Source organism: Macaca nemestrina, chromosome X, assembly GCF_043159975.1.
Source record: "Macaca nemestrina isolate mMacNem1 chromosome X, mMacNem.hap1, whole genome shotgun sequence".
Classification (NCBI taxonomy): domain Eukaryota; kingdom Metazoa; phylum Chordata; class Mammalia; order Primates; family Cercopithecidae; genus Macaca; species Macaca nemestrina.
The window spans coordinates 54,168,096-54,239,301 of NC_092145.1; the positions used below are offsets into that span (position 1 = coordinate 54,168,096).

General features: G+C 43.8%; 2 protein-coding genes across 12 annotated transcripts in view; one reads left to right on the top strand and one right to left on the bottom strand.

Annotated features, from left to right (window-relative positions):
• Window positions 1-563: 563 nt before the first annotated feature.
• On the top strand, window positions 564-41,284 carry LOC105499305 (tRNA methyltransferase 2 homolog B). Of its 11 annotated transcripts, none has more exons than XM_071088908.1 (14): window positions 567-891; window positions 3,781-3,893; window positions 11,206-11,285; window positions 12,147-12,201; window positions 15,812-15,946; window positions 16,774-16,873; window positions 18,185-18,255; window positions 32,594-32,740; window positions 34,133-34,227; window positions 34,880-35,094; window positions 35,596-35,697; window positions 36,776-36,895; window positions 37,109-37,208; window positions 39,928-41,284. In XM_071088908.1, exons 2-14 carry the CDS (start codon window positions 3,792-3,794, stop codon window positions 40,052-40,054), a joined length of 1,449 nt encoding a protein of 482 aa, XP_070945009.1. In that variant the 5' UTR covers window positions 567-891; window positions 3,781-3,791; the 3' UTR covers window positions 40,055-41,284. The 11 variants fall into 11 exon arrangements, with proteins under 11 accessions (XP_011770130.1, XP_070945009.1, XP_070945014.1 ...); XM_071088909.1 differs by lacking the exon at window positions 567-891 and adding an exon at window positions 1,126-1,466; XM_011771828.3 differs by lacking the exon at window positions 3,781-3,893 and having other exon boundaries at window positions 564-891; window positions 11,206-11,476.
• A 23,017-nt stretch (window positions 41,285-64,301) lies between these two features.
• Window positions 64,302-71,206, bottom strand: part of LOC105499304 (ARF like GTPase 13A) — a 17,115-nt gene continuing 10,210 nt past the window's right edge. Inside the window, exons 4-8 of the mRNA XM_011771827.3 lie at window positions 66,898-67,147; window positions 65,908-66,013; window positions 65,267-65,433; window positions 64,544-64,634; window positions 64,302-64,444 (exon numbers count right to left, since the gene is read on the bottom strand). Coding sequence (XP_011770129.1) covers window positions 64,316-64,444; window positions 64,544-64,634; window positions 65,267-65,433; window positions 65,908-66,013; window positions 66,898-67,147 — 743 coding nt within the window. The 3' untranslated portion in view covers window positions 64,302-64,315. The remainder of the gene's footprint in view (window positions 64,445-64,543; window positions 64,635-65,266; window positions 65,434-65,907; window positions 66,014-66,897; window positions 67,148-71,206) is intronic.

The window sequence follows — 71,206 nt, forward strand, 5'->3', positions numbered from 1 at the left end:
GTCCACTTTGCTGTAAATTTTACTCTGTTAAAGCAACAATATTTTACAGCACACAGATGTGTGTATACCTCAAGTTTTCTTACTTATGTGGCTGGGCTACTGAATGTAGTCCAGGAGGTAGTGAATCAACCAAAAAGAGACATCTGTCTTCTTTTTGAGTTCTGTAGTTGAAGAAAAAAATTATTTCTGAGGGCTTAGGATTTAATAGTCTTGAGTGGGATCCAGTGAAAAAACTATAAAGTATTTTTCTGATGCAGTGTAAAATAGAGAATGAATGCCTGAAAAACCCCACAGCTCAGAATAGGTCTGACTTTTACCAAAGGATGCCATTTCAGGAAACCACCCTGCTCCTCATTTCCCAATCTTCCAACCTATTATGGATCTGATGTCTGCAAGTCTACCAGAAAACTATTCCTTGAGTTGGCAGACTTAAACTGCAAGCACCCCTGGGATGGGTAACGCAGTTAACACTGTAGTCTGAGTTTCTTCGTGAGTCTCTTATGTAGATCCACCAATGGGACGGTGAGAAAAGAGCAGGTGGTGGGCGGGGCCGCGGGGTGGGGAGGAGAGGAGAACTTAGAGAAGGAAGGCGGCGGGTATCAGGGCTATGAGTGCTTTTAAGGAAGGTCTCCATAGAAGGTTCCCCCAGCAAAGTAGGGAGGGGCACTCCCCGAGAGGAGTCGAGGTGCCGGGGCCTGCTGCCTCGCCGACGCTGGGAGGAGCCCCGCGTCCCGCCGCGCTTGCCAAGGGTTGGCTGCGCTTGCGGCGGGAGTAGAGGCGCCTTGCGCACCAGGAAGTGACTGTTTCCCCGCCGCAGCAAACCAGGCCATCCGCTGGCCTTTTAGTTTGCCGCCTCGGGTTTGTAAGAGGATTTATTGGTTACGAAGGAAGGTAAGGTGGATAAATAGCCCGGAAAATCTGATTTAACCCTTGCGTTACAGAAAACTCCCTACTATGCCAAACTGTCCGCGGGGCGGGGAATGGAGGCGGCAGGCGGGGCTGGGGACGGGACCCGACGGTGACTGCGCAAGGTCGTGTACAGCCTAGCGTGGGCCTGTGCCCTAACTCCTCCCACTCCCTTACTTTCCGTCCTTCCGGGGCCCTGCAGTCCGGCCAAATTTAGTGGTATCCTTTCCTAGCGTCTCCTCTTTGTTAACCCTTCCTACAGACACAGTGGGCAGAACTTGCCTAAAGAAGAAAGGAATGGAAGGGCTAGTGGAGTCTTGTTGGGGACACAAGGACCTAACTGCCTGTGGACTGCAGTTGGGATACAGCAGAGAACCCATTTGCTCGTTTGGTTTAGCAAGGAATAGTGTTTGGGGCCGGTCCAACTGAAGGAAGGGTGAGCAGAGAGTGCAAGCAGGACCCTTGTCGGTGGGTGAACATTTTGCTCCAAAAGGGATCCTTGGCCCTGCGCGGTCAGACCTACCACATAGTCTCTCTGATTTGAACCTCTCTGAGCACAGGTGAGTTAGCCTGCCTTCCTATCTGGGCTACTCTGGACTCCATGGCTCTTCCTGATCAATTCCTGAGGCAGGTAAAAAACAGTCGAGCACAACCGCTCACACACTTTTTTTTTTTTTCTTTTGCTAAGGAACAAAACGCCCAAGCATTTATTGTTTTTATTTTTTATTTTTTTTGAGACGGAGTCTAGCTCTGTCACCCAGGCTGGAGTGCAGTGGCGCGATCTCAGCTCACTGCAACCTCCGCCTCCCAGGTTCAAGTGATTCTCCTGCCTCAGCCTCCAGAGTTGCTGGGATTACGGCGCCCGCCACCACGCCCAGCTAATTTTTGTATTTTTAGTGGAGACTGGGTTTCACTGTGTTGGTCAGGCTGGTCTCGAACTCCTGACCTCGTGATCCACCGCCTCGGCCTCCCAAAGTGCTGGGATTACAAGCCTGAGCCACTGCACCTGGCCCCCAAGCGTTTATTTATTGTATTTTTTATTTTTTTGAGATGGAGTTTCACTCTTGTTGCCCAGGCTGGAGTGCAATGGTGGGATCTCGCCTCACTGCAACCTCTGCCTCCCAGGTTCAAGCAATTCTCCTGCCTCAGCCTCCCTAGTAGCTGGGATTACAGGCGTGCGCCACCACACCTGGCTAATTTTGTATTTTTAGTAGAGACAGGGTTTCTCCATGTTGGTCGGTCTGGTCTCGAACTCCTGAGCTCAGGTGATCCATCCTCCTCGGCCTCCCAAAGTGCTGGGACTACAGGCGTGAGCCACCGCACCCGGCCCCAAGCATTTATTTAAAACAGGACAAGATATAAAAAGGAAATAGTATCTTCTGTGAACAAATGCCTCGCCTGACATTAAGAAACAAAGAAACAGAACTCACCTTGACTGGTATGAGTGTGCTGCCTTGAAAAAGAAATTTCACCACAGAAGTTACTAAATATGACAGGCTTTTACCTAGAATGATGGCTAGTTGGCACCTTGAAATAATAAGGTCCTGTTTTAGACCATACTTGATAATTTGGAAGAGACCTAGATGGACAAGGACCCTCCTGCTGGGGTATAGAGCAAATGAACTACAGTCATGGCGGAGTCACCAGTCAGAGGACCCACACATTCACAAAAAAGTCTAAATGTCGTTGGGGTGGGAATAACTGTCTTCAAATTCCTCAGCTCCCTTGTCCCTCCTCTGCAAATCCTCAAATGGGCCTGCAGTTTCCTTCCTCCTGACTTTCCTGCTGACTGGAGGGACAGGACCCCTCTCCTGGATCAGCTCTACTCCCTTCCCCTGTAGTCTGGGCTTCAAGGACCCTGGCCTCCTCAGACCCACCAAGTCATTCCTTATATCTCTTGCCTCTTCATTCATTTCCTTTGTCTGGCTTTTGCCATTCTCCATATCAAACACATACATTCTCTCATAGGCCACACACTTTTTTTTTTTGAGAAGGAGTCTCTGTTGCTCAGGCTGGAGTGCAGTGGCATGATCTTGGTTCACTTGAACCTCTGCCTCCCGGGTTCAAGCAATTCTCCTGCCTCAGCCATCTGAGTAGCTCGGATTACAGGCATGTGCCACCACACTCGGCTAATTTTGTATATTTTTGGTGGAGACGAGGTTTCACCATGTTGGCCAGGCTGGTCTCAAACTCTTAATCTCAAGTGATCTGCCCATCTCGGCCTCCCAAAGTGCTGGGATTACAGGCGTGAGCCACCCTGGCTTTTTTTTTTTAGACAAGGTCTCCCTCCCAGGCTGGAATGCAGTGGCACAGTCATAGCTTACTGCAGCCTTAAACTGCTGGACTTAAGTGATCCTTCTGCCTCAGCCTCCTAAGTAGCTAGGACCACAGGTGTGTGCCACCACACCTGGCTAATTTTTAAATTTTTTTGTAGAGACCGGATCTCGCTGTGTTGCCCAGACTGATCTCAAACTCCTGGCCTTAAGCAATCCTCCTGCCTTGGTCTCCCAAAGTACTGGGAGTTATGGTTGTAAGCCACTGCGCCCGGCTGCCACACACTTTTGATTGTATTAACAGGTAGTCCAGCATAGGCCATAACCTCACTACACTCCAGCAGGCACTCATGTAGAGGGTCAGAAAACTTATGTGTGTATGTGTGTGTGGTGTTTTTAAAATTTCCCACATAACTGTACTCATCCTCACAGCACTTGCATGCATTATTACATCTTGTCAGTTTTGCAGGTTGGAGATGTTGAAGCATGAAGAAACCAAGTAATATGCTTTGAATCAGAGCCTAAGGAAGGGCAGTGACACATGTTGAGCACTGGCTGTCTTTTTTTTTTTTTAATTTATTTTTTATTATTATACTTTAAGTTCTAGGGTACATGTGCATAACGTGCAGGTTTGTTACATATGTATACTTGTGCCATGTTGCTGTGCTGCACCCATCAACTCGTCAGCACCCATCAACTCGTCATTTACATCAGGTATAACTCCCAATGCAATCCCTCCCCCCTCCCTCCTCCCCATGATAGGCCCTGGTGTGTGATGTTCCCCTTCCCGAGACCAAGTGATCTCATTGTTCAGTTCCCACCTATGAGTGAGAACATGCGGTGTTTGGTTTTCTGTTCTTGTGATAGTTTGCTAAGAATGATGGTTTCCAGCTGCATCCATGTCCCTAAAAGGACACAAACTCATCCTTTTTGATGGCTGCATAGTATTCCATGGTGTATATGTGCCACATTTTCTTGATCCAGTCTGTCACTGATGGACATTTGGGTTGATTCCAAGTCTTTGCTATTGTGAATAGTGCTGCAATCAACATACGTGTGCATGTGTCTTTATAGCAGCATGATTTATAATCCTTTGGGTATATACCCAGTAATGGGATGGCTGGGTCATATGGTACATCTAGTTCTAGATCCTTGAGGAATCGCCATACTGTTTTCCATAATGGTTGAACTAGGTTACAATCCCACCAACAGTGTAAAAGTGTACCTATTTCTCCCCATCCTCTCCAGCACCTGTTGTTTCCTGACTTTTTAATGATCGCCATTCTAACTGGTGTGAGATGGTATCTCATTGTGGTTTTGATTTGCATTTCTCTGATGGCCAGTGATGATGAGCATTTTTTCATGTGTCTGTTGGCTGTATGAATGTCTTCTTTTGAGAAATGTCTGTTCATATCCTTTGCCCACTTTTTGATGGGGTTGTTTGTTCTTTTCTTGTAAATTTGTTTGAGTTCTTTGTAGGTTCTGGATATTAGCCCTTTGTCAGATGAGTAGACTGCAAAAATTTTCTCCCATTCTGTAGGTTGCCTGTTCACTCTGATGGTAGTTTCTTTTGCTGTGCAGAAGCTCTTTAGTTTAATGAGATCCCATTTGTCAATTTTGGCTTTTGCTGCCGTTGCTTTTGGTGTTTTAGACATGAAGTCTTTGCCCATGCCTATGTCCTGAACGGTACTACCTAGGTTTTCCTCTAGCGTTTTTATGGTATTAGGTCTAACATTTAAGTCTCTAATCCATCTTGAATTAATTTTCGTATAAGGAGTAAGGAAAGGATCCAGTTTCAGCTTTCTACTTATGGCTAGCCAATTTTCCCAGCACCATTTATTAAATAGGGAATCCTTTCCCCATTTCTTGTTTCTCTCAGGTTTGTCAAAGATCAGATGGCTATAGATGTGTGGTATTATTTCTGAGGACTCTGTTCTGTTCCATTGGTCTATATCTCTGTTTTGGTACCAGTACCATGCTGTTTTGGTTACTGTAGCCTTGTAGTATAGTTTGAAGTCAGGTAGCGTGATGCCTCCAGCTTTGTTCTTTTGACTTAGGATTGTGTTGGAGATGCGGGCTCTTTTTTGGTTCCATAGGAACTTTAAAGCAGTTTTTTCCAATTCTGTGAAGAAACTCATTGGTAGCTTGATGGGGATGGCATTGAATCTATAAATAACCTTGGGCAGTATGGCCATTTTCACGATATTGATTCTTCCTATCCCTGAGCATGGTATGTTCTTCCATTTGTTTGTGTCCTCTTTTATTTCACTGAGCAGTGGTTTGTAGTTCTCCTTGAAGAGGTCCTTTACATCCCTTGTAAGTTGGATTCCTAGGTATTTTATTCTCTTTGAAGCAATTGTGAATGGAAGTTCTTTCATGATTTGGCTCTCTGTTTGTCTGTTACTGGTGTATAAGAATGCTTGTGATTTTTGCACGTTAATTTTGTATCCTGAGACTTTGCTGAAGTTGCTTATCAGCTTAAGGAGATTTTGGGCTGAGACAATGGGGTTTTCTAAATATACAATCATGTCATCTGCAAAGAGGGACAATTTGACTTCTTCTTTTCCTAACTGAATACCCTTGATTTCTTTCTCTTGCCTGATTGCCCTAGCCAGAACTTCCAACACTATGTTGAATAGGAGCGGTGAGAGAGGGCATCCCTGTCTTGGAGCACTGGCTGTCTTAAGCACAGTCCTGAACATGTCATATATATGAACGCTTTTAATTCTCACCAAAACCGTAAAGATAGGTGTTCTTAGTCCTATTTGTATAGACAGTGACACTGAGATTCATAGTGCTTAAGTAGTAATATCTTGCGTAAAACCGCATAGCCAGTGAGAAGTAGAGCTGGGATTGGAACGTGGCTTCAGCTGAATGCGGTGGCTCATGCCTGTAATGCCAGCCGAGGCAGATGGATCACTTGAGGTCAGGAGTTTGAGACCAGGGTGGCCAACATGATGAAACCCCGTCTCTACTAAAAATACAAAAATTAGCTGGGTGCAGTGGGGGGTGCCTATAATCCCAGCTGCTTGGGAGGCTGAGGCAGGAGAATGGCTTGACACAGGAAGTGGAGGTTGCAGTGAGCCAAGAATGTGCCACTGCACTCCAGCCTGGGCGACAAAGTAAGACTCTTCCTTTTTTTTTTTTTTTTTTTTTTTGAAAGAAAGAACATGGCTCCAAAGCCCGTGTTCTTAACTGTACTGTCTTGTTGCCTCTTGATGGGGGGGTGTTGAGTGGAGGGTGCTATCATTAACACCTGAACTCTGGGCCAGCTTAAATATATTCTGTAAAAAGTTTGAAATCCCCCCAAATGTCACATGCTATGACAGTCACTTTCTTTAGTACTTTGTAATCATACAAAATGGTGTATGGGCTAAATATTGCAGCACCTATGTCATCATCCTCTAGGTTACTTACTGATCATGGAATGTTAATTTAGCAATAATTTGTGTGTGTGTGTGTGTGTATGCATGTATGTATAAATATAAAATTCTGAATTAGGCTATGACTTAACATTGGGATGAAATCCAAGGTAGAGCTTAAGGGCAAAATACAAATTTCACAGCAGGTTAATAGGATGTCAGGCTAAGTCCATTCAAGTGTCCTAAGTACTTAAAATAGGTGTTTATGGCTGGGCATGGTGGCTCACGCCTATAATTCCAGCACTTTGGGAGGCCGAGACAGGAGGATTGGTTGAGTCCAGGAGTTTGAGACCAGCCTGGAAAACATAACGAGACCCCATCTCGTTTTTTTTTAAAGATGGAGTCTCGCTCTGTCGCCTAGTTTTGCTCTGTTGCAGTCTTGGCCCGTTGCAATCTCTGCCTCCCAGGTTCAAGCAATTCTCTTGCCTCAGCCTCCTGAGTAGCTGGGATTACAGGTGCCTGCTACCATGCCTGGCTAGTTTTAGTATTTTTAGTAGAGATGGGGTTTCGCCATGTTGGCTAGTCTGGTCTTGAACTCCTGACCTCAGGTGATCCGCCTACCTTGGCCTCCCAAAGTGCTGGGATTACAGGTGTGAGCCACCATGCCCGGCCAACCCCATCTCATTTTTAAAACAAACAAAAACCAGGTGCTTTCACAGCAATGCAGATATACCGTAGAGTCCTGTGTTGCAAAGGGAAGCCCCCTACTTGTGTTCTCAGTGTCACCCATGTTAACTCTTCCAGCTTTTGTCTCATAGTTACTCCCATTGTTCCTTCTCCCACTCCCCTCTTTCAGTGTTGCCACCTCTACTCAGTTAAATACTGTCTTTAAACACATCATGACAGTTACTATTAATGCTTACTGAAGAGATTTTGCCAGGTGTTGGACTCTGCTCAGAGTTTCACAAACATACCTATCTGATCTTCTGCTAAGTACTTTTTTTTTTTCGCGAGACAGGGTCTTGCTTTGTCGCCCAGGCTGGAGCATGCATGATCATGGCTGCCTGGGCACAAGTGGTCCTACCACCTCAGCCTCCCGAGTAGCTGGGACTACAGGCGCATGCCACCATGCCTGGCTAATATTTTAATTTTTGTAGAGATGGGGTCTCCCTGTGTTGTCCAGGCTGGTCTCAAACTTCTGGGCTCAAGTAGTCCTTTTGTCTTGGCCTCCCAAAGTGCTGGGATTATAGGTGTGAGCAATACTGTACCTGGCCTAAGTACTTTTTTTTTTTTTTTTTTGAGATGGAGTTTCACTCTTGTTGCCCAGGCTGGAGTGCAGTGGCTTGATCTCGGCTCACTGCAACCTCTGCCTCCCGGGTTCAAGCGATTCTCCTGCCTCAGCCTCCTGAGTAGCTGGGATTACAGGCAGGCGCCACCACATCTGGCTAATTTTGAATTTTTAGTAGAGACAGGGTTTCTCCATGTTGGTCAGGCTGGTCTCGAACTCCTGACCTCAGGTGATCCACTTGCCTTGGCCTCCCAAAGTGCTGGGATTATAGGTGTGAGCCACTGTGCCCAGCAGCCTAGGTACTTTTTATTAATTATCTTCTTGTAACTCCTACAACCACTATATAAGGTAGATACCATTGTCTCCATTTTACAAGTGAAAAAAAGGAATGTCAGAGAGAATGATTAACTTGGCAACCGCCACCTAGGTAGTGAGTGGTGGGGCCGGTGGACCACCCAGGACAGGTCTGGCTGTCTGACTCTAGGATCTGCACTCCTAAAATGTCAAAGCCTTCATTTGTGCGCACTGCCTGCCACTTCCCATTGCCTTCTTTCCCTTCTTTCTTTTGTCCCAGACATAATGGATGTGATACTGCCTTCCTCAGAGGTATCTGCCTTGGCCTCCAGGCCTCCAGGCTCTCTTGACTCTCATTCTGACACCAGCATCTCTTCTTGCTCTCCAAATATTACCTTTCTCCCAGATATAGTCATTGGCCTTTTGCTCTTGCCTTTACACAAAGCACTTTTAAAAAAAATTTTATTTTGGTTTATTTATTTATTTATTTATTTATTTTTTTGAGACTGAGTCTCTCTATATTGCCTAGGCTGGACTGCAGTGGTATGATCGCAGCTCACTGCAACCTCCGCCTCCCGGGTTGAAGCGATTCTTGTGCCTCAGCCTCCCGAGTAGCTGGGACTACAGGTACACGCCACCATGCCCAGCTAAGTTTTGTATTTTTGGTGGAGACGGGGTTTCACCATATTGGCCAGGCTGGCCTCGAACTCCTGACCTCGTGATCCACCTGCCTTGGCCTCCCAAAGTGTTGGGATTACAGGCATGAGCCACTGCACTCAGTCCTAATTTTTGTATTTTTAGTGGAGACGGAGTTTCACCATGTTGGCTAGGCTGGTCTGGAACTCCTGACCTTGTGATCTGCCCGTCCTGGCCTCCCAAAGTGTTGGGATTATAGGCATGAGCCACTGTGTTTGGCCTCAAAGCCCTTTTTCATCTTACAGCTTGTATTATAGGCACTCAATGAAATCTGTAGCCTTGCCATCTCTCTCGATCTCTCTACTTGTCCTACTGCTTCTCTACTTACTTGTTAGACATTTCCATTTGGATATTTCCCTACCATTCTAAACACAATATGTCTCAAACGTGAATTTCCTTTTTTTTTTTTGTTTTTGTTTTTGTTTTTGAGATGGAGTCTCGCTCTGTCACCCAGGCTGGAGTGCAGTGGCACGATCTTGGCTCACTGGAACCTCCGCCTCCTAGGTTCAAGCGACTCTCCAGCCTCAGCCTCCTGAGTAGCTGGGACAATAGGTGCCTGCTTCCATGCCCGGCTAATTATTGTATTTTTAGTAGAGACAGGGTTTCACCATATTGGCCAGGCTGGTCTCGAACTCCTGACTTTGTGATCTGCCCGTCTCGGCCTCCCAAAGTGTTGGGATTACAGGCGTGAGCTACTGCACCCGGCCGAACTTGCTTTTTATTAGCCTCCTTATTTCATCTTTAATTCTCTACACAAGGCCTCCATCATCTCACTATTACCTTCACAATAAAGTCGATGTTTTATTCAGGCATGAACATTCTTTCAAATCTCACTTTGACTTAACTTTTCAGCCTGTTGCCTCTATTCCTTAAAATGAACTACTGTTTTAGTCAGACTGGTCTCCCTGCTGTCCTTCAAACATGTAATTCATCTCTCTGCCATCCTTTAAGACTCAGTTTCTGGCTGGACGTGGCATCTCACACCTGCAATCCCAGCACTTTAGGAGGCCTAGGTGGGAGGATCACTTAAGCCCAGGAGTTTGAGGCCAGTCTGGGCAACATAGCAAGACCTTGTCTCTACTATGTTTGTTTGTTTGTTGTTTGTTTGTTATTTATTTGAGGCGGAGTTTCACTCTGACGCCCAGGCTGGAGTGCAGTGGCATGATTTTGGCTCACTGCAACCTCTGCCTCCTGGGTTCAAGTGATTCTCCTGCCTCAGCCTCCTGAGTACCTGGGACTACAGGCGTGCGCCACCATTCCCGGCTAATTTTTGTATTTTTTAGTAGAGGCGGGGTTTTACCATGTTGGCCAGGCTGGTCTCGAACTCCTGAACTAGTGATCTGCCCGCCCTGGCCTCCCAAAGTGTTGGGATTACAGGAGTGAGCCACTGTGCCCGGCCTTATTTATTTATTTTTTTGAGACAGAGTTTCTGCTTTTGTTGCCCAGGCTGGAGTGCAATGGTGCAATCTTGGGTCACTGTATCCTCTGCCTCCCAGGTTCAGGCAGTTCTCCTGCCTCAGCCTCCTGAGTACCTGGGACTACAGGCATGCACCACCACACCCAGCTAATTTTGTATTTTTAGTGGAGACAGGGTTTTGCCATGTTAGCCAGGCTCGTCTTGAACTTCTGACCTCAGGTGATCCACCTGCCTCGGCCGCCCTAACTGCTGGGATTACAGGCATGAGCCACTGCTCCTGGCTGTCTCTACTATAAATTAAAAGAATGGTGTGGTAGTGCACACCTGTAGTCTCAGCTACTTGCGTGGCTCAGGTGGAAGGATTGCTTGGGCCTAGAAAGTCAAGGCTGCAGCAAGCCATGATCATGCCACTGCACCCCAGCCTGGGCGACAGAATGAGACTGTCTTAACAAAAAAAAAAAAAAAAAAAGACTCAGCACCATGCCTCCCTGCTCTGGGAAGCCTTTTCTGAGCACTCATCAGGAACCAAGCATACTGTGTTATTTCCTAATGTCTTTTCCTGTGTCAGCATTTAATCTCCTTAATTAGATTGTAACCTTTGTAACCCCTCTGGTGTCTAGTGTGGCATGATGTCTTGCACATAGTAAGCACTTACTAAATATTAGCTGCTTCATTGGCTGTTGGTTAGGAAGTTGGAATAGGGAAAGAGATTTGTCATAGAAATATATCCAGAGATTTGAACTCTTTCCTGGAGGACAGAGACTATATTTTCCCCATCTCTTTATTTTGGGAACCAAAACATACCTTGCATGCAGTAATTCAGTTCTGCTCAACAGGCTTGCTTTTACTGTCTGCTGTGTGCCAGCATTCTGCTAGGCGCTTGAGATCCATAAGGGTTTATAAATGGATGAATGGGTTTGGTAGTTGTGCTTCCATTTCCCAACCTCTGTATGTGTACCTTTCATGCAGGTGGATTTCAGTGTGTTCTTTGGATGGCAGGCCTTAAGAGAAGAGTCCCAATGCACAGCCTCAGATACTTCATCTCCATGGTGGGTCTCTTCTCCAAATCAGGACTGCTTCCCTGGTATGCCAGAAATCCACCAGGATGGTCACAGCTCTTTCTGGGCACAGTATGTAAGGGAGATTTCACCCATGTGGTAGCCACGAAGTGTCAGAAAGGACAAAAAAGTCAGAAGAAACCAAGTCATCTTGGACCACTAGATGGTTCCTGGCAGGAAAGGTAAAGGCCAGGCTGATGTCCTCTTTCCTTAGCAAGTCTCAATCTGTGCATCTACTGAAGTTCTGTATTCCTAATGTAACTAATGTAGCATTACAAGGATTTGTGGGGCCACCTGAGGTAGGATACCCAGGGCAAATTTGAGGACGTCTGAAGAATATTGGTGGAAATGCTTTGGGGTTGCAGAAACCATTCTCTTTGTCTTTGAGTGTGTTTTTATCAGAAAGAAGATACTAATCTGGGACCTTGTCTTTAATAAGTCCAGGACAGGTTTGCTGAAAACCAGGAACCCAGAATGATATTAGATGGATTAGAGATGAGTAGTCCCATTGCAGCCATATAAGCACAAATATACCTCATTTATACAACAAATGTATTTTCTAAATCAAATTATATTTTAAAAGCATTAGGAAGATAAGCTATTTAAAGAAACCCAACAGAGAAGCCTTTTGTAATATGATTAATTACCTCCTGAAAAATCTGGATTTTTCTTATATTAGGTTTGCTCCATCTGTTCTGCTTTGTTAAGTAGACAACATCAAAATGGGCTGTTCTCCCAGACTCCATCTCCCTAGAGGGCATGAGAGTTAGGTCTTCTGAAAGTACTTATGAATAGTAGGTGCTCAGTACATATTTATATAATTAAAGAATTGCCTGAATTATTTTATTCCAGGCTGGCTGATGTTGTTACACCACTCTGGAGGTTGAGCTATGAAGAACAGCTCAAGGTAGGTGACCAGCCTAAGTCTTTACCCCTCCTTTCCAGGAGAATGGTGCCAGACTCGTAGGAGGCTTGACTGGGCAGTTATTTATTTATTTATTTTTAATTTTAAGTTTTTTTGAGATGGAGCCTTGCGCTGTCACCCAGGCTGGAGTTCAGTGGTGCAATCTCGGCTCACTACAACCTCCACCCCCCCGGGTTCAAGCAATTTCCTGCCTCGGCCTTCTGAGTAGCTGAGATTACAAGCATGCGCCACCATGCCCAGCTAATTTCTGTATTTTTAGTAGAGATGGAGTTTCACCATGTTGGCCAGGCTGGTCTTGAATTCCTGACCTCAGGTGATCTTCCTGCCTCAGCGTCCCAAAGTGCTGGGATTACAGGCGTGAGCCACCGCGCCGGGCCTTGACTGGGCAGTTCTATGCAGAAGCCCAAGCAGCTCCTTAAACTCATTATGCTATTGACTCCAAAATTGGAACTTTAGGCCAATTATATCTTCCTCACTCTAGACCCATAGATCCAAATGTGTGTTTCCTCTCTTTCTTGCATTTTTGTTATACTTACAGCTCTGTGTATGTGAGTAGTAGTGCTCTTGCTGTTTCACATGTAGCTGTGCTTTCCAACATGGTAGCCAGTAGCCATATGTGGCAATTTAAATTTGAATACAGTCAGTTCTACTGCTTAATTCTAAATAAGCTCTACTGCTTATTTAGAAAAGAGAAATTTATTCTAACTAATTGACATATTAGGGAAAATTTGAGAATAATGCAAATTTCGTGTTTACTTAGAAGTAATTTTGTCCATAAGAAACGCTAGATGAAAGGAGACCATACTCAGCTGAACCGAGCTATTTAAGAACATATAAAATGAATGCATGCACATACCTCAAACATCTACTGGCTCCCTCAGTTCCCCCAGTGTGTTTGTTATAAGCCATACCCATCCACATCCGGTGTTAGAACTTTCCATCTGACTCACATAGCCCTCTTTTTATGACTTCGTGATAACTCCAAGTTGCAATTCTTTTTTTTTTTTTTTTGAGGTAGAGTCTGGCTCTGTTGCCCAGGCTGGAGTACAGTGGCGTGATCTCAGCTCACTGCAACCTCTGCCTCCTGGGTTCAAGTGATTCTCCTGCCTCAGCCTCCCTAGTAGCTGGGACTACAGGCACATGCCACCATGCCAGGCTAATTTTTATATTTTTAGTAGAGACAAGGTTTCACCATGTTGGTCAGGATGGTCTTGAACTCCCGACCTCAGGTGATCTGTCTGCCTCGGCCTCCCCAAGTGCTGGGATTACAGTCGTAAGTCACTGCGCCTGGCCCAAGCTGCAGTTCTTCTGATACCCACTTCCATAAGCAAACTTGGTCATTGTCAGGATAATAAGGTCGTTATCCTTATTGTAGTATTCATGTTTCTTTCTTTTCTTTCTTTCTTTCTTTTTTTTTTTTTTGAGATAGTGTCTCACTCCGTTGCCTGGCTGGAATGCAGAGGTGTGATTACAGCTCACTGCAACCTCTGCCTCCAGGGCTCAAGGGATCCTCTCACCTCAGCCTCCCTAGTAGCTGGGACTATAGGCGTGTACCACCATACCTGGTTAATTTTTTGTATTTTTTGTAGAGACAGGGTTTTGCCATGTTGCACAGGCTGGTCTCGAACTCCCGGATGCAAGCGATCCACCTGCTTCAGACTCCCAACATGTTGGGATTATAGGCATGAGCCACGGTGCCTAGGTCACTATTCATATTTCTTTTTTTTTGAGATGGAGTCTCGCTCTGTCGCCCAGGCTGGAGTGCAGTGGCCAGATCTCAGCTCATTGCAAGCTCCGCCTCCCGGGTTTACGCCATTCTCCTGCCTCAGCCTCCCGAGTAGCCGGGACTACAGGCGCCCGCCACCGCGCCTGGCTAGTTTTTTGTATTTTTTAGTAGAGACGGGGTTTCACCATGTTAGCCAGGATGGTCTCGATCTCCTGACCTCGTGATCCGCCCGTCTCGGCCTCCCAAAGTGCAGGGATTACAGGCTTGAGCCACCGCGCCCGGCCGACTATTCATATTTCTTAACCACTTGCCATGTACAAAACAGTGTTGCTGTTTTTATTAGATTCTTAATCTTTTCTGTGGGTGTTACTGATAAAGTTTTGGAATGTTGTATGCCTAATCCTGTTTTTCCCATGAGCCTTGAGATCTTTTTGTGCGTGATTTTGCATAGTGTGGTATAGGAACACTTATGTCATATTATAGCAGGGCTGACTCTTAAGTTAATTAAAATTAAGATTAAAAATTTAGGTCCAGGTACAGTGGCTCGCGCCTGTAATCCCAGCACTTTGGAAGGCTGAGGCGGACAGATCACCAGGTCAGGAGATCTGAGACCATCCTGGTTAACACGGTGAAACCTGTCTCTACTAAAAATACAAGAAAAATTAGCCAGGCATGGTGGCACACTCCTGTAATCCCAGCTACTCAGGGGGCTGAGGCAGGAGAATCACTTGAACCCAGGAGGCAGAGGTTGCAGGTGAGCGGAGATCACACCACTGCACTCCAGCCTGGGCGACAGAGTGAGACTCCATCTCACAGTAAAAAAAAAAAAAAAAAGAAAAAAAAAGAAAAAAAAATTTAGGCTGGGCATGGTGGCTCACCCCTGTTATCCTAGCACTTTGGGGGGCTGAGGCAGGCAGATCACTTAAGCCCAGGAGTTTGAGACCAGCCTGGGCAACATAATGAAACCCCATCTCTACTAAAAATACAAAAAATTAGTCAGGTATGGTGGCGTGTGCCTGTAGTCTCAGCTACTTGGGAGGCTGAAGTGGGAGGATCACCTGAGCTTGGGAAATCAAGGCTGCAGTGAGCCAAGATCTCATTACTGCACTCCAGATTGGGTGATGGGAGTGAGACCCTCTCTCTAAAAAAAAAATTTAAAAAAAATTTAGTTCTTCATTGCTACTGACCACATTTCAAGTGTTCAATAACCACATATGGCTAGTGGCTACTGTATATGTAGAACACAGTGCAAACAGAACATTTCCACTGTGGAAAGCTCTACTGGACAGAACTGACATATACCTTGAGTGTTCAGTCTGAAAGGGCAGATAAATTGATGAGCTTACACAAGAGCTCATTCTTGACCTTTCCTCATTATCTTTTTAGGTCTGTTTTTGTTCCTTCATTCTGGATTCCTCATCTGTTGAGACCATGAGTTAAGAATCTGTGGAACACTCTTCTTTTGTACTGTTTGTTTTCCATTCTTTGTGGTGAAGCCACAAAAGTATTTCATTTCTTTCTTTCTTTCTTTTTTTTTTTTTTTTTTGAGACGGAGTTTCGCTCTTGTTGGCCAGGCTGGAGCAGTGCAATGATGCGATCTCGGCTCACCACAACCTCCGCCTCCTGGGTTCAAGCGAATCTCCTGCCTCAGCCTCCCAAGTAGCTGGGATTACAGGCATGTGCCACCATGCCCCTCTAATTTTTGTATTTTTAGTAGAGACGGAGTTTCTCTATGTTGGTCAGGCTGGTCTCGAACTCCTAACCTCAGGTGATCCGCCCGCCTCAGCCATCCAAAGTGCTGGGATTACAGGCGTGAGCCACCATGCCCAGCCAGTATTTTGTTTCATTGCTTATATTCTTTTGCAGGTGAAATTTGAAGCTCAGAAGAAAATTTTACAAAGACTAGAGTCTTACATCCAAATGCTCAATGGAGTCAATGTGACAACGGCTGTACCCAAATCTGAGAGCCTCCCTTGTCTTCTCCATCCTATTATACCCTCTGTAAGCCCCCACCTCCCTATTCCTTATCTGTTAAATCCCCTTAATGCTAATAACATCAGCTAATATTTACTGGGTACTTGCTGGGGACTAGGCCCTATGCTAAATGATTATTATGTATCACTGTCACATTTTACTGTTTATAATAACCTGGAGGAATAGATACTACCATTTTATAGATGAAGACCTTGAGGCCCAGAGAGATTGAGTAATTTGCCCAGGACACACATCTAGAAAGGGCCAGAGCTGAGATTCACACTCAGGTCTATCTGATAGAGAGCCCGTTGTATCAACCACTCCACTATTACCTCCCTAGAAAGGTTCCAAACTTTGGAAACCTTTCTCCCTGCCACCCCCACGCAATTTGCCCATGTAACATTGGAAACCTTTCTAATGTGGCCTCAGAGGAGTGGAATTTCATTTATGGCAGGGGTTAGCAGACTACAGCTCTTAGGCCAATTTTGTCTTGCTGCCTGATTTTGTAAATAAAGTTTTATTGGAACACAGCCAAGCTCACTTGTTTATGTATTGTCTATGGCTGTTTTTGCACTGTGATGGCAGAGTTGAGTAGTTGCAACAGGGACCATATGGCCTGCAAAGCCTAGATTATTTACTCTTTGGCTCTTGACATAAGTAGTTTGTTGACTCCTGCTTTTTGGCAAGATTGAAACTCCCCTTCTTGACTGTCTTGATCTTCTTAGCCACAGACTTTCACATATGCCATACCTTCCAAGCAAACTTTATTTGTCCTCATCCAGAGAACATTCCTGCTTTCCCTTTATTGTTATCCTCCTTAGTTTCATTTGACCTCTTGTCACCCTCCTCTCCAGCCTGTCATCAATGGTTACCGAAATAAGTCCACCTTCTCTGTGAACCGAGGTCCAGATGGCAATCCAAAGACTGTGGGGTACTACCTGGGAACTTGGAGAGGTCAGTTGAAGGTTGTACAAACCAAAGACTGAAGAGGAATGAAAGGGCGCAGAGAAGTGTCAGTAGAAGTGGAAAATACGGTGGCCTTAAAGAAGAAGATTAAATTGGAAGTCTTTGATGCAGAACGTGATCATGAGGTTGATTGTGGGTACTTCTGATGGGTAGTCATCATAACACAGTGATAGAAAACGCAACCCTCGCCCTTTCTTCCTCTAAAAGCCATATGCCTGATACCTAGTAAACACTTAGTAAATGCTGGCATTGTTGCTGCTGCTGTCTCATCATCATTGTTGTCATCATCATTTTATGCTGCTTTCTGCAGTGGGAGCAATCTCTTTGTTAGAGTTGTCTTCCTATTTCACGTCCCCATATCTCTGAAAATTATTTCTGTGGTAAATCTACCTTAAAAGAATTGGTAGGGGAGCTGTGTGTCAGTGAGGGGAATCACAGTGGCATAGTTCCAGTACTTAATTTCAGTTATCCATTCCCAGATTCCATTCCTGAGCTTTCTTTTCTTTTCTTTCTTTCTTTTTTTTTTTTGAGATGGAGTCTTGCACTGTCACCCAGGCTGGAGTGCAGTGGCGTGATCTCGGCTCACTGCAACCTCCACCTCCCAGGTTCAAGTGATTCTCCTGTCTCAGCCTCCAAGTAGCTGGGATTACAGGCATGCACCACCACACCCAGCTAATTTTTATATTTTTAGTAGAGACGGTTTAGTTTTGCTATGTTGGCCAGGCTGGTCTCGAACTCCTGACCTCAGGTGATCCACCTGCCTCAACCTCCCCAAGTGCTAGGATTACAGGCATGAGCCACTATGCTTGGCCCATTCCTGAGCTTTCTGTTTGCCCATTTTCAATAAATCCATTTGAAATACCATCATTTGATGTTAGTCACACTGTTTAATATCCATATGTTTTAAACTGCTGTTCGTTAGGGCATGGACTTGACTTTTTTCCATCCTGTGTGCTGAATTACATGACTATGTGATGTCAGTGTTCTATTATTCAGTAATAGAAAAATGAAACCCATTGCATTTTATTTCCCTCTTAAAATCTGAACAGAAAACAGACGTTGTCATATAGCGCATGTGTGGCGTGAGAGAAAATATTGAGGAGTAGCTTCATAAAGAATTAGCTGCTCAATGGCTAGACCAGGAAATAATTAGGTTTTCTCTGAAAAGTGGCAATGAGATTGTATTTGCTTTTTCATATCTACATATGCCACTTTGACGATGGAAATTTGAGTTGCCAGGCATTTTCTTTTAAATAATCTTTGAGAATAAAACCATGTAAATTCTTTTTCTTTCCATAGATGGGAACATTGTCTGCGTGCGGTCTAATAATCTGAAAAACATCCCTGAGAAACACAGTCAAGTGGCACAGGTAAAATGGAACAAGAGCTGGTTGAGGATGACCTGTGGCGTTGTGGTCTACAACAGCAACATCCTTGACATTTTGATAATAGAGCCAGTTCTAGTGCTAGAGGGAAGGAGGGGCTCTGTACTGAAAGCATACCTTGTAACTGTGGAGAGAACATTGCTAGGTTTTCATTTCAGGAAGAGTGGAGAGGGGAAGAGAGAACTGTGTCCATTATTGTAAATGTCAGGCATCCAAGGACATGTTCATAGTAGGGATGTATTAGGAAGAAGTGCTGATGAGGGCACTATAGCAAGTGTCAGGTGTCTGAAGTATTTGGAAGGCTAGTGTTTTCAGCAGAACAGAATTGAGGAATATGAGGTGAAGTGGTGATAAGCTAGTACATCATGAGCTTGGCCTCTGAGACATTTCTTTACTTCTTTCTTTCTTTCTTTCGTTTTTTCATTCTTTCATTCGTTCTTTTGTTCGTTCTTTTGTTTGTTCTTTCTTTCGTTCTTAGATGAGGTCTTGCCATGTTGTGCAGGCTGGTCTCGAACTCCTGGCCTCAAGCAATTCTGCCACCTTCTGTATCCCAGAGTGTACTGGGATTATAGGCATGAGCTACCGTGCCTGACCTCTGAGACACTTTTTTTTTTTTTTTTTTTTTTTGAGACAGTCTCATTCTGTCGCCCAGGCTGGAGTGCAGAGGCATGATCTCGGCTCACTGCAACCTCTACCTCCCGGGTTCAAGCAATTCTCATGCCTCAGCCTCCCAAGTAGTTGGGACTACAGGCCCATGCCACCACACCCAGCTAATTTTTGTATTTTTAGTAGAGATGGGTTTTTACCATGTTGGCCAGTCTGGTCTTGAACTCCTGACCTCAAGTAATCCACCCGCCTCGGCCTCCCAAAGTGCTGGGATTACAGGTGTGAGCCACCATGCCTGGCTTTTTTCTAGTTCTTTATGTCAAATTACTGTGTCCCTTGAAATAATTCCACTCTTTGTAGTTAAGCCACTAACTGGATACTTGATACATAGGTTCTTTTTTTTCCATTTTGCTTTCAAATTTTACAGATCTTTTTACATTTAAATTTTGTTTTATACTTTAAAAAAATACTTATATGGTTCCAAACTCAAGTCTACAAAATAAAGGTATATTCAGAGAGGTCTAGCTTTCACCTCTGACCCCTCTACCCAGTTCCGTCCCTCCCATGGGTAACAATTTTTTTTTAATTTTTGCTGATTTCAGAAAATGTAGGCCGGGCATGATGGCTCATGCCTGTAATCCCAGCATTTTGGGAGGTTAAGGCAGGTGAATCACTTGAGGTCAGGAGTTCGAGACCAGCCTGGCCAACATGGCTAAACCCCATCTCTACTAAAAGTACAAAAATTAGCCGAGCGTAGTGATGCACGCCTATAGTCCTAGCTACTCAGGAGGCTGAGGTATGAGAATCGCTTGAACCTGGGAGGCAGAGATTATAGTGAGCCAAGATCGCACCACTGCACTCCAGCCTGGGTGACAGAGCGAGACCATGTCTCAAAGAAAGAAAGAAAGAAAAAGAAATGTAGGCCAGACACGGTGGCTCACGCCTTTAATCTCAGCACTTTGGGAGACTGAGGCGGGCAGATCACCTGAGGTTGGGAGTTCGAGACCAACCTGACCAACATGGAGAAATCCTGTCTCTACTAAAAATACAAAATTAGCCGGACGTGGTGGCGCATGCCTGGAATCCCAGCTACTTGGGAGCTTGAGGCAGGAGAATTGCTTGAACCCGGGAGGCAGAGGTTGTGGTGAGCCAAGATCATGCCATTGTACTCCAGCCTGGGCAACAAGAGTGAAACTGTCTCAAAAAAAAAAAAAAAAAAAGAAAAAAGAAGAAAGAAAATGTTAATAGATATTTGTATCTTCCCCCTTTCATAGTTAAAAGGCAGCTTACTATAGACATTGTTCTATATCTTGATTTTTTTTCACAGAATAATATACTTGACTTTTTTATAGTTGCGTAGTCCATTTTATATCTTTTTGTTTTTATTGGCATGAATAATTACCTCATTTTTCCATTTGCTTTGTTTTATTTCTTCTCTTTCTTTCTTTCTTTCTTTCCTTTCTTTCCTTTCTTTCTTTCCTTCTTTCCTTCTTTCTTTCCTTCCTTCTTTCCTTCTTTCCTTCTCTTTCTTTCTTTCTTTCCTTTCTTTCTTCCTTTCTTCCTTTCTTCCTTTCTTTCCTTTCTTTCCTTTCTTTCCTTTCTTTCCTTTCTTTCTTTCCTTTCTTTCTTTCCTTCTTTCTTTCCTTCCTTCTTTCCTTCTCTTTCTTTCTTTCTTTCTTTCTTTCTTTCTTTCTTTCTTTCTTTCTTTCTTTCTTTCTTTCTTTCTTTCTTTCTTTCTTCCTGTCTTCCTTTCTTCCTTTCTTCCTTTCTTCCTTTCTTTCCTTTCTTTCCTTTCTTTCCTTTCCTTTCTTTCCTTTCTTTCCTTTCTTTCCTTTCTTTCTTTCTTGTATACGAAGTCTCGCTCTGTTTCCCCAGCTGTAGTGCAGTAGCGAGATCTTGGAGCACTGCAGCCTCCACCTCCTAGTTTCCAGTTCCAGTGATTCTCCTGCCTCAGCCTCCTGGGTAGCTGGGATTACAGGCACATGCCACCATGCCCGGCCCATTTTTGTATTTTTAGTAGAGACAAGGTTTCACCATGTTAGCCAGGCTGGTCTCGAACTTCTGACCTCAGGTGATCCACCCACCTTGCCCTCCCAAAGTGCTGGGATTACAGGTGTGAGCCACCGCACCCAGCCTGCTTCATTTTCTATAAGCCGATTGCTAATTTCTTTCTTTTTTTTTTGAGATGGAGTTTTGCTCTTGTTGCCCAGGCTGGATTACAGTGGCGTGACCTTGGCTCACTGCAATCTCTGCCTCCTGGGTTCAAGTAATTCTCCTGCCTCAGCCTCCCAAGTAGCTGGGATTATAGGGGCCCACGACCACTCCCAGCTAATTTTTGTAATTTTAGTAGAGATGGGGTTTCACCATGTTGGCCAGGCTGGTCTTGAACTACTAACCTCAGATGATTCATCCACCTCGTCCTCCCAAAGTGTTGGGATTACAGGTGTGAGCCACCGTGACTGGCCTTCAATTTCTTTCCAAATGCTTTATAAGATCTGTCAGATATTCATCAATATTTTCCATATGCTCAAAAGCTTCAGTTGAAGTTTTTCCCTGAAGACCTTTTTCCTGAAGTCTGCCATCCTAGGCTCAACCTGTCTTCTGCATGGCTGTTATCCTGGGGCTTCTTTTGCTAGTCTTTAGTCTTTTTTTTTTTTTTTTTCAAGACGGAGTTTCAGTCTTTTTGCCCAAGCTGGAGTGTAATGGTGCGATCTTGGCTCACTGCAACCTCCACCTCCCGGGTTCAAGCGATTCTCCTGCCTCAGCCTCTTGAGTAGCTGGGATTACAGGCACCAGCCACGACGCCCAGCTAATTTTTTTTCACAAAAAGAATTTTATTTTATTTATTTATTTATTTATTTTTTTGAGATGGAGTCTCGCTCTGTTGCCCAGGCTGGAGTGCAGTGGTGCAATCTCAGCTCACTACTACCTCTGCCTCCCGGGCTCAAGCAATTCTCCTGCCTCAGCCTCCTGAGTAGCTGGAATTACAGGTATGTGCCACCACGCCCAGCTGATTTTTTGTATTTTTGGTAGAGGGGTTTCACCGTGTTAGCCAGGATGGTCTCGATCTCCCGACCTCGTGATCCACCCACCTTGGCCTCCCAAAATGCTGGGATTACAGGTGTGAACCACTGCGCCCAGCCCCTCTCCCTGATTTTTTTTTTTTGAGAGGGGTCTCACTCTGTTGCCCAGGCTGGAGTGCAATGGTGTGATCTCAGCTCACTGCAACCTCTGCCTCCTGTGTTCAAGTGATTCTCCTGCCTCAGCCTCCCGAGTAGCTCAGATTACAGGCGCCTGCCACCACACCTGGCTAATTTTTGTATTTTTAGTAGAGATGGGGTTTCACCAGGTTGGCATGACTGGTCTCGAACTCCTAACCTCAAACGATCTACCTACCTTGGCCTCCCAAAGTGCTGGGATTATAGGTGCTCCCAGCCCCCTCTCCTTCATTTTCTATGTGCTCGCTATTCTTCCTATTAGATTTGGGGAACTTATGGATTGCTTCTGTCATCTTCTGCTCATTTCTCTCTCCTGTTTTTCATCTCTTTGCCTTTTTGTTCTTTTTGTAAAATTTTATTGACCTACGTACCAACAGCTTTATTGAATTTGTCTCTATCTTTGTGTCTTTAATTTTCAAAAGGTTTTTCTTGCTCTCTAATTGCTCCTTTCGTATAGCATTCTGTTCTTTTTTAGTAATGTAACATTAACGTATCTTTCTATTTGCTTTTTTTTTTTTCCTGTGACAGTTTTGCTCCTGTTGCCCAGGCAATGGGCAATGGTGCGATCTTGGCTCACTGCAACTTCCGCCTCCTGAGTTCAAGCAATTCTCCTGCCTCAGCCTCCCAAGTAGCTGAGATTACAGGCATGTGCCACCACGCCCGGCTAATTTTTGTGTTTTTAATAGAGATGGGGTTTTGCCATGTTGGCCAGGCTGGTCTTGAACTGCTGACCTCAGGTTATCTGCCCACCTTGGCCTCCCAAAGTGCTAGCATTATAGGCATAAGCCACCGTGCCTGGCCTCTGTTTGCTTTTTTTCCTGTTAGAAGTGTCTGTTCTCTCCTGGATTTTTTTCCTGTGTATTTGCTTTGGGCATTGTCTTTTATAATGGAGGTGTTAACCAAATAGCTGGTAGTGCTTGGCTGGCTGTTCATATTTAAGAGTGAGGCCTTAGGACCAGTGTGGTGGCTCATGCCTGTGATCCTAGCAGTTTGGGAGTGTGAGGTGGGTGGATCACTTGAGTTTAAGAGTTCAAGACCAGCCTGGGCAACGTGGCAAAACTCTGTCTTTACTAAAAATACAAAAAAATTAGATGGGGGTGGTGGCACTCACCTGTAGTCCCAGCTCCTTCCAGGGCTGAGACAGGGGGATTGCTTGAACCCAGCAGGTTGAGGCTGCAGTGAGCTGAGATGGTGCCACTGCACTCCAAACTGGGCGATAGAGCAAGACCCTGTGTCAAAAAAAAAAAAAAAAATAGTGAGGCTTTGACCAGTTAATAGTTCATCTTGAGTGGGTTTACTGATTCTTGGATTTACTGCTGGTAATTGTGGACAAGTCTTCCATGTCTCTGTCTCTTGAGTTATTTTCTCTGGGGTTATTCAGTCCCTACAAAGAATTATATTCAAATCTGCCTGGCTACTGGCCTTCTGGAATAAGGTATAGAAAGGGGCCCAGATCTCACACCATTAAGAATGCAGATTTATGCTGGGCACTGTGGCTCACACCTATAATCTCAGCACTTTGGTGGGCCGAGGCAGGCGGATCACAAGGTCAGGAGTTTGAGACTAGCCTGACCAACATGGTGAAACCCTATCTCTACTAAAACCACAAAAATTAGCCAGGCGCAGAGGCAGGTGCCTGTAGTCCCAGATTCTCAGGAGGCTGAGGCAGGAGAATCGCTTGAACCCGGGAGGCGGAGGTTGCAGTGAGCCGAGTTCACGCCACTGCACTCCAGCCTGGGCAACAGAGCGAGACTCCATCTCAAAAAAAAAAAAATGCAGATTTATATAGACTTTTCCTGCTTCCATCTCTCTACCACCGTCAGTGTGCCTGGTATCTCCAAGTTCTGAACTTTGATGGGTTCAGTTTCTCCTGAGAAAAACATCTTCAGTCTCCTGGTAGAGGAAGATGGAAGTTTTTGATAGGATGAAGACATTTGCCAGTTTTTGTTTGTTTGAGACAGAGTCTCAATCTGTCGCCCAGGCTGGATGGAGTGTAGTGGTGTGACCTTGGCTTACCGCAACCTCCACTTCCTGGGTTCAAGCAGTTCTCGTGCCTCAGCCTCCCAAGTAGCTGGGACTATAGGCACATGCCACTATGCCCAGCTAACTTTTGTATTTTTAGTAGGGACGGGGTTTCACCATCCCTAGTTGGCCAGGCTGGTCTGACCTGACCAGTTGGCCAGGCTGGTCTCAAAACTCCTGACCTCAAATGATCCACCAGCCTCAGCCTCCCAGAGTGATGGGATTACTGGTGTGAGCCACTGCATCTGGCCAACATTTCCCAGTTTTGTGTCCAGACTTTTTAGCCAAACCCTGAGTTTAGTCATGCATCTTACCCCATCTCAGCTTCCTGCAGTATTTTGCACCTTTAAGTGTGAGCCTTACCAGGATTGTGTAGAGCAGATAAGCCTTTTGACTTACCAGATCCACCTCTGTGGTCACTCCAGATATAGCTTCCTTCACCTTGCTAAGTCACTTGTCACTTCACTCTGCTGTCCATCTTCTGAGATTTTACTGAGTTTGCTTTTCTGTTGTCTTCTCTCCCATTATCTTTGTTCTTTCATTTATTTATCCAACAAGTAGTTTTGCACCCCTATAAGTGCAAGGCACTATTCTAGATGCTTAGGATACAGTAATGAAGAAAATAATTTCCCCTCCCTTGTGTAATTTAAATTTTAGTTGTGGGGGAGGCAGATTTTTTTAAAAAACAGTGAGTAAATCGTATGATATGTTGAAAGTTGATAAGTGCCATGGGAAAAAATAGAGTAAGGAGGATAAGAAGTTTTGGGGGCTGGAGGAAGTATGGGTTATAATTTTATTTATTTATTTATTTATTAGAAAGAATCTTGCCCTGTCGGCAGGCTGGAGTGCAGTGGCATGATCTCAGCTCACTGCAACCTCCGCCTCCCAGGTTCAAGTGGTTCTCCTGCCACAGCTTCCCGAGTAGCTGGGACTACAGGTGCGTGCCACCATACCCAGCTAATTTTTGTATTTTTCGTAGATATGAGGTTTCATCATGTTAGCCAGGATGGTCTCGATCTCTTTCTTAACCTTGTGATCTGCCTGCCTCGGCCTCCCAGAGTGCTGGGATTACAGGCGTGAGCCACTGCACCTGGCCCTTATTTGTTTATTTATTTTCAGATGGAGTCTCGCTCTGTTGCCCAGGCTGAAGTGCAGTGGCATAATCTTGGCTCACTGCAACCTCTGCCTCCCGGGTTCAAGTGATCCTCCTGCCTCAGCCTCCCAAATAACTGAGATTACAGGTGTGTGTCACCACATCTGCTAATTTTTTTTTTTTTGAAATGGGGTCTCACTCTGTCACCTAGGCTGGAATGCAGTGGCATGATCTTGGCTCACTACAACCTCTGCCTCCCGAGTTTAAACAATTCTCCTGCCTCAGCCTCCAGAGTAGCTGGGACTACAGGTGTGTGCCACCGCACCTGGCTAATTTTTTTGTATTTTTAGTAGAGACGGGGTTTCACTATGTTAGCCGGGATGGTCTCGATCTCCTGACCTTGTGATCTGCCTGCCTCGGCCTCCCAAAGGGCTGGGATTACAGGTGTGACCAGTTAATTTTTTATATTTCTGATAGAGACGGGGGTTTCATTATGTTGGCCAGGTTGTTCTCGAGCTGCTGACCTCACGTGATCCACCCACCTCTGTCTCCCCAAGTGTTGGGTTTACAGGCATGAGCCACCACACCCGGCCTGGATTGTAATTTTAAATAGGGTCAAGGTAGGCCCCATTGAGAAAATGATATCTGAATAAAGCAATGATTCTCAACCGAGGGCAGTTTTGTCCTGCAGGAAACATTTGGCAGTGATGTCTGGAGACATATTTGGTTGTCATCACTGGGGCGTGGCTGGGCGGTGGTGTTTGCATCTACTGGGTAGGGGCTAGCAATGCTGTTGAACATCCTACAATGGCTGGACACAGTGGCACGCACATGTAGTTCCAGCTACTCACAAGGCTGAGGTGGTAGAGGATTGCTTGAGCCCAGGAATTTGAGGATGTAGTACACTATGATTGTACCTGTGAATAGCCACCGTACTCCAGCCTAGACAACATAGCAAGACCTCTGTCTCTAAAAAATGAAAGATCCTACAGTGTATGGATCAGCCCCCTGCAATAAAGCATTTTCTTTTCTTTTTTTTTTGAGACGGAGTCTTGCTCTGTCGCCCAGGCTGGAGTGCAGTGGTGCGATCTCGGCTCACTGCAGGCTCTGCCTTCCAGGTTCACGCCATTCTCCTGCCTCAGCCTCCTGAGTAGCTGGGACTACAGGCGCCTGCCACCATGCCCAGCTAATTTTTTGTATTTTTAGTAGAGACAGGGTTTCGCTGTGTTAACCAGGATGGTCTTGATTTCCTGACCGTGTGATCTGCCCACCTCAGCCTCCCAAAGTGCTGGGATTATAGGCATGAACCACTGCAACTGGCCAATAAAGCATTTTCTGCCCCCAAATGTCAGTGGTGCTGATGTTGAGAAACCCTGGAATAAGGACTTAAAGGAAGTGAGGGTGTTAGCCATGCAAAGGTCTGAGGGAAAAGCATTTTAGGCAAAAGAAAGAGCTATTGCAAAGACCTCAAGACGAGAGTGTGGCTGGCTTTTTGGAGGAACTGACAGTAGACCCAGGCAAATGAGAGGAAGAATAGTAGAAGATGAGGTGAGAGTTAATGGTAGTGACTTTGGCTTTTATTCTGTGTATTAGTCTCTTCTCACATTGGTGTAAAGAACTTCCTGAGACTGGCTAATTTATGAAGAAAAGAGGTTTAATTGACCCACAATTCCACATGCCTGGGGAAGCCTCAGAACACACTATCATGGTGGAGGGGGAAGCAAGCACATTTTACTATGGTGAAGCAGGAGACAGAAGAAGGGGGAAGTGCCACACACTTAACAAACAACCATATCCTGTGAGAACTCCATCACCAGAACAACAAGGGGAAGTCCGCCCCCATAACTCAATCACCTTCCACCAGGCCACTCCCCCAATATGTGGGGATTACAGTTCGAGATAAGATTTGGGTGAGGACATAGAGCCAAACCACATCATTCTGAATGAAATGGAGAACCGTCAGAGATTTTGATGGGGTGAAGGAGGAATGTCATGATATGGTTTAATGATCACTCTGGTTGTTGTGTAGGGAATGGATTATTGGTGGGGGCATGGTTGGATAGAAGCAGGGAGACCAATTGAGGGAAGCTGTGCAGCAGTAATCTAGGTGAGAGATGATGTAGATCAATCAGTAGTAACAGTGGAGATGGATATACATTGAGGCTAGAACAACAGGATTTCCTGATGGATTGAATGAGAGGTATAAGAGACAGAGAGAAGTGACTGGGTGTGGTGGCTCACACCTGTAATCCCAGCACTTTGGGAGGCTGAGTTGGGCAGATCACCTGAGGTCAGGAGTTCGAGACCAGCCTGGCCAACATAGTAACATAGTGAAGCCCCATCTCTACTAAAAATACAAAAATTAGCTGGATGTGGTAGTGGGCACCTGTAATCCCAGCTACTGGGGAGGCTGAGGCAGGAGAATCGCTTGAATGCAGGAGGCGGAGGTTGCAGTGAGCCTAGACCATGCCATTGCACTCCAGCCTGGGTGACAAGAGCAAGACTCTGTCTCAAAAAAATAAAGAGAAGTAAAAAATGGCTCCAACAAGGACATTTTTTGGAGGTAATGAATGTGTTTAGTACCTTGGCTGGTGGGGGTTGGTATATGTATATGCCCAAGTATATGTATATGTCCAGGCTCATCAAAATATATACATAAAAACAGGTGCAAATTTTATGTATCAATTATACCTTAATATAAAAAAATGACAAAAATGGCCCCCGGTGTTTTGTGTAGAGCAAGTGGAAGAATGAAGTTACTGTCAACTGAGACTGGAAAGACTGGTAGAGCAGATTTGGGTTGGAGGAGATGAGTAGTTCAGTTTTGGTCATGTTGTATTTGAGGTGCCTATTAAACATCTGAATGGATATGTTAAGTAGTTAGTTGGCTATATTAGACTGAAGTTCAAGAGAGAGAAATCCAGGAATTGTTAGCATGTAGATGTCATTTAAAATTATGAGGCTGGCAAGAGATCACCAAGGGAGTGAGAGTAGATAGAAAAGTGAAGAGGAAAAGGGACCAATCCCTGGGGCACTCCCATTTTAAGAGGTTTGGAAGAAGAGGAAGAACCAGTAAAGGAGACTGAGAAGGGACAGTCAGTGAGGTTGTAAGAAACAGGAGTCGGTGGCTCACACCTGTAATCCCAGCACTTTGGGAGGCCAAGGTGGGCCGATCACAAGGTCAGAAGATCAAGACCAGCCTGACCAATATGGTTAAACCCTGTCTCTACTAAAAAAAACACAAAAAACAAAAAAAAGCACGAAAATTAGCTGGGCTTGTTTGCGCGTGCCTGTAGTACCAGCTACTCAGGAGGTTGAGGCGGGAGAATCGCTTGAACCTGGGAGGCAGAGGTTGCAGTGAGCCGAGATTGTACCACTGCACTGCAGCCTGGCAACAGAGTGAGACTCCTTCTCAAAAAAAAAAAAAAAAAAAAAAAAAAGAAACAGGAGTAAGGTTTCCCTGGGAGCCAGAGGAAGAAAGTAAACAGAGAAGGAGTGGCTTTTCACCTGTGCCCAATGCTTGCTGATAGGTCAAGGAAGTGAGGACTTAAAGTTAACCATTGGACTTCATAACAAGGAGGTCATGTTATGTGACCAGGTTAATGTGAACTGTTTTCGCAGAGTAGTAGTGACCTGATTCAGCTGGGTGAGTAGAAGAATGGGAGGCAGTGAATAGGCTCAGTTCTTGTGATGAGTTTTATGAGAAAGAGGAGCAGAGTTGGGGAATATAGGGTCAAGAAGATTCCTCTTTTTTTCTGCTTAAAATGGGAGAGTAAAAGCAATCTGATAGTATATTGATGGGAATGATCCAGTACGGAGCGAAGGCAATGATGGTGCAGGAGAGAGAAGGGAGAATTGTTGGAAGCAATGAACCTAAATAAGCTTATGCCTTTTTAATCCCTTTGTTTCATTTTAGTAGGATTTAGTAGGACTTTCATTTAGTAGGAGTTTTAGGTGGAATATTCTGTTATTTTAACCAGAAGTTCCCTTTAATCTTAATACTTACTTAAGCATTCCCATATAAGAATAGGAGTTTCAGTTTCCATCTTACAATGAAGAAACCAAGGCCCTAGGTCATACAGGGGAGAAGCTGTACTTCATATTTACCCATTATCCTTTAAGTCAAGCTCAGTTTTTCAATTGCCATCCTTCCAGAGCCTATATGAAATTTTTTTTTTTTTTTTTTTTTTTTTTTTGAGACAGAGTTTTGTTCTATCACCCAGGCTGGAGTGCTATGGTGTGATCTCGGCTCCTTGCAACTTTCACCTCCTGGGTTCCAGCGATTCTCCTGCTCAGCCTCCTGAGTAGCTGAGATTACAGGTGTGCGGCACCATGCCTGGCTGATTTTTGTATTTTTAGTAAAGAAGGAGTTTCACCATGTTGCCCAGGCTGGTCTCGAACTCCTGACCTCAAGTGATCCACCCACCCACCTTGGCCTCCCAGAATGCTGGGATTATAGGCGAAAGCCACTGCACCAGGCTTTATATGATATTTTTTGCTTCCAAAAAGCATTCCTTTCTAACCAGCCAGTAAACAACAGTTGAACTAGTCTTTCTTTCTTCTTTCCTCTCCATCTCTTCTTTCTTTCCTTGCTTTCCTCCCTTCCTTTCTTCTCTCTCTCTCTCTTTCTGTCTCTCTTTCTTTCCCTCCCTCCCTTTCTTCCTCCTCCTTTCCTCTCTTCTCCTCTCCTCTTTTCTTTTCTTTTCTTTTATTTTTCTTTTGATTGAGTCTCACTCTTGCCTAGGCTGGAGTGCAGTGGCACAATCTCAGCTCACTGCAACCTCCACCTCCCAGGTTCAAGCGATTCTTCCTCCTCAGCCTCCCAAGTAGCTGGGATTACAGGTGCCTGCCACCACACCTGGCTAAATTTTGTATTTTTAGTAGAGACGGGGTTTTGCCATGTTGGTCAGGCTGGTCTTGAATCCCTGACCTCAAATGATCTGCCCACCTCGGCCTCTCAAAGTGCTGGGATTACAGGCAGGAGGCATCATGCCCAGTGGAACTAGGCTTTCTTTAAATCACCAACCTTAAAATTTGAAAACTATGTTGAGTAAAAATCAAGGATATCTTATGTGAAATTATAGCAAAAGTGATCAGGTACAACCTTAATTGATCTTACCTCTCAGGTAGCGCTGTTTTGTGGTATAATTCCCCATTTACTACATAATTTGTGGTTTGTTTGTAAATACAGTGGACCCAGAACACATGCATTTTGAGAACAAAAGGACCTAGTAAATCAGATGGTGTTTCCTGTTATGGCAGCAATTGGCTTTTAGGATTTTTGAGATCATAACAACTAAATCAGGATTGCATTTGACTTGTATATACCAGGAGGAAATGGAGGATCTGACTAAGCTATAATATAGTTGGTACTCGGTTATATGAAGAAATATAGAAATGATGTGCTTATATCAGGACATTAAAAGTAAGAGTGGAATCGTAGCAGCTTAGTAATACATTAGGAATTCACAGAAAGGGAAGATTATTTTCCATAAATAAATTGGAGTTCTAAGTAAGAATACCTTTCCTGTTCAGTCATTCATACAATTTTTCAATAATATTTATTGAACACATATGTCAGACTAAGGAAACAACTCGCTTCATGGAGCCTACAGTTCGGAATGTAATTGATAGCATCCTCTGTAAAGTCACAGGGCAGGAATCATGATTCTTTCTTTTTTGTTTTTCTGAGACAGAGTCTCACTTTGTTGCCCAGGTTGGAGTGCAGTGGTAAGATCTCGGCTCACTGCAGCCTTGACCACCCGGGCTCAGGCCATCCTCCCACCCCAGCTTCCCGAGTAGCTGGGGCTACAGGCGTGTGTCACCATGCCTGGCTAATTGTTGTTGTTGTTGTTGTTGTTGTTGTTGTTTTGAGATGGAGTCTCTGTTGCCTAGGCTGGAGTGCAGTGGCATGATCTCGGCTCACTGCAACCCGCCTCCTGGGTTCAAGCAGTTCTCCTGCCTCAGCCTTCCGAGTAGCTGAGATTACAGGCGCCCACCCTGATGCCTGGCTAAATTTTGTATTTTTAGTAGAGACGGGGTTTTGCCATGTTGGCCCAGTTGGTCTCAACTCCTGACCTCAAAGTGATCCACCCGCCTTGGACTCCCAAAGTGCTGGGATTATAGGCTTGAGCCACTGCACCCAGCCTATTTTTTTTATTTTTTGTAGACAGGCCATGTTGTCCAGGTGGTCTTGAACTCCTGGACATAAGCAGTCCTCCCAGGTTGGCCTCTCAAAGTGCTAGGATTACAGGTTTGAGCCACTGTGCCCGGTCAGTCATGTTTCTTTTTTTTTTTTTTTTTTTTTTTTTTGAGACGGAGTCTCGCTCTGTCACCCAGGCTGGAGTGCAGTGGCCGGATCTCAGCTCACTGCAAGCTCCGCCTACCGGGTTCACGCCATTCTCCTGCCTCAGCCTCCCGAGTAGCTGGGACTACAGGCGCCCGCCACCACGCCCGGCTAATTTTTTTTTGTATTTTAGTAGAGATGGGGTTTCACCATGTTAGCCAGGATGGTCTCGATCTCCTGACCTCGTGATCTGCCCCTCTCGGCCTCCCAAAGTGCTGGGATTACAGGCTTGAGCCACCGCGCCCGGCCTAATCATGTTTCTTATATCACTGTATTTGTCTGCAAGGGCTGCCATTACAAAATGCGGCAGACTGAGTGGCTTAAAGAAATTTATTTCCTCCTTGTCTGAAAGCTAAAAGTCTAAGATCAGAGTCTCTGCTGGTTTGGTTTCTGCTGAGGCCTCTCTCCTCGGCTTGTATAGACACCTTCTTGCTGTGTCACATGGTCTTTTTCTTTGTGTACCCAACCTTGGTGTCTCTGTGTGTCCACATTTTCTCTTACAAAGACAGCAGGCATGGTGCGGTGGCTCACACCTGTAATCCCAGCACTTTGGGAGGCCAAGGCGGGAGGATCACCTGAAGTCAGGAGTTCGCAACCAGCCTGGCCAACATGGTGAAACCTTGTGTCTACTAAAAATACAAAAATTAACAAGGCTAGGTGATGGGCATCTGTGATCCCAGCTACTCAGGAGGCTGAGGCGGGAGAATTGCTTGAACCCGGGAGGCGGAGGTTGCAGTGAGCCGAGACCATGCGACTGCACTCCAGTCTGAGCAACAGAGTGAGACTCCGTCTCAAAAAAAAAAAAAAAAGACATCAGTGAGATTGGATTAAGGCCTGCCTTAACTGCCTCATTTTAACTAAATCACCTCTTTAAAGGCCCTGTCTCAAAACATAGACACATTTTGAGTACTGGTGGTTAAGGCTTCAACATAGGAGTTTTTGGGGGACACAGTGTAGCCGCAAACCATCACCTAGCATGAATAATCAGCTGTGAAACTTGCTAGTTTTGCTTGTGTAATAATTCGGTTCTCTTCCTAGTACTATGAAGTATTCCTTCGACAGTCTCCATTGGAGCCCTGCCTTGTATTTCATGAAGGTGGATACTGGCGTGAGCTCATAGTCCGCACCAATAGCCAAGGGCACACAATGGCTATCATCACTTTCCATCCCCAGAAATTAAGTCAGGTGAGCCTCACAAGATGTTAAGCAACCATCACTTTTACTACTACTATTACTGTAATTGTTTTTTTTTTTAAGTTTCAGGGCATATAGCAGAAACTGTACATCCACAGAGTATTTGTGTTGATTGGGGAGAAGAGTTAGAGATGAGGAGAAGATGGCAAGGATACTATTTAACCATACTGCTCGCATAATCAAACCACAGAGACTGTAGCTAGGCTACGTGAGAACTCCCAAGTAATTTCACAAGAACTTTGCCCATGGTAGTAGTTGCTCTTCCAAATCCAAATGCCAGTTCACAATAGAGACTGCAATGTCAGAGAATTTCATAACCCAAATAGTACTTTACATTTGTCATGCACTTGGTGCTTTCAAACATACCTGTGTTAAAACATTCCTATACTTATATGATCATCTCAACAAACTTGTAAGGTAGGCAGGAGGAGAGAGATTGTCACCCTCATTTTACACCTGAGGAAATGGAGGCATAGAAATACCCAAGGTTAAAGAATCAGTAAATAGCAAAGCTAGGATTTGAACCCAGGCCCTTTGACGCCTGGTGTTTTTAACCCTATTGTTCCTACATGGTTTATTGGCAGTATATCCTGGTATCAAGCTAATACTTAGGCTCTCTGTAGTTATGTAAGAATTTTATTTTTTATTTTTATTTTTTGAGACAGTGTCTTGCTCTGTTGCCCAGATTAGAGTGCAGTGGTGCAATCATAGCTCACTGTGGCCTCAAACTCCTGGGCTCAAGCAGTCTTCCTACCTCAGCCTCTTAAGTAACTGGGACTACAGGCATACATCACCACACCTGGCTAATTTTTTTTATTTTTATTTTTGAGACAGTCTCGCTTCTTCGCCCAGGTTGGAGTGCAATGGCATGATCTCAGTTCACTGCAACCTCCGCCTCCCTGGTTCAAGCAGTTCTCCTGACTCAGTCTCCCAAGTAGCTGGGATTACAGGCACGTGCCAGCACACCTGGCTAATTTTTGTATTTTTAGTAGAGACGGAGTTTCACCATGTTGGCCAGGCTGGTCTCGAACTCCTGACCTCAACTGATCTGCCTGCCTTGGCCTTCCAAAGTGCTGGGATTACAGGTGTGAACCACCACTCCTAGCCTTTTTGATTGCTTGTAGAGACAGGATCTTGCTATGTTACCTACGCTTGTCTTACACTCCTGGGCTCAAGCAGTCCTCCTACCTCAGCCTCTCAAAGTGCTGGGATTATAGGCATGAACCATCATGTCTGACCTGCTTTATGTTAAGTGTTATTTATAATAAGATTTGTGAAATGTCTTCGTGTCTGATTACTGCAGGGCTGATTACTATAGAGCTTAGAGAGAAAATTTGTTAGAGATGAGTCTTTGCTTAACTACCAATTTTGTGGTCTGGGCAGGAGGAGCTCCATGTTCAGAAGGAGACTGTAAAGGAATTTTTCATCAGAGGTCCTGGAGCAGCCTGTGACTTGACCTCACTTTACTTCCAGGAAAGGTAAACCTGGGACAGCCAAATAGGCTGATGGCTTGCCAGACTCTTGGTTTATGGATTGCCGATGCAGGGTTGCTGATTGATGGTGGAGGATATTGGCTAAATGGTTCTGGCCCTTGTACACCAGCTGGGTCTGGGAACACAGGCCAGAATGTAGATGTGAGAGTGTCCACATGGACTTTCATCCCCTGACGGGGAAACCGTTGCAGAGCTCTCAGGGCCATGGCAGGGACTGTGTCTCCTAGCTGAGATGCTGGGGCCTCCCTGTCTACCCAACCACTAGTGATGTGATGGTCTGCCATTTCAAGATGCTTTCTTTTTATTTTTTTTCTTTTTTTTTCTGAGACTGAGTCTCGCTCTGTTACCCAGGCTGGAGGACAGTAGTGCAATCTTGGCTCACTGCAACCTCCACCTCCCGAGTTCAAGTGATTCTTCTACTGCAGCCTCCTGAGTAGCTGGGATTACAGGCATGTACTACCACACCTGGCTAATTTTGGGATTTTCAGTAGAGACGGGGTTTCACCATGTTGGCCAGGCTGGTCTCAAACTCCTGACCTTAGGTGATCCCCCCGCCTCGGCCTCCCAAAGTGCTGGGATTACAGGTGTGAGCCACCACGCGCAGCTCAAGATGCTTTCTTCTTTTATTCTTTTCCAGTACCATGACCCGTTGTAGCCATCAGCAGTCTCCCTATCAGCTTCTGTTTGGGGAACCCTACATCTTTGAAGAACTTCTGAGCTTGAAGATCCGCATCTCTCCAGATGCCTTTTTCCAGATTAACACTGCTGGTGCAGAGATGCTGTATCGGACTGTGGGGGAGCTGACTGGAGTGAACTCTGACACCATCCTTCTTGACATCTGCTGTGGAACTGGCAAGTGGAAGCCCAGGGCAGAATCTGCATGCTGCTCAGCTCCCAGGGCCCTTGTAGCTTGCAGAGGTGGTCGGGGAGAGTGGTGCAGGCGTAATCTTATTGGTCTAAAACCCTAAAATTGCAGCCAAGTGTGGTTGCTCATGCCTGTTATCCCAACACTTTGTGAGGCAAGGCAGGAGGATTGGTTGAGCCCAGGAGTTAGAGACCAGCCTGGGCAACATAGTGAGACCCCATCTCTACAAAAAAATTAAAAATTAGCTGGGCATAGTGGCATGAGCCTGTAGTCTTAGCTACTCGGGGGGCTGAGACAGGAGGATTGCTTTAGCCCGGGAAGTTGAGGCTGCAGTGAACTGTGTGCCATTGCACTCCAGCCTTGGCTACAGAGTGAGACCCTGTTTAAAACAAACAAACAAACAAAAAAAGACAAAACAAAAAACAAACAAACTACCACACCCAAACCCTAAAATGCTGCCTCCTTCTTCTTCTCTTTTACTTCTTCAGGTGTGATTGGCCTCTCTCTGGCTCAGCATACATCTCAGGTCCTCGGGATTGAATTGGTGGAGCAGGCAGTGGAGGATGCAAGATGGACTGCAGCCTTCAATGGTACACAGTTTACAGTCTGTGTAGAAATTAAGGGATGCAGTTGTTTCCGTGCTATGGAAAGAATTGTGTGGGAAAGGACAACTACTGTATCCCTGACCCACAGGGAGGAAGGGAGGGAATTCTGGAGTGGTCAGAATGGTTTTCTGGAATAGATCCTCATGGTTTTCTGGAATAGGTACCAATATCTAACGTTTTTCCTATCCAGAAGAGGAGCCTAAGGGAAGGTACATGTCTAGCTGATAGGAAGAAAAGTTGCAAAACTTTGGACAGAATAGAAGAATCTCCTTGACATTAGACTCATGAGGCCTTATAGCATAATACAATAGGTTTCAAACCTATATTTTCAGCAACAAAACCTTTTCTTCAAACACAGTCTTCTGTCAAACTGCAATATAGAAAATAGATCATCTTGCTCCCACTACTTCACCTCCAGAATGCTCCTGAGGCATTTGGTGAAAATGTCTGATATAGCAGGAAGAGCACTTGAGCAAAAGTCAAGATTCTCGTCTTGGTATAGGTCCTTGCATGCTATGTGAGTTGTAAAGTTGTAAAATAGCAGGCATGGTGGCTCACACCTGTAATTCCAGCACTTTGGGAGGCTGAGGCGGGTGGATCACAAGGTCAGGAGTTCAAGACCAGCCTGGCCAAGATGGTAAAACTCTGTCTCTACTAAAAATACAAAAATTAGCCAGTCGTGGTGGCAGGCGCCTATAATCCAAGCTACTCGGGAGGGTGAGGCAGAGAATTGCTTGAACCTTGGAGGTGGAGGTTGTAGTGTGCCGAGATCGCGCCACTGCACTCCAGTCTGGGCAACAGAGCGAGACTCCATCGCGAGAGAAAAAAAAAAGTGTAAACACTAGTTGCTCAAGCTGAAAGGCTTACTGAGATGCTCTAAGGGAAAGTACTTTGGAAAAAATGAAGCGGGTCTGTCCAAAAGCACTTCTTTCCTTGTTACTTGGAGTGATGCTAGATCCAAAGGGAAGATGGCAGAGCCCTTGGCTCCTGTGCATTTCTGTGAAGCTGAAGCTTTCCCCCACTGCTGGGCTTGAGTTATGTCATGTGGGCCTGTCTTCCATAGGCATCACCAACTCTGAATTTCACACTGGTCGAGCAGAGAAGATTTTGCCAGGGCTACTAAAGTCAAAGGAAGATGGACAGTCAGTTGTTGCTGTGGTGAACCCAGCCCGTGCCGGACTGCGTAAGGATGAACAGCTATTTTGATGTTCCCAGTGTTATCCACCAACTTTGGTTCTTCTTTTCCACACCATGCTATGGGTACTTCCAGTGGGCTGGCTCTGAACCTGTTTCCCCTCTATTTCTAATCAATCCTGAGTTCTGGTCAGTTGGAGGTTTGTGATAACAGAGACCATGGTAGTTAATTATACTAATAGCAAGGTATTTCTTCCTTCAGATTACAAGGTGATTCAAGCCATTCGAAACTGCAGGGCCATCCGCACGCTAGTTTTTGTTTCCTGCAAGCTCCATGGTGAATCCACTAGGAATATCATTGAGTAAGTCTTGACTTCTGTTTAAAATTTTTTGTTCTGATTATCAAAGTCATTCATGCTTATCGTGCACACAGTTGGAAAGTGATTTGAGCTTTCAAGTCATGAGAAGTGTAAAGAAACAGAAACCAAAAAAAAAAAAATACCACCTTCAAGACTCAATTACAGGGCTGGGTCAGGAATGAGGCAAGTCAAGTACTTAGTTTGGGTGCAAAATTTAAGAATGTGTCAGCCGGGTGTGGTGGCTCACGCCTGTAATCCTAGCACTTTAGGAGGCCAAGATGGGTGGATTGCCTGAGCTCAGGAGTTCAAGACTAGCCTGGGCAACGCAGTGAAACCCCATGTCTACTATAAAAATACAGAAAATTAGCCAGGCATGGTTTGTGTGCCTGTAATCCCAGCTACTTGGGAGGTTGAGACAGGAGAATCGCTTGAACCCGGGAGTGTTAGGATTACAGGTGTGAGCCACCATGCTCAGCCTTCATGACATTTTCCAATTAGTTATTGCCAATCTGGTGTACAGCTACCTTACTCTATTATTAGTTTTATTCATTTTTTAGTTGGTTCTCACATTGTTGTGGCAGCTGACCATATGATCACCATGTATAAAAATAATTCTGTCCCTCTCCTTCTAATACTCATTTCCTTTTGCTTATTATATTAGATAAGAAAATGTTCCATTGTAGATGTGATAGGGAATATTTTTGTTGTGTTTTTGATTATAATGGGACAATGCTATCTAAACTACAGTCTTGTGTCACATAATAACATTTCAGTCAACAATGGACTGCATATATGATGTTGGTCCCATAAGATTATAATGGAGCTGACCGGGCAGGATGGCTCACGCCTGTAATCCCAGCACTTCAGAAGGCTGAGGCGGGAGGGTCACTTGAGGTCAGGAGTTTAAGACCAGCCTGGCCAACATAGTGAAACCCCATCTCTACTAAAATACAAAAATTAGCCGGGTGTGGTGGTCATGCGTGCCTGTAATCCCAGCTATTTGGGAGACTGAGGCAGGAGAATCGCTTGAATCCAGGAGGCGGAGGTTGCAATGAGACAAGATTGTGCCACTGCACTCCAGCCTGGGTGATAGAGCAAGACTCCGTATCAAAAAAAAAAAAAAAATTATAATGGAGCTGAAAAATTCCTATGGCCTAGTGACATCATAGCTGTTGTAACGTTTTAGCACATGGGTTACTTACATGTTTGTGGTCATGCTGGTGTAAACAAATTTATTGTGCTGTCAGTAGGTTTGTTTACACCAGCATCACCACTTATAAAATTAAGTACGTGTAGTTATCTGTAGTACATAATACTTGATAATAAATGACTGTGTTACTGGTTTATATACTTACTATACTGTACTTTTATTATTTTAGCAGATAGTCCTTCTACTTATTTTTTTAAAGTTAACTGTAAAACAGCCTCAGGCAGATCCTTCAGGAGGTATTCCAGAAGAAGGCATTGTTATCACAGGAGATAACAGCTCCATGTATGTTATTGCCCCTGAAGACCTTCTAGTGGGACGAGATGTGGAGGTACAAAACAGTGATATTGATGATCCTGTCCCAGGCTAGAGTACAGTGGTGTGATCTCAGCTCACTGCAACCTCTATCTCCTGGGCTTAAGCCATCTTCCCGCCTCAGCCTCCTGAGTAGCTGGCACTACAGGTGTGAGCCACCATGCCCAGCTAGTTTTTGTGTTTTTTGTAGAGACAGCGTTTTGTCATGTGGCCCCAGCTGGTCTCGAACTCCTGAGCTCAAGCAATCCTCTCATCTCAGCCTTCCAAAGTGCTGGGATTTCAGGCATGAGCCAGCATGTCTGGACCTTAGTTTATTTATTTTTTATTTTTTGGTAAAGACAGAGTCTCGCTATGCTGCCCAGGCTGGTATTGAATTCCTGGTTTCAAGTGATCCTCTGGCCTCAGCCCCCAGAGTAGCTAGAAATACAGGCATGTACTACCACACCCAACTAATTTTAAAATCAGTTAAAATTAAAATTTTGTAGAGATGGAGTCTCACAATGCTGTCCAGGTTGACCAGTTTTTCTACTATATTTTTACAGTACTTTTTAATGTTTAGATACATAAATACTTACCACTGTGTTACAGTTGTCTACAGTATTCAGTACAGTAACATGCTGTACAGATTTGTAGCTGAGGAGAAATAGGCTATAGCGTATAGCCTAGATGTGTAGTAGGCTCTGTCATCTAGGTATGTGTAAGTATGCTCTATTATGTTCACACAATGAAGAAATTGCCTAACAATGCAATTTTCAGAATGTACCCCCATTGTTAAGTGATGCATGACTGTATTGAATGTTATCCAGGCAAACAAATACTCTTCTACTTTGCTGGTTTGGATGTAAAGTGGTTACAACCCTTTTTAGAACAGTTTGGTGATTATGTATCTTAAGGCCTTATAAACATACAGGCTTTTCAGCTCCAACCAAATATGTATTGAACCCTTATTCTGTGTCACATACTGGGAACACAGAAATGAATATTAAGCAGTGTTTACTTCATTTCTACCCTTAAAAAGATTATACTTCAGTAAGGAAGATGGTGAAGAAAAACAGTTATATTAAATAAGATAAATGCTGTATAAGAGAAACACAGGGGGCCTGTGGGAACACAGTGGAAGGGCCTCTATTTTAAGCAATTGTATTCCTGTGGGTTCTTCCTTTTATTCCTGGGAACTGATGCTATGTTCTGTTTCTACAGGCTGTGCTGTCCTCCAGACTCTGCTAAGAAGCTCTTAGGCGAGCCCTTTGTCCTACAGCAAGCTGTCCCTGTGGATTTGTTCCCCCACACCCCACACTGTGAGCTGGTGCTCCTCTTCACTCGATAAGCAGCCTCCTAGAAGACTGCAGGCTATTTGTTAAGGCTGAAGTTTCAGAAACTTTCAGGTTTGGCATATTGCTACATTGCAGACCCCGGGAGCATTACAGTGGAAACCAACCTTTGGTTTGTGAATAGGAAGAATGTAGTAGGCCTCTGGTCTGAGGCAGACTTTTTTTTTTTTTTTGAGATGGAGTCTCATTCTTGCCCAGGCTGAGTGTTGTGGCATGATCTTGGCTCACTGCAACCTCCGCCTCTCGGGTTCAAGTGATTCTCGTGCCTCAGCTTCCCCAGTAGCTAGGATTACAGGTGCGTGCCACCATGCCTGGCTAATTTTTGTATTTTTAGTAGAGACGGGGTTTTACCATGTTGGCCAGGCTGGTCCCAAACTCCTGACCTCAAGTGATCCATCCGCCTTGGCCTCCCAAAGTACTGGGATTATAAGCGTGAGCCACCGCACCCTCTCAAGGCAGACTTAACCTTAGTTTTCAGATTCCCTTTCAATCATGCCCGTTTGCTTGGGTTTGACCACCCCCCACTCCTGGTTCTTTACTGTTTCTTCCTATTGCTGTCAGCCTTGGTTTTAGTTTATAGTCTTGTCTCCTCCATTTGATTCTGCTTATGGTGTGGACAAATGACCTTTTTTTAGCAGCTGGTAATAATTTTACATTGACTGGAGCCTGTGCATTTGCTCAGAGATGCTACAATTTTTAGATATTTCTAAGACTTCTGGATTCATGAGGTAGTTAAGGATTAAAACCAGACACAGTCGAGGTTTTTTAAAGGAGAGTAAGCCATGAAGTGAATACCGGGTGACTGATCATTAGATGAGATTAATTCTTTCGGGTTTTCTTGGTTTTAAGGCATCTCGAATGCCCCTTGAAAATGTAGTTATCACTGGTGGTGGGCACCTGTAATCCCAGCTATTTGGGAGGCTGAGGCAGGATAATTGCTTGAACCTGGGAGGTGGGGGTTGCAGTGAGCCGAAATCACGCCACTGCACTCCAGCCTGGGTGACAGAGCAAGACACCATCTCAAAAAAAAGAAAAGAAAATGTAGTTGTCCCTAGGAGCAATAGCACCGATTAACTCTCACCAATGGAGGAAGAATTGGTTATTGGAGAGACCCTAAGGGAAAGGAGATTTTCAAAGAGACTGAATACCTATAACTGTGCTGTGTAGTGTGGAGGCAAAAGCTCCAAAATCTAATATAGCATAATAAACTGGATATTGAAAACTGACTATATTTAACATTCTCTAGTCCATGATTTCATCACCTCTGGAATTGTTCTTAGGTACTTGCCCAACAATTTAGATTATGTTTTGATAATCTAAAGGCCTAAGGATGTGTAACTTAGTAAGCATTGTCTGATTCACAAAGTGATATCTGGTTAACTGGTATTTTTAATTCTTCTCAATCAAACATTCTAGAGAAGCCTCCTTCTTAGAAAAATATGGCTGTTAAACCTACTATATAATGTTTTCTGTTCTTTTTTTAGATGGTGGGTCAGGTATAGCCAGAAGAGGAGACACAGGAGAGGCTCAGGAAAACAAAGTCTATTATGCTCACAGGTCCTAGAGACAGGAGACATATTATGCCACATAGGGCTACATGGGAAATACACCAGAGTAGGCAGGAGGCAGAAGACAGAAGAGGGTTAGGTTTAGGCCACTGCTGTTACTTGAGTTTCCTTGGGAAAGGCAATGCAGGGCAGAGTGAACAGTTTAGGATTGGCTACTTTGAATAAGGTATAGGGGTGCTCCCTAGTTGTCTGGTACCTGGCCATGGGGTGATTAGGACACTGGAATGTTGTCTCTTGGGGTGTCCGTGCCAGATAGAGGCAATATAGCTCTGAATTGGTTAGTTTGTATATCAAAGAACTCTTCCAGCTGAACCCTTGCTATCTCTAAGAATTATCTAGCCCAAGGAGGAGCAGCCAGAAAGATGTATTTTATTTTTATTTTTTGAGATGGAGCCTCACTCTGTCACACAGGATGGAGTGCAGTGGCGTGATCTCAGCTCACTGCAACCTCCGCCTCCCAGTTCAAGCGATTCCCCTGCCTCAGCCTCCTGAGTAGCTGGGATTACAGGTGCCCGCCGCCATGCCCAGCTAATTTTTGTATTTTTAGTAGATACGGGGTTTCACCATGTTGGTCAGACTGGTCTCGAACTCTTGACCTCAGGTGATCCACCTGCCTCGGCCTCCCAAAGTGTTGGTTTATGGTAGTCGCATAAATTTTTTCATTTCCTTATTTTTTAATTTTATGCAGTGAGTTATATTATTTTTATAACTGAAATTTTCAAAAAAGCATTTTTTCCCATTTATTCCCTATATCAGCAAATGGCAATACCATCTCTATCAATCACTTAAGCCAGAAAACAGAGTTCCTTTTCATTCCTGTATCCAACTACCTATAAGGTAACTTCCTCTTGGGTATCTTCTAGATTCTTCAAACTCAATAATCTAATGTCGAATGCTTTCCATCTTTCCCCTAAACATGTTCTTCCTCCTCTATTCTCAGTCTTTATGAATATAACAATTTACTCAGTCACCCAAGCCAGAGCCTGGGAATGACTTCTGAGTCCTTCTCCTGTACTATTGGACCCATCCAATTTTTCACAAAGTCGCCATCCCTGCAGGCTTCCATCATCTCTCTCCAGATTATTGCTGCAATAGTCATCTTCCCAACTGTTGCTGCTTGTATTCACTCTTGCCCCAGTTCATTCTAGCACCATGGCACACACCTGAAATACCAGCTACTGTGGAGGCTGAGGCTGGAGGATTTCTTGAACCCAGGAGTTCAAGACCAGCCTGGACAATATAGCAAGATCCTATCTCTTAAGAAAAAATGCAAATCTCATGTTTCTCCATTACTTAAAATCTGTCATTGGCTTCCTGTTGCTTTTATTTTATTTAGTTAGTTATTTTGAGACAGGGTCTCAGTCTGTCACCCAGGCTAGAGTGCAGTGGTGCAATCTCAGCTCACTGCAACCTCCGCCTCCTGGGTTCAAGCGATTCTCGTGCCTCAGCCTCCCAAGTAGCTGGGATAACAGGTGCGTGCCATCATGCCTGGCTCTTTTTTTTTTTTTTTTTTTTTTTTTTGTATTTTTAGTAGAGACAGGGTTTCACCTTGTTGACCAGGCTGGTCTCGAACTGCTGACCTCAAATGATCCACCCGCCTCGGCCTCCCAAAATGCTGGGATTACAGGCGTGAGCCACTGCACCCAGCCAACTTCCTATTGCTTTTAAAATAAAGTCCAACATTATTGATGAAGCTCAAAGGCCACTTCATAATCCGAAGAACTCCATTTCTCTAGATATATTGGATTCCTTTCCCTGAAAAGTAGAAAGTTCTTTCATTCTGGTCCTTTTCACATTCTGTTTCCTCAGCTTGGAGTATTCTTTTCCCTAACTCTTCTGACTTAACTCTACTCACCTTTCTGTTTTTAACTTAAATATTCCTCCCTGAAGGAATATTTAATGAATAAATATAGGATTGGCTATGGAAAATCAACTTCCTCATAATTTTGTTACTTGTTTATGGTTATACCCTCAGAGATATTGCGGGTTTGGTTCCAGATTGCCACAACATAGTGAATATCTCAATAAAGCAAGTAACATGAATTTTATGGTTTCCCAGTGCATATAAACATTGCTTATACTATAGTCTATTAAGTGTACAATATCATTACATCTAAAAAACCAGTGTATGTACCTCAATTAAAATGTACTTTATTGCTTTAAAAATGCTAAAAATCATCTGAGTCTTCAGTGAGTCATATTTTTTGTTGTTGTTGTTAAGACAGGGTCTTGCTTTGTTACCCAGGCTGTAGTGCAGTAGCACTATCATGGCTCACTGCCACCTTGAACTCCTGGGCTCAAGGGATCTTCCTATCTCAGCCTCCCAAGTAGCTGGGACTACACGTGTTTGCCACCATGCCTGGCTATTTTTAAATTTTTCTATAGTGATGAGATCTCACCATCTTGCTCCGGCTGGTCTGAAACTCTTGGGCTCAAGCAATCCTCCCAGCCTGGCTTCCCAAAGTGCTGGGATTACAGGCATGAGCCACTGCGCCCGGCCAACTCTTCATCTTTAGATGAAGATACCTCATCTATCTGTATAAGGTATACAGATACGTGTATACCTTATACATCTATCTTCTAAGCATAAGGACATTTTTCTACATAACCATAATATTATGAGTTCAACTAAGAAAATTAGCAGTACCTCACTAATCTTCACTAATGTCATCTAATGTAGTCCAGTGCTTCTTGAGGTGTGATCTGGAGACTGCCTGATGTTTCACAGGGAGATAAGGAGTTTATACCAAAGTATATATCATAGTACCACATTCTTTTTCTTTTTCTTTTTTTTTTTTTTTTTGAGATGGAGTCTTACTCTGTCACCCAGGCTGGAGTGCAGCAGCACGATCTCAGCTCACTGCAACCTCCACCTCCTGGGTTCAAGTCGTTTCTCCTGCCTCAGCCTCCTGAGAAGCTGGGATTACAGGTACGTGCTATCACACCGGGCTGATTTTTGTATTTTTAGTAGAGATGGGGTTTCACCATGTTGGCCAGGCTGGTCTTGAACTCCTGACCTCAGGTGATCCACCCACCTCGGCCTCCTAAAGTGCTGGGATTACAGGCGTGAGCCACTGCACCTGGCCTGCATTCTTTTTCTTTTTCTTTCCTTTTCCTTTTCCTTTTCCTTTTCCCCTTTCCTTTTCCTTTTCCTTTTCCTTTTCCTTTTCCCTTTCCCTTTCCCTTTCCCTTTCCCTTTCCCTTTCCCTTTCCCTCTCCCTCTCCCTTTCCCTTTCCTTTCCTTTCTTCTTTTTCTTTTTCTTTTTTTCTTTTTCTTTTCTTTCTTTTTTTATTTTGAGTGAGAGTCTTGCTCTGTCACCCAGGCTGGAGTGCAGTGGTGCAATCTTGGTTCACTGCAACCTCTGCCTCCTGGGCTCAAGAAATTCTTATGCCTCAGCCTCCCATGTAGCTGGGATTATAGGCATGCGCCATCATGCCTGGCTAATTTTTTTTTGTATTTTTAGTAGAGATGGGGTTTCACCATGTTGGCCAGGCTGGTCTTAAACTACTGACCTAAAGTTATCTGCCTGTCTCAGCCTCCCAAAGTGCCAGAGTATCACATTCTTTATCAAAAAAGTCTTAAAAAAAAAAAAAAAAAAGGCACCTGAATTAAACAGTGTATTGACTTAGCGACATTGTTCATTTACATCTGTGGTCTGGCAAGGTACAGCTGCTTTACATTCAATTGCCCCAGCTGTCCCCAAAATGTTTTTTATGGCCAATTCACATGTTACATTTGGTGGTTGTGTCTGTGTCTCTTTAGTATCTTTCTTTTTTTTGGGAGATGGTCTTGCTCTGTCATAGCCCAGGCTGGAGTGCAGTGGCACAATCTCAGCTCACTGCAACCTCTACCTCCTGAGTTCAAGTGATTCTCCTGCCTCAGCCTTCCGAGTAGCTGGGATTACAGGTATGTGCCACCACACCCGGCTAATTTTTGTATTTTTAGTAGAGATGGGGTTTCACCATGTTGGCTAGGCTGGTCTTGAACTCGTGACCTCAAGTGATGCACCTACCTCGGCCTCCCAGAGTACTGGGATTACAGGCATGAGCCTCCATGTCTGGCCTCTTTAGTCTCTCTCAATGTAGAATGATCTCCTCACTTTTTTTTTTTTTTTTTTACCCAAGGCACTGACTTTTTAGAGACCAGGTCTGTTCCACATTATGGATTTGTCTGATTTTAAGGTGACCAACTGTCCTGGTTTGTCTAGGACTCTCCTAGGTCGAACACTGATCTTACATCCTGAGAAACTCCTCAGTCCTGGGTAAACCAGGATGTTTTGTTTACTTGTGTTCATGTTTAACTTTTTCTTGACCTAAATTTCTTGTAAACTTGAAGTTAGGTCTAGTGGCTTGATTAGACTCACATTAAAACATTTTTGATGGCCGGGCATGGTGGCTCACGTCTGTAATCCCAGCACTTTGGGAGGCTGAGGCAGGTGGATCACCTGAGATCAGGAGTTTGAGATCAGCCTGACCAACATGGAGAAACTCCATCTCTACTAAAAATACAAAATTAGCTGGGCGTGGTAGCACATGCCTGTAATCCCAGCTATTCGGGAGGCTGAGGCAGGAGAATCACTTGAACCCGGGAGGCGGAGGTTGTGCCATTGCACTGTAGCCTGGGCAACAAGAGCAAAACTCTGTCTCAAAAAAACAAAGAAACAAAAACACATTTTTGACAAGAATACTTAAGTGATCTGTGGGCAGTGGCTCAGGTGGAGGCAGGAGGATCACTTAGGCCCAGGAGTTCAAGACCATCCTCAGCCTTGGTAACATAGAGAACCAAATCTTGAGAACCAAAATATGTTTTTTTCTGTGTGAAAGGGTTTTATATCGTTTTTAAAGTTTTTCTTTTCTTTTTTTTTTTTTTTTTTCAGAAACAGTGTCATGAAGGAAAGTTTTAAAATCTTTTTCTCCAACCTAGGCAATATGGCAAAACCCTATCTCCACAAAAAACAAAAAAAAATTAGCCAGGCACAGTGGTGCACACATGTAGTTCCAGCTACTTTTGGAGGTTGAGGCAGGAGGATTGCTTGAGCCTGGGAGGTGGAGGCTGCAGTGAGCCATGGTTTTACCACCGTATTCCAGCCTGCATGACAGAGCAAGACCCTGTCTCAAAAAAATCCAAAATTTAACAGCTAGCTGGACGTGCTGGTGCATGTCTGTAGCCCCAGGTATTTAGGAGGCTGAGGTGGGAGGATTGCTTGAGCCCAGGAGGTTGAGGCTGCAGTGAACCATGATGGTGCCACTGCACTCCAGCCTGGGTGACACAGCAAGATCCTGTCTCAAAAAAAAAAAAGCCCAAAAACTTAAAGTGTTGGTATGTACATCATGTTGCATCCCATTAGGAGGTACATTATTTCAGTTGTTCACTTGTAGTAAAGGTGATGGTTAAGTTGATGGCCCTCAGAACTCTCCATGTAATTTTCTTCTTTGTAATTAATAAGAAATCTGTGGGAGTTGGCCAGGTGCAGTGGCTCACGCCTGTAATCCCAGCACTCTGGGAGGCTGAGGCAGGTGGATCACCTGATGTCAGAAGTTCAAGACCAGCCTGGCCAACATGGTGAAACCTCATCTCTACTAAAAATACAAAAATTAGCTGGGTGTGGTGGTGCACGCCTGTAATCCCAGCTACTCGGGAGGTTGATGCAGGAGAATCGCTTGAACCCAGGAGGCGGCAGTTGCAGTGAGCTGAGATTGTGCTATTGCACTCCAGCCTGGGCAACAAAAGCGAAACTTCATTTCAAAAAAAAAAAAGCTATTGGATGTCACTCTAATGCCATGTGACTATCCTGTTTCCCAACAACCTCTTCCCTAAAGATTTTAGCATCCATTGATTATTGTTTCCTGACTCAGTCATTTAATATTTTTTAATTTTTTAATTTATTTTGGTCAGATGCGGTAGCTCACACCTGTGTAATCCCAGCACTTTGGGAGGCTGAAGCAGGAGGATTTCTTGAGTATAGGAGTTTGAGAACAGCCCGGGGAACATGGTGAGACCAGGTCTCTATCAAAAAAAAAAAAGAAAACTTGGCATGGTGGCATACACTTGTATTTTTAGCTACGTGGGGGTCTGAGGTAGGAGATTAGCTTGAGCCTGAGAGGTAGAGGCTGCAGTAAGCCATGATCAGATCGTGTCACTGCACTCCAGCCTGGGTGGCAGAGCAAGACCCTGTCTCAACAACATAATTACTTTCTCTTTATTTTATTTTATTTTTGTGTACCCACTGATGGTAAATTAATAGTTTAATTGGGGATTGAAAAGCCATGATTTCCTAATTCTGTCAATCAATCTGTGTTTATTAACTGTCACTTTTTTTTTTTTTTTTTTTTTTGGAGACGGAGTTTTGCTCTTATTGCCCAGGCTGGAGTGCAATGGCACGATCTCGGCTCACTGCAACCTCTGCCTCTCGGGTTCAAGCAATTCTCCTGCCTCAGCCTCCCAAGTAGCTGAGATTACATGCACCTGCCACCAGGCCCAGCTAATTTTGTATTTTTAGTAGAGACGGGATTTCACCATGTTGGCCATGCTGGTGTTGAACTCCTGACCACAGGTTATCCACCTACCTCGGCCTCCCAAATTTCTGGGATTACAGGCGTGAGCCACCGCACCCAGCCAGCTGTCACTCTTTTATAAAAATGAACTTTTCCCTATGTCAAGGGTATGAACTAGAGTTCCTCCAAAAAAGCCAGGTAAAGACCTAAGTCTTCCCCCTTTAATACCAATTTTTAGAGCAAGAAATTAGTATAATAATTGCTTCCTAATAATTACTATGGTGACTATATGGTAAATGCACCTGATAGCAATAACTGAAGCATATCCTGAGAATGGCCCTGTATGGCAGATGCACTTGAATGCGATAGGGAGTTTCCAGCTAGGGAACCCAGAGATCCATTTCTTATCTGTGAGGAACATCTGAGGTCCTGGCCTGTCCCATGAAATGCAGGCCATATGAGGAATTGAGGCCCTTTGTTTTGGTTTAAATGAGGGTTGCCAGGTGCAGGTTGTTAGGGGGAGGGTTAAGTGAAAATGCTATATAAACCCCATGCTTTTGCACATGGTTGCAGTTCCGTCCAGCCCATCACCACTGGACTCTTCCCTGAATGTAAGTCCCCAGTTAAAACAAAAACAAACAAACAAAAAAGCACCATGTCTTGTTTGCTGTCTCTGGATCTGTTCTTCGGCCTCTTGAACCCGGTTCTGTCCAAATTGGAGTTGACAGTGGTCCGGCACAATAGTGGCAAAGTTGTTTTCCCCCACTTTTTTTTTTTTTTTTAAACATCACTTGATTCAGTGATTTTCTTATTTGAATTCCGTGTTTTAAGTTCAGTTCAATTATCTTCCTTTTGATGCTCAAATTTTCTACAGTTTGGCCAGTGGGAGTCCCTTCAGCTGGCTCTCATGTCACTTAACATGCCTCCATTAGTATTTGAGCACTTCCTTAGATTCTGGCACAAGATTCCCAGGGTCACTTTACATTTTCCTTGCCCCAGTCCTGGAACCAGCCATTTCCAATGAACCCTGGTTCCTTTCAGTGTAGAATGGTGTTTAGAAACCAAGATCTGGGCTGGGTACAGTGACTCACACCTGTAATCCCAGCACTTTGGGAGGCTGAGGTGGGAGGGCTGCTTGCATTCAGGAGTTTGAGACCAGCCTGGGCAACATAGTGAGACCTCCATCTCTATAAAAAAAAATTCCGGGCGTGGTGGTGTGTGCCTGTAGTCCCAGCTACTCAGGAGGCTGAGGCGGGAGGATTACTTGGGCCTGGGAGGTTGGGGCTCCAGTAAGCCACGATTGTACCACTGCACTCCATCCTAGGTAACAGTGTGTGGCCCAGTCTCAAAAATATATAAAAAATATTGATGACTGGGCCCCAGAGATTCCAATTTAATTGGTTTGGGGAGGGTCTTAGTCATAAGTCTTTTAAAAATTACTGTCCACCCTGCCCGGTGATTCTAGTATGCAGTCAAGGTTGTGAACCAGTAGTGGAGTTTTACCTGTCTAAGTGTGATCCCTGGACCAGCAGCTTTGGCATCACCTGGAAACTTGTTAGAAATGCACACATTTGGGCTCTCCACCAACTGAATCAGAAACGCTGGGGCTAGGGCTATCTAATTTAATATGTCTTTCAGGTGATTCTAGTGTGCATTCAAGTTTAGGAACGACTGACTCAGAGCAACTATTCTCAGCCTTGGTTGCATATTACCTGGAGACCTTCAAAAACAAGTTCCTGGGTGTCATCCCTTCACATTCTGATTTAATTCATTTTGGGAGTAGCCCTAGCATCGTTATTTTAAAAGCTCTCCAGATGACTCGTGTGTCGCCAAGGATGAGAATCACTTTGAATTTTTGGTCTCTAAGTCCAGTGTTTGGTGTGATGAGTAAAAGTGCACACCAGGTTGCAGATAAAATGTAACTACAGTAGTCGGGTAATACATAGGCCAGATAGCTTGTCTTTCTGCTTGCTACTCTTCTAGACCTACCCAGCTGTTCTGAGCACTGGTTTGCAGTCCTTTGCAAAGGCTTTTATTTCTTTAAAGCACTCCTTTCTCATTCCTTCTGCCATTATTTTGGGGGGTATGGTAGAAAGTAGGGCTTAGGTATCATCAGTTACTAGTAATCCTAGCGAAAGATTATAATTCCTAGCCTAAGTTAATAAAATTAACTCTCAGGCTGGGTGCGGTGGCTCACGCCTATAATCCCAGCACTTTGGGAGGCCAAGGCAGGTGGATCACCTGAGGTCAGAAGTTCCAGACCAGCCTGGCCAACATGGTGAAACCCCATCTCTACTAAAAATACAAAAAATTAGCTGGGCACGGTGGTGGGCACCTGTAATCCCAGCTACTTAGGAGGCTGATGCAGGAGAATCACTTGAACCCAGGAGGTGGAGGTTGCAGTGAGCCGAGATCGTGCTATTGCACTCTAGCCTGGGCAACAAGAGCGAAACTTCGTCTTAAAAAAAAAAAAAAAATTAACTCTCATACATGTGAGAGAAAAGTGAGCTCATTTTAATATTAAAGTAGGACAGTTATCCTCAGTCTGCTTCCCACTGCCCTTCTAGAATGGGCTTCTTTCCATTAGGCTCATCTTAGAGTTGCTGAACCAATGAGTGCAAATTTTGTCATTGCCCTTTCAGATTTGGAGTTCACCTACTATGGTGGTTTCCAGCCTTGGCTGCACATCATTGGAATCACCTGAGGGAGCTTTTTAAAACACTTCCTAGTTCCTGGGGTTTGATCCTCCAGAGATTCTGATTTAATTGGTCTGGGGTGTGGCCGAAGTATCTGAATTTTTAAAAGATCCCTAAGGTGATTCTAATTTGCAGTCAATCAGGGTTATGATCCTCTGATTAGGGCTGTGGTTCCCAAACTTGTATGTGTATTAAAATCTCCCAGGGATCTTTCCAAACTTCCAAGTGCGGACCATGCCCAGACCAACTGAATCATCACAATTGCTGGAGGTGGGACGTAGGCGTTGGTAATAGTAAAATTTCCCCGGTGATTCCCATATGCAGCCAGCATTGAGAAGCACAGTATGATGGTATTAGATAATGCCCTTTGATTGTTTTTGGGCTGGAAGGGAGAAAATGATTGTCATTTGTTGAGATGTAAGTCTCCCAACCCTTTATCTTCACAATCATATTGGAAATTTATAGCTTACAGGGGAATCATTGTCACTTTCCTAAGGAATATATTTCAAAATGGCATGCCCATGAAGTGCAGTCATGAAGCTCCCTTAGTACTTGCCAATTAATGTAAGTGCAAAAGGACAATTGAAATGAAATACAGCTATTATGTCTGACACTTAAAAATTTTCCATCAGATGATTCTATTTCATTAATACATGTATTTCCACATTATGTTTCTCATTGTCTCTCTTCAAAGGAGACTAAGCAGGGTGGCAGTGCCCACATGTGACCCAGAGCCACACAATGAAGGAACATGTAAATATCCTCATGTCCATTTGTAACTGTTAGGGACATTCATGATACATGGAGGGGAGAGGCCTTTGCTCTGAGGACCTACAAAAGGAATTGAAGTATTTCAGGATATTGGTATTTACCATTTGCCTTTACTGATTACCTTTATACATAACCAAGCCAAGGAATATCAAAGAAGAGAAGGCTATACTAAGCTGTTTAGTAGTCTGTCTCCTCCAACTAGACTGTAAGGTTTAAGAGGACAGGTGCTATATCTTGATCACTGTTGTATATGTAACACCTAGCACAGTGTCTGAAATATGGCAGGTGCTTACATAGGCGATATAGCATACTGGCCAAGCAGAGCAGTTTTGGAGTCAGGCTGACCTGGCCTGAATCCTGACTCTATCACTTACATGCTCTGTGATCTAGAACAAGTTACTTGACCTCTCAAACACTCTTTTTACACCCCTCTCCATGTAAAATAAGGATAATAATAGCACTTATCTCATGGATATTGCTGTGACCAATTTAGTGAAACAGTCTATGTATATATAAAACACTTTGCAAATTGCTTGGCACATAGCATGTGTGAAATGGGTGTCATTCTTTTTTCTTTTCTTTTTGAGATGGAATCTCGCTCTGTCACCCAGGCTGGAGTGCGGTGGCACCATCTCGGCTCACTGCAACCTCCGCCTCCTGGGTTCAAGCGATTCTCCTGCCTTAGCCTCCCGAGTAGCTGGGATTACAGGCATGTGCCACCACACCCGGCTAATTTTGTAATGGGTGTCATTCTTAATCATCCAATTATTTGTTGACAAATACATGGATGTCATGGCCTGCTTTCCCTTCCCATTACTGAGATTAACTGGCAAAAATAATTTGTTTCCTGTAAGTTTTCTTTCTTTTCTTTTCTTTTTTTTTTTGAGATGGAGTCTCACTCTGTCACCCAGGCTAGAGTGCAGTTGCATGATCTGGCTCACTGCAATCTCTGCCTCCCGGGTTCAAGTGATTCTCCTGCCTCAGCCTCCTCAGTAGCTGGGATTACAGGCATGCACCACCACGCCCGGCTAATTTTTGTATTTTTAGTAGAGATGGGGTTTCACCATGTTGGCTGACTGATCTCAAACTCCTGACCTCAAGTGATCCCCCCCGCTTCAGCTTCCCAAAGTGCTGGGACTACAGGTGTGAGCCACTGCACCAGGCCAATTTTCTGTGTTTTCAATAATTAATTTTAGGCAAATCAAACCAAACACGTTGCAGAGTCCCTTCCCTGTTGGTGTGGGTGTTTCTCAGCATTTATGTTTTAGTCAAATATTACAGCTTCTAGTGAAAAGTTTATATATGATTTGAAGAAAAACGAAACATAGAAAGCAGACTAGGAAGGCTATCTCTCATTTTGTCACCTTCATAATGTTGGTTGCTAAAAATAACCTACTTGTCAAATCGTTTTGTACTACTGTGAGAAGTGCTAATGTAAGACATGTTTTCTAAAAATAACTGTGATGAGGTGTCATGGATTAAGGACTTTGGTACAGAAGTGATGGAGTTCCCTTCTGGGTGGGGTGGCTCAGGATCATAAATTGTTTGGAACACCTAGTAGCTTGCCCTTTCAGCTCCTTAAGAGGAAACCTGTTTGTAGGATTTTTTTTTTTTTTAACTAACCAATCTATAAATGTTGTATGGGATCCTGAATTAAATCTTGAACAACAACAAAAAGAACATTAGTGAAAAAAACTGAAGTCTAAATAAAGTCTATTGTCTAGTAACTAGTATGATGCTAATGTTAATGTTAGTGTGATAGTTTTGATCAGTGTACCGGAAGATGAGATGCTACCATTAGGGGAAGCTGGGTGAAGGGTGTACATGAACTTTCTGAACTATAGTTATAACTCGTGAGTAAATCTAAAATTATTTCAAAATGCAAAGTTAAAAGAAACTAACTATAGTCTTTGGAAAACTAAATATACTAATTGAGAGCTAATTCTAGAAAAACCAGGTCTGGGCAGGTATTAAGACTACATCTCGAGGGAGAGAATTTTACTCATTCAGATACCCAAATATGTGCTAGATGTTTGACTGACTGTAAGTACCACCCCTGCCAAGGTGACAAGAGGGGTAGCGTGTAACAATTCTTTTACAAATATGGAACTTCTAGAAGCCTATCAAAAAAAAAAAAAATCTAGTTCCTTTCTTTCCATATAAGCAAGGCTAGTTCAAAACACAGTGGCCCGACTAAAAGAGGTTCAAATATAAGTTATTTTTTGGTTTTTTGTTTGTTTGTTTTTTGAGTAGCATCTCACTCTGTTGCCCAGGCTGGGTGCAGCGTTGTGATTATAGCTCACTGCAGCCTCAGCCTCCTGGGCTCAAGTGACCCTTTTGTTTCAGCCTCCTGAGTAGCTGGGACTACAGGCACGTGTCAATATGCCTGGCTAATTTTTGATTTTTAGTAGAGATGAGGTCTCACTATGTTGCCCAGGCTGGAAAAGTAAATTTTCTTAATCTCCCATCTTAGACTTATTTGGTCGGCTTGGAGTTAGGAAGGAATTTCTCACTGTAGTGCCAAACCTGAAATGGTAATTGTGTTTGAGCGAGTTCCCTGAACATAAGGGGGCGAGGGGAGGAAGAGGAACAATCCAGGCCATTTTTGTTGATACATAATAGTTGCACATATTTTTTTGGATACATATGATGTTTCAATATATGCATACAATGTGTAATGATCAGATCAGGGTAACTGAGATATTTGTTGCCTCAAATATTTTTTCTTTGTTGGGAATGTTTAAACTCTTCTAGCTGTTTTTAAATATACAATAAGTTATTGTTAACTGTAGTCACCCTACTGTGCTATTGGACATTAGAACTTATTCCTTCTATTATAACTGTTTGTTTGTATTGATTAACCAACCTCTCTTTCTCCGCTCTCCCCTCCACCCTTCCCAGCCTCTGGTATTTATCATTCTATTCTCTACCTCTGTGAGATAACTTTGTTAGCGCCCACATGTGAGTGAGGACATATGATATTTGTCTTTGTGTGTCTGGCTTATTTCATTTAACATAATGGCCTCTAGTTCCATCCACATTGCTCCAAATGACAGGGCACCAGCCCCCTTAGTATTCAGTTCTCCTTTAGTCCCTGAACCACACTATCAGTGGAGCTAACTCCTGTGTTAGCTAGAAGGCAGGTGTCTTTGTAACCTAGTGTAATCAGCATGACAATTTTCTTTAAAAAAATGTATATTAAGAATGTGTTGGCCGGGCGCGGTGGCTCAAGCCTGTAATCCCAGCACTTTGGGAGGCCGAGACGGGCGGATCACGAGGTCAGGAGATCGAGACCATCCTGGCTAACACAGTGAAACCCCGTCTCTACTAAAAATACAAAAAAAACTAGCCGGGCGTGGTGGCGGGTGCCTGTAGTCCCAGCTACTCGGGAGGCTGAGGCCGGAGAATGGCGTAAACCCGGGAGGCGGAGCTTGCAGTGAGCTGAGATCCGGCCACTGCACTCCAGCCTGGGCGGCAGAGCGAGACTCCGTCTCAAAAAAAAAAAAAAAAAAAAAAAAAAAAGGAATGTGTTGGAGTAGGGGCTATGGAATGTAAAAGAACTGTGGAACTCTTCATTATTTTAAGTTCTTTAGAGAAGTGCTCTTATATGTATGCTTTACATAGTTAGGATCAGCATGTGTATCTGCTCTTTCCTATTCTGCTGTTTTCACTTAACATTATTTCACATTCTGGTTTCCACCCACACAGTGCACATAATTGCCATCTTTAATGACTGTGTAACATTCCATTGTATTGAATAGCATGCCAGTTGTTAGGACTGGGCTTATTTTTCTGAGCAGATCTAAAGGCCTGCTGTCTCATAGCACCAGAGGTCTATTTTAGTGCCTGGATGTGGCGACTAGCATGAGCGTGGGATCGCGTGGGATTCCTGAGTCATCAGTGCACAGCACAGCCTGAGTGCTTTGTTAACATTGCTTTCCCATCACCCAACAGCAGAGCCACCTCAGCTCCCTGGACCGGAGCCTGGCACTTACTGGGCACAGGGGTGGAAGTACATTCCTCCTGAGCTGATATTATCTATGTGCCAATAGCAGAAAGCATCTGCCACCTTCTCCTGCCTCGGATAATAATGCCACCTTGTTTCCCCTAGAGTTTGACATGAGAAAAAAGGCAAGGGGAGTGGGAGAATGTTTTATTACAGCTGAAGGAATAAGGCACAGATCCGGGGTGCCGTGGCTATAGTTCTTTTAGTTGCAGCTATGAAAATACAGTGTGATGAGGGGATGGTTTCAGTCTTAGAAAGTTGGGTGACAGTTCTCATTCTCTGTACTCCTTCGTGTCAGAAATTTAAGGTTTGGTCCTCCAATAAAGGGTTTACAGGGTTGAGTAACAAAGCAGCGAGTCCAGGCTTGACCCGTAACTCAGCCATGGCCATCTTACGGTTAAGAATACTAGTTGGCAGGATTCTCCTGAGAAGAGTGATCTTGTGTTAAGTGCACTTATTACATCTTGCCAGTAGCAACTGCCTTGAAAATGAGTGATTTGAAGACATTATTGAGAGGGAAGAGCGATATTCAAAACACAGCTGGGGCTGGGCACGGTGGCTCACACCTGTAATCTCAATACTTTGGGATGCCAGGGTCGGAGGATTGCTTAAGCCCAGGAGTTCGAGGTTGCAGCGAGCTATGATTGTGGCACTGCGCTACAGTCTGGGTGACAGAGCAAGACCCTGCCACTAAAACAAAAATAAAAACACAACTGGTATGGCCCAAACACCCAACACTTGAATCTCTGGGGGATTTATAACTAATTTAGCTACTACTGGTTTCCATGCTCCAACCCTGAATTACCACTGTTCTTTCTTAACCTTTGCTGCGTGCTAACTATATGACCCATTTCCTACAGAGGTCATAGATTGCTTAACAACCCTGCTGACAGAGCGCTACTGGCAGGTAGACAACACATGAATGGCGAGTGAGGACTGGAGTGCAGGAGTTGAAAACCATTTAGAGCAGAAGGACCTGTCTACTTATCCATAGTGAATTCTCTAGTCAGAAAGCCCAGGTCTGTCCCTGAAAGATAAGATAGAAACATACCCAGAGCCATATGAGTGAGTGATAGGCCAGGGTCATTCATAAGCTGCAAGTGCCTCTGATGGTAGCTACATTCTAAACGTCCTGGAGAGCGACCAATACATTGACAACTAAAGAAAAAAAACCCCACTCATAGGTGGGAATTGAACAATGAGATCACTTGGACACAGAAAGGGGAACATCACACACCGGGGCCTATTGTGGGGAGGGAGGAGCGGGTAGGGATAGCATTAGGAGATATACCTAATGTAAATGACGAGTTAATGGGTGCAGCACACCAACATGGCACATGTATACATATGTAACAAACCTGCACGTTGTACACATGTACCCTAGAACTTAAAGTATAATAAAAAATAAAAATAAATAAGAAAAAGAAATTACATCAAAATGTTAACATTTTACAAAGCTTGGTAATGGCTGTGTTATTCATTATAACTCCCTGTATGCATTTCATTTTGCTTAATTAAAAAAAAAAAAACAACGAAAGAAAGAAATTGAATTCAGTCTGAGCCATTGAGAGGGAGAGGAAGAAATGGGAGGAGATGTTAGTTTACTCATCCATAAAACAAAGAGGAAAAGATCACCTTTTTTATATGTTGAACATTGAGAAGTCTATTTCTGTGACATCTATTCTCCTAAAACGTTTAATCCGGCAACCCAGAAGACTTGAACCTTCATAAACCAAATGCCAGCTCTAAAATGCAGCCTTACTTGAACTGACAGGTCAAAACAATATAATAATTCATCCTGACACAAATGAAAAATTATTTTCCATTAGCCCATTTTGCTGAAAGGCTAATAACAATATATTTCCTTATAAACTTATTCCATTTCAATTTTAAAAATGGAATTTTGTATCTATTTTAGTTTTTATTATCTTCTACTACCTTCCATTATTGTCCTTTTTTTAATTACGAAAGAGCTTATCTCTATAAACTATCTTTTTTCTGTGACGAGTTAAGAGACAGCAATAAACTTATACAATTTTTAAAAAGCAGCATTTAATATTTTAGATACTGAGAGCAATTCATTTATAACCATTTTAAGGGGGGAAAAAAAGCCAAATGTGCTCCTAAGACTCCTATGAGTAAATGTATTATATTAGTCCATTTTCATACTGCTATGAAGAAATACCCAACACTGGGTAACTTATAAAGAAAAAGAGGTTTAGGGCCGGGTGCGGTGGCTCACACCTGTAATCCCAGCACTTTGGGAGGCCGAGGCAGGTGGATCACCTGAGGTCAGGAGTTCAAGACCAGCCTGGCCAACATGGTGAAACCATGTCTCTACTAAAAATACAAAAATTAGCCAGGTGTAGTGGCACACACTTGTAGTCCCAGCTACTTGGGAGGCTGAGGCAGGAGAATCACTTGAACCCGGGAGGGAGAGGTTGCAGTGAGCTGTGATCGTGCCACTGTACTCCAGCCTGGGTGACAGAACGAGACTCCATCTCAAAAAAAAAAAAAAAAAAGAGGTTTAATGGACTCACAGTTCCACATGTCTGGGGAGGCCTCACAATCATGGCAGAAGGTGAAGGAGGAGCAAAGGCACATCTTACATGACTGCAGGCAAGAGAGTGTGTGCTGCGGAACTGCCCTTTATAAAACCATCAGATCTTTTGAGACTTATTTACTATCATGAGAGCAGCACGGGAAAAACCCACCCCATGATTCAATTACCTCCCACCAGATCCCTCCCACGACATGAGGATTATGGGAGCTACGATTCAGGATAAGATTTGGATGGGAACACAGTCAAATCATATCATGTATATTCGTGATACATCATTTGAAAGAGTAAAATACGATGGTGTAACAGAAAAAAAAAAAAAAAACCCCAAGGCAACCACTTGCCTTTAAGAAAATTTGCCCTCCAGGTTCAAGAGAGTATCCATTTCTTGGTTCCTGGGCTGCCCCACTGAGAAAGAGATTTGTAAAACCTCTTTGGCAGATTTAGGATTCTCAAAGACAAAAATATGGGAGACATTGGTTGTAATTACCCTAGATTCTCTATGCACTTTGTACTTGAGAGTCTAAGACATCTCTCTTTGGGCTGTTCTCTACAGAAAAGTGGATACCTATCCCAGAAGGGGGACTATAGCTTTCTAATGATCTCACCGAGCTCCTTCCCTAAATCAACATAAGGCCGGGCGCGGTGGCTCACGCCTGTAATCCCAGCACTTTGGGAGGCCCAGATGAGCGGATCACGAGGTCAGGAGATCGAGACCATTCTGGCTAACACGGTGAAACGCCATCTCTACTAAAAATACAAAAAATTAGTCGGGCACAGTGGCGGGCGCCTGTAGTCCCAGCTACTCGGGAGGCTGAGGCAGGAGAATGGCGTGAACCTGGGAGGCGGAGCTTGCAGTGACCTGAGATCGCGCCACTGCACTCCAGCCTGGGCGATGGAGCGAGACTCCGTCTCTAAATAAATAAATAAATAAATAAATAAATAAATAAATCAACATAATAGTAGCTAACATTTAATATCCTACTTAGGATGTGCCAGGCACTATTCTAAACATTTTTTTATGTATCATCCCTTTTAAACTTTACAGCAGGCCTTTGAGGTAGGCACTGTTATTCATGCCTTCACTGGGGGAAATTGCCTGGTCACTCAGCTTGATAAGGGGTTTGGAAAGTATATTAACAGCCTGTAGCAACACAATTAAGATTCACTCAAAAAGAGATTTTTTTTTTTCTTAAATGATTAAGGGTACACTGATTGTATTGGGAGGAGGTTATTTAAATAACTTTTTGTGATTGATAGATTCTATGTAGGAAAATTTGGTTGACACCCAGGAACACCTACATTGCACAAAAGGAAGTGTGCCAATATACTGAAATTCAGTTGTGTTAGATGTTGTTCAACTTAGATTCTTCACCTAGCTCACCTTCATAAGGTATAATCCCATCCCTTTTTCCCATCCACTTCGCCTTCTCTATTGACTGAGAAAGTATGCCTGCCTCATAAACACACGTTTTATAGTATGCCCTCCTATAAAACGTTATAAAGAGAAATGTGCATGATCCAATTTTCTTACAGTTTGTTGAATTGTAGTCTCCTGCCTGATAAAACTCTTATTCAGTAGAGAGATTTGTTGCATCCCCAGGTGAGAATGATTGTCAGCAGAATTCTCCATCGATATTTATCAGGCAAATTGGAGGAAGGTAGATGGGCTGAGAGGCCAAAGAAGACCCAGGGAGGATGCAGTATTTTTGAACAGAGTAAGGCACTGGCTTGGGCACACGAGATCTGGATTTTGAGGAGCAGCTCTGCCAGCCATCAGCTGTACCATCTTGGGCAAGCCACTTAACCTCTCTGTACCTCAAGTTCCTCATTTTTATAACAACAGAGGTTGGACCAGAGGCTCTGTAAGGTTCCTTTCAGCTTCATAATTCTAAGGTGTGCCTCAGTCAGAATCCTATCAAAGACCTGTAAGGTGCTTGGGATGGTTCCCTTGAAGATAAGAGCAAATGATGCAGCCATCTACAGTGTCAGACCTTCCAGATAGGGTTGTAAGGGGATCCTTCTGTACAAAGTTTCTATCCCTGAGAAGCAGTTATGAGTTAGTTCATTTATACTACTTGGTGAGATGGTATAGGGTAGACAGCTAAGAGCAAGGGTTGTGGAGTAGGACCTTAGTTTGAAAACCATTTCTGCCACCTCCTGTCCCAGGGTCCCCAGGGAAAAATTATTTAACCTCTCTGAACATCATCTTCTGCCTCTGTAAGATGGTGGTGGTAGAATCAACTTCAGAGGCTTTGGAAGATGAAAGGCAGTTATATATATAAAGCACTTAGCCCAGCAGCTGGCAAAATGGAAGTGCTGGATCAACAATGTGTGCTACCACTATTGGTGTGCTTATTGATATTAACATAATTCTCCTGACACGGGCATGGATATACTTCAGCTTTTTTTCTTTTTTTCTTTTTTTTTTTTCAGACAGAATCTTACTCTGTTGCCCAGGCTGGAGTGCAGTGGCGCGATCTCAGCTCACTGCAACCTCCATCTCTGGGGTTCAAGTGATTCTCTGGCCCCAGCTTCCTGAGTAGCTGGTATTACAGGCTTGTGCCACCATGCCTGGCTAATTTTTGTATTTTTAGTAAAGGTGGGATTTCGCCATATTGGCCAGGCTAGTCTTGAACTCCTGACCTCAAGTGATCCACCTGCCTCGGCCTTCCAAGGTGCTAGACATGAGCCACCGCACCCGGCCAGCATTTTTTCTTAGATAAAGCTTTCTCTTTCTTTCTGGCTTTAAGTAGCTCTAGAGTCAGAAAGATCGGGATTGAATTCTCTGCCCTGCTTTTTATTTTCCTCAACCCCAAATTTTCAAATTCAATTTAATTTCTAAATTGATATATAATAGATGTACACATTTCGTGGGTACATACGGTAATTTAATACATATAATTTATGAAGATCAAGTCAGTGTAATTGGGATATCCATCACCTTTAATATTTGTCTTTATGCTAGAACATTTGAGTTACTCTCTTCTAGCTATTTTGAAATATACAATAGATGATTATAAACTATAATCACCCTACCAATCTGTCAAACTGTTTCTATGTATCCATTAATCAACCTCTCTTCATCTCCCGCCCCATCCCCCACCACCCTGCACTTTCCTGTCCTCTGGAAACTGCCAGTCTATTCTCTATCTTCATGAGATCCACTTTTTTTTTTTTAAGCTCCCACATATGAGTGAGAACATCCTGCTCTGCTTTTTGTAGGGTGTGGGATCTTGGGCAAGTTTATTTGACTTTTCTGCCCCTTAGTTTCCTCATCTGTGAAATGCAGTCAGGTATAGTGCTTACCCCCAAGAGTTGTTATGAATAAGATAATGGAAATAAAGAACTTAGCACTGTGCCTGTCATCCAGAAGGCACTCAATAAATGGTGGCTGTGCTGCTCATGGTGAAGGTAATATAGATTGAGCATCCCTAATCTGAAAATCCAAAATCCAAAATCTTCTAAAATTAGAAACTTTTGGAGTCCTGACATGACACTCAAAGGACATGCTCATTGGAATGTTTCAGATTTTTGGATTAGGGATGCTCAACCAGTAAGTACATATAATATTCCCAAATTAAAATAAATCTGAAATCTGAAATGCTTCTGGTCCGAAGCATTTCAGATAAGGGATACTCAACCTATAGTAGTAGTAATGGTAAATAACTACCACCACTACCACTGCTACCCTTGGGATAGAGGGATCAATGCATTCAAGTGCCTACATTTTTTTGCATAGCTAACCAAAGTGTTGGTAGAGGCAGCAGTTGCTGTTCCTGAAGGGACAGCAAGGCAATTGTTCTGGGCTTCACGGACAATGTCTGGGGCTTTAAAACAAAGTTGTTTATGGAGGTATGACTGAAAATGATTCAGTAGCGCATAATTCTCAGCAAAGGAGTTCTGTTTATTTTTGCCAATCCTTTTCTGCCCAAGAACCTTAAAGAAAAAATATGTATTTCTAAGGCTCAATTTTGGTTGATCACCGATGACTTATTGTCCACAAGCTTTGTCAGCAGCATCTGGGTACGAAGATGTAAAGTCTCTGTTCTTTTTTACCAAGGTGGTCTTCATTCTCAGTGGATGCCATCTCACTCTTCTTGAGCCTCTCAGTGAGTATAGGACTGGTTTGATGGCTAGAATATAGATATACAGGAACAACGGGTTCTCAGGGATGTGATATTAGGGTAGGTGGAGTTGTATGGGGAGTGTAGAGATATTATCAAATGGAAATTTAAAAACCGGGTAGTCCTGATAGTTCTGGAGATGAACCTGTTTGCTGAGGGAGGGATATCAGCTGTTTCTTTTGGTTTCCCTGTTTTTCTCTTTAGTAGTCTGTTGAAAGTAAAAAGAGAAAAAGGTCAGTTATTGTAAGTGAAGCCAAGTGCCAGGTTTCCTGTCCTTCCCAGACCATTTCAGGGTAGGAGGGTATTGGCCAGTTTCCAACAGGGTATAAACTGCACCCCACGAGGCGCCCATCCTCTGCCCTGGCGTCGTACTTTCTCTCACTCTTGCTCTCTCCCCTCTGCCCTTCATTTAAGTAGTATTAACTATAAGAACCAAGGCTTCTTCACAGGAATTTTCCAGTAACATCTTTTCTGTGTCCCAGGTATCCATTCTTTTTTTTTTTTTTTTTTTTTTTTTTTTTTTTTTTGCCCTAAGTTCTGGAGTTATAGAAAGGAAAATGGATTTAAATTTTCAACAAAGATTTAGGGGTAGTTACTGATATCTAAAAAAAAACACTTCCTCTTCTACCACTTCCTTCCACTCTACTCTCTACTCTCATCCTCACCCCTTGTCCCCAGAGCAGTGTCTATCTCCTTGTTAGTGGCCCAGGCCAAGTCCAAGCCCCTCCATGTAGGTGTAACAACCCAAAGCTCCAAGGTAGCCAGGGATATAAAAGGTCATGTCCCTTTCAGAGCTGAGATGACATTATAATATTGACAGTTAACAATCTTGGAGACTGGGGTCCTAAGGAATACTGAGAATGAGTGGCCAGTAACTACAGCCTTTAAGCCCTCATAGCTTTTTTTTTGTATTGGGAGAAATGATATCTGCTTATTATAAAAAAAGAAAATTTCTTTTCTTTTTTTTTTTTTTTGAGACGGAGTCCCGCTCTGTCACCAGGTTGGAGTGCAGTGGCGCTATCTCAGCTCACTGTAAACTCCGCCTCCCAGGTTCAAGCAATTCTTCTGCCTCAGCCTCCCCAGTAGCTGGGACTACAGGTGCCTGCCACCACGCCTGGCTAATTTTTGTATTTTTAGTAGAGACGGGGTTTCACCATGTTGGCCAGGATGGTCTTGATCTCTTGACCTCGTGATCTGCCTGCCTCAGCCTCCCAAAGTGCTGGGATTACAGGCATGAGCCACTATGCCCGGCCAAAAAAAGAAAATTTATAATAAAAAATCCAAAAGAAAGGCATTTAGGCCTTTTATATCTCACAATCACCTAGTATCTTTCGGTGATATTCCTCCAGGTATTTCTATATCTGTATATGTATCCTGCTATACGTGCTGTACTCTAACTTGCTATTTTCCCTAACAAAAATGCCAGGTTGTGGAAAACTTTCCATGTCAATAAATAGAAGTCCACATTAGCCTTTTTAATGTATGCATAGTATTCCACAGCATAGATGCATCCTAATTTATTTAGCCATTCTCCATTGTTGGACATATAGGCTGTTTCCCACTTTTAGTTATTGTACACAGTGCTGTGATTAAACATCCTTGAGGGTCGTTTTTTGGGTACTTGTGTAACTATCCTTGGAGACAGCTCAAGAATTGAGATTACTAGTTCATAGTGTATTCATGTTTTTAAAGTTCTTGAGATATATATATAAAGTTCTTGTACTTCCACCACTGGAATCATAAACTTTAAGATAACCCTATAGCCATCTAAAGATCTTGTGTCAACCAGTGCTGGGGCATCATGCTGGACTACCAGAAGATGGTACCCAAGCACCCTTCCTGTACTTCTTCTATTTCTCTTCTCCTAATCACCAACCATAGAGTGAGGAAAGAATTTCAGGCTCAAAATTGGAATACTATTGTAGAAATTGTTAGGGAAGGCCTATGTAAATTTTCTTCTCTAACCACTGATCCAGCATTACCTTCAAAAATATTGTCATCAACGTATGGAGCTGGAGTCTATAAGTCACTCCTTCAATTGTAGTGAAACTTCGTAGTGTTCTGAACTCTAGTTCTCCTAGAACATTCACCTTCTTTCATGGGTTCATCTAAAGCAAATGTTACTGACATATTCTTTTTAGGCCGTAATCTTGTACCTTCTTTCTGTACAGCAAGAAGATGGGGGAGGGGATGGGGAAGTTAGTTGGTGTCCACGTGTTCAGGGATTGGTCACTGAGTATTAACATTTAAAGGGCCATTTACCTGTAGGATTGACTTTAGAGGCTTAGCTTCTGTTGGGCGTTGTTCTAGATGCTGTCTTTTCTCCTTTGACATTCCTGTTCTGGTGGATAAGCTGGGGGAAGATAGAAAGGATAAGAGTAGTAGAAACAGACACACTTCAAGCTTCTTTATCTAGTGCAGCTACTACCCCATCCCTGCCATATGCCTTTGGGCAATGTGACAACAGAGCAGGAGGATGTTTAGGCCTTTTGCTCCTCAAAACTCTGATCACCTCCTATTTTCTTCTTCTTTTTCCTCTTTTCAACATTTCTATCCTCTCCCATCATTCCTCATTATTGGGAGGATTGTAGAACTAGACACTGAGAATCTGGAGTAGGTTCATGGCATTCATCCGTAGAATAATGCCAGTAGGCTCTTTAAGAGGCTTATGTTCATTTTCTCTTCCACATGGCAAATCAGAGATTAGAAACCCTGTTTTGGGGAGGCTGTAATGCTGATAGGTTGGCTTACCTTTATGAAAATCATTCCCCTCACATGACCACTCAAGTTATGCCAGGGGTGGGGTGTACCTAACAATGTTGGAGTGTTGGTGGGCACTGCCGTAGCCCCATTTGAGCCAATGATATCAAGAGACTTGCTCAGTGCCACCCAGAATCCAAGCACCTCCCAGAACTCCTCGCTTGTGAGAAAGACTGATCCCTGTTGCTTTTCTTATCAGTAAATCTCATGGAGGCATCTCAGTACCTGTGTGATGAGCATCTTTCTCCAGAGCCTGTGTTATTCTTGGAGATTGAGATGCTCGAGGTAGGTGGTAGTTGGCAGGTATTAATGACAGCTAATAGCCAGCGCAGTCCTTCAACTATGGGCTGATGGTTTCTTCTTTCAAGGTTTCTGATGGCTGAACATGGCTCCTGTGACAGAAGAGAAGGATGCAGACCTGGAGCCTGGGACCCCTGGGGCCCACAGAACCAGTCACTCTCATTCAAACAGTGGAGGAACACATAAGGTCTGCTATGCCTAGAGAGGCTCTGAGACTTCTAGGAGACACTCAACATTCACATCTGAGAAAGCATAATAAAGCTGAGGTCCTTTAATAAAGTGGTTGTGGTGTCTTGGGTGTGTGACCTTGAGCAAGTCACATAGAGTCTCTGAGCCTTGGCTTTTTTATCCATAAAATGGGGATATTCATGTGTCCACTTTACAGAACTATTTTGAAGGCAGAATGCAATATTTGTTACCACCATTAAGTCAGGAATCACTATGGGTGTTGCCTGACAGCGAGAGACTTTGCCGCAAACCCAACATATGGGGCTGATTATAGAATGGGCCAAGGGCTGCATCTGCTGGGCTCCAGAGGAAGAGGGAAGGAAGGGGTTGACACTTACCACTCGGCATGGGCACTTATTCTCTTTCACTAGCTTCTTTAGAAGTAGATAGTCAATAATATCACAAGGCATGAGGGCTTTCTTCTTGTCTTGTTTGTTTGCTAAGCTAAAACAGAGCATATGAGAGAGGGAGGAAAAAAGAGTGCAAGAGTGAAACCAAAATAGAAGCAAAAGGCGAGAAAAAGAAGGGAAAGAGGAGGAGAACAAATTCTACTATAACTGCTACATATCCAGGAATTAGGTTTAAAGACATACCTAATGAGATGAGCTAGACATTTTTCTAGCCAACTCCCAATGAAGGAAAGTATAGCACAAATCATTTGAATCCACGATAGTCCCCCCAGGGCTCATTTCTCACTTCCCCTACATTATGCTATCAAGCTTTAATTAGAATTGCTAACTGGGCTATGAACAGATTTGGAGTTTTTACATCCTTTCCCAAACTCTGTTCATGCTCTAGTTGGGGTTGCTAATGAGGAATGAAAGAGGCATAAAGGGAGTTGGGGGCGGGGATGAGAATTGACTGGCCACCTGCATTGTCACCCTGGAATAAGTGCTAGTTATGTAACTTTTGAGCAATCTGATCAGAGAGGAGGTCATTGGCATCGATTATACAAGATAGGGGTTCTCTGCTATCATGAGGTTTCAGGATCAGAGACCGAAACCAGAAAAGATAATAAGCAAATCCAGGAAGGTAGTATTCAGGAAGAGTCAAGGGGTGGAGGTGGTGGATTCCGCTTTTCATTTCCTTTTGATGCTTCCCTTCAAAATTACCTTTGTACAGTTAGGTAATATGTCCCCCATGGCAGTGTGTGGTAGAAAGTAGCTCTTGAGAACAGACCCCAGAGAATTGGGCCGCTTTACCTCCCTGAGCCTAAGGGAACAGAAGGCCTAGCTGGGTGTGACAAAGGGACCACCCAACCCTTCATTTCTATACTTTTAAGGGTACAAATTGGGAAGCGGAAATAGGACATAAAGGCAGAATCTTACAGTAAGATGGGTTTCCCTGCCACTCTTTTATCAGACAGCAGATGTGTTAAGATGATCTTCACTTCCTGCATGCGTCTTATGTCACTGGAATCCAGGACGAAAACAAGCCCATGGGCCTGTGCATAGTAGTTTGGCCATGCTTCCCGGCCCTTCAGATCTCCATTCAGGTCGTAGATGGAAAGTTCATACTCATCTAACAAAAGTGTAGTCAGTTCCGATTTCATACAATGGTCTGTCTTACTGGGAAGTACTATGCATAGGGGAAAAGAGGAGAAGCAATCACTTAGATGGAAACTCCATACTCATCTAACAGCAGTAGAGTCAGTTCCGATTTCATACAGTTGTCTATCCTACTGGGAAGTACTATGCAGAGGGGAAGAGAGGAAAAGCAATCACAAAGTAGGGAAATATAGTTAGATCAAATAATTTGTTGAACCCTGACTAGAGCCTGCTCTGAGAAATCCCACTGAAGCATCCTGCCACCCTGCCCATACTTGGGTACTATTTTCCTAAATAATCGCTTTACCCATACTATCCTCTCCTGGCTCAGTAACCTTTAGTGCGTGTCCACTGCTTCCAGATATAATACAGACTCCTTCACCTCCTAACCTGCCAGACCTATCTCCTAGTGCTATAACCTGACGGGTGTCCACACTGTCCCTGGTACATACCAAATCTGTTCTTCCCTTGGCTCCTTTGCCCCTACTTCTCCCACTCTACATCAATGTCATGCTTTCTCTTGCCCTGGGATTTTACAAGATGTCATTCTCTCTGCTTAGAACACTTCTACTCTTTGCTCAGTTAATGCCTATTTTTTAAAATGTCAATTTTGATCTTGTTTATTCTAGAGTTTTCCCACACACCACCAGCCATCTGGATAAGGTACCTTTCTTCTGAGTTTACCATTGTCATAGCACATATTACAGTGTTGTAAATTCTATGGTTTATTTATCTGGGTTATAAACTGCAACAGGACGGGAACCCTTTCAATTTTATTGAAATTTATTCACCATTATATCCATGATGCCAAGCACATTCATTATTGAATTAATCTGATAAATGAATGAATGAACAGAAGGTCCTTCTCTCCCACCCTTCAATACCCAGCTCAAGTACTGTTTAGGAAGACTTCTCTGGCCTGTCCACTTCGCACTTCTCTCTCTCTTGTTGAGCACATGGTCTGTTGAGCTGGTCCTTCACCTCTTTTTGTGCTTACTTTGTCTCTCCAACTAAAACATAAGCTATATGAGGGAGGATGTTTGTATTACCATACACACAGTAAGTGTTCAATAAATGTTTATGGTGGTTGTTACTGTAGATGAAGGTATGAAGTTGTCTTCCACATATGTCTTCCAAGAAACCATGCTAGACTTAGACACATTTTCCTTTGAAAAGCTATAGCCAGAACATAAAATCTCACAGGGAATTCCATACCTCATTCAGCTCCCATAGAAATGGAGTCGAAAACGGCAGTCTTGGCTGGGCACGGTGGCTCGCGCCTGTAATCCCAGCACTTTGGGAGGCTGAGGTGGGCGGATCACCTGAGGTTAGGAGTTCAAGACCAGCCTGGCCACCCTGGCAAAACCACATGTCTACTAACATACAAAAAAGAAAAAAAAAAACCCAGCCAGGTGTGGTGGCACACACCTGTAATCCCAGCTACTTGGGAGGCTGAGGCAGGAGAATCACTTGAGCCCTGAAGAAAGAGGTTGCGGTGAGCTGAGATCACGCCACTGCACTCCAGCATGGGGGACAAGAGTGAAACTCCATCTCAAAAAAATAAACAAACAAACAAAAACAAACAAAAAGAATGAAAATGGAAAACGGCAGCATTTATATGCATTCCAGTCTGTTGAACTGACCATTCTAGCCTAGCTCTCTTCCCACATTAGTAGCAAAATGACTTTATATATTCTCTATACCCATACCTGGGAGCACTAAGACTAGAATTCATAACTTCTTATTTGTAGTCTTAGATCTGCATGTGACATTTTCCATAGGACTGCCAAAATGAGTCATTAATGTGAAAAGTTAGTAATATGCTTTTGGGTCTTTGGAAATGAGAATACATATATATGTATGTGTATGTATATATTATTATTATTATGTTTAAATGTGATTTTCATAACATCTCTTCTGATTTCATGTTAGGCAATGAACTTTTAAATTATAGCTTTCAGATAAAATAATTTTCAGCCACAACTTTGATGTGATATTTGCTATATCTGTATTAGACTACTCAAAAATAATAAGTGGGCCAGGGACGGTGGCTCACACCTGTAATCCCAGCACTTTGGGAGGCCGAGGCAGGCAGATCACCTGAGGTCAGGAGTTCAAGACCAGCCTGGCCAACATGGTGACACCTTGTCTCCACTAAAAATACAAAAATTAGCCAGGCGTGGTGGCGGGCACCTGTAATCCCAGCTACTTGGGAGGCTGAAGCAGGAGAATCACTTGAACCCAGGAGGCAGAGGTTGCAGTGAGCTGAGATCTCACCATTGCACTTCAGCCTGGGCAACAGAGCAAGATGTCTGTCTCAAATTAAAAAAAAAAAAGTGACTAGGTTAAAACTCTAAAGGTAATATTAGAGTTTCCTTCATCAAGAAAAGCTTTATATATTTTTTTGCCCTGTCAGAGAAAAAAATTTTTTTCCTTAGTTTTCTTTTTCTTTTTACTTGAAACCTTACCAGTTCCTTCAGTTAGTGCATTCTATTGTTGGTGAACCCTAGATGCTGTGAGCAGTTGTTCCCTGACAATTTACATTTATCTTATTTCCTCTATTAAAGTATAAACACTCTAAGGACAGGTACTGAGTCTGATTCATCTCTGTATCCCTAGTGAAGTGTTTCAGAAAGCATGGTCCGGGCACCATATAATTGAGAATTATGCAGGGGTGATTGTTAAAGCCTAGTCCAGACCAAATGAATCAAAACCTCTAGGCTTGGAACACAAGTATTTGCATGTTTAATGAACTCCCTATGGTTAACAAAATCCTGAGGTGATTCTTCTGCACTTTAAAGCTTGAGTACCACTACCCTAGAGAGCCATGAAACTCATGCCTGATTGTGTCTCAGCATCATCTGATGAGCTTGTTAAGATACAGATTCCATGCTACACACCTGTAATCCCAGCTACTTGGAAGACTGAGGTGGGAGGATCGCTTGAGCCTGGGCAATCAAGGCTGTAGTGAGCCATGATCACACCACTGTACCACTGCACCCCAGTCTGGGTGACAGAGTGAGACTCTCTCAAAAAAAAAAAAAAAAGAAAAAAAAAATGGAAACTGTAGATTCCATAGGCCCTTCCCAGACCAAAGTTTTTGAATCTCCAGGTCCCCTGTCAGTAGGGTTGAAAGCTCTCCAGGTGACTCTGGTTACGGTTACTGGTTCTCAGTATTCACTGTTCTCCATGATCACCTGTAGAGCATTGTATTTATTTATTTATTTATTTATAAGCCTGGAGTGCAGTGGCACCATCTCGGCTCACTACACCCTTTGCCTCCCAGGTTCAAGCAATTCTCTTACCTCAGCCTCCTGTGTAGCTGAGATTACAGCCCCCCGCCACCACACCCAGCCAATTTTTGTATTTTTAGTAGAGACGGGGTTTCACCATGTTGGTCAGGCTGGTCTCAAACTCCTGACCTTAGGTGATCCGCCCACCTCGGCCTCCCAAAGTGCTGGGATTACAGGCGTGAGCCACCACACCCAGCCATCCCCAGGCCTCGTTCTCTTAGGGTTTGAGTCCATAGATCTGGGGTGGGGCTGAAGCATCGTGACTTTTTTAAAAAGCTCCCCAGGTGATTGAAATATATAGCCAGGTTTGAAAGGCACTAGTCTAAATGTCCTCATTTAGGGCACCTGCTTGTGCCAGTGGTTGGGTTTCTTCTTGCCTTACATGACCATGCCAGACAAAAGAGTTTTAGTGAATGGTGTCAATAATAATGACTTGGAGGAGGTGGCATAAGATGGCCAAATAGAATCCTTCAGTGATGGTCACCCCTGCAGGAACACCAAATTGAACAACTATCCACATGAAAGCACCTTCATAAGAACCAAAAATCAGGTGAGCGATCATAGTACCTGGTTATAACATCCGTATTTTTTTCTTTTTTTGAGACAGGGTCTCACTCTGTCGCCCGTGCTGGAGTGCAGTGGCTCAGTCTCAGCTCACTGCAGCCTTGACATCCTAGACTCAAGTGATCCTCCCACCTTAGCCTCCTGAGTCACTGGGATTATAGGCATGTGTCACCATTCCTGGCTAATTTTTGTATTTTTTTTTTTTGTAGACAGTCTTAGCATGTTGCCCAGGC

Coding starts and splice junctions, on each gene's coding strand:
- LOC105499305 (XM_011771828.3), top strand. CDS start 11,229: ATGGCAGGCCTTAAGAGAAGAGTCCCAATGCACAGCCTCAGATACTTC. Junction 35,698..36,775: donor ATGGACTGCAGCCTTCAATG/GTACACAGTTTA, acceptor TGTCTTCCATAG/GCATCACCAACTCTGAATTT. Junction 36,896..37,108: donor CCCAGCCCGTGCCGGACTGC/GTAAGGATGAAC, acceptor TTCTTCCTTCAG/ATTACAAGGTGATTCAAGCC.